The 66,971-nt window shown below is 47.1% G+C and overlaps 2 protein-coding genes across 2 annotated transcripts; one reads left to right on the forward strand and one right to left on the reverse strand.

Annotated features, from left to right (window-relative positions):
* Window positions 1–15,948: 15,948 nt before the first annotated feature.
* On the reverse strand, window positions 15,949–23,166 carry PRDM13 (PR/SET domain 13). The gene is made up of 4 exons (XM_050895104.1): window positions 23,026–23,166; window positions 21,147–21,278; window positions 20,928–21,048; window positions 15,949–17,444 (listed from the first exon to the last, which is right to left on the reverse strand). Exons 1-4 carry the CDS (start codon window positions 23,164–23,166, stop codon window positions 15,949–15,951), a joined length of 1,890 nt encoding a protein of 629 aa, XP_050751061.1.
* Window positions 23,167–40,965: 17,799 nt separating this feature from the next.
* On the forward strand, window positions 40,966–60,704 carry CCNC (cyclin C). Its single transcript, XM_050893553.1, has 13 exons — window positions 40,966–40,984; window positions 42,403–42,436; window positions 43,205–43,311; window positions 47,039–47,123; window positions 47,367–47,436; window positions 48,943–48,994; window positions 51,797–51,852; window positions 53,144–53,179; window positions 54,950–55,041; window positions 55,771–55,838; window positions 56,122–56,201; window positions 58,151–58,269; window positions 58,951–60,704. The coding sequence occupies exons 2-13, from the start codon at window positions 42,405–42,407 to the stop codon at window positions 59,003–59,005; spliced, it is 852 nt and encodes a 283-aa protein (XP_050749510.1). The 5' UTR covers window positions 40,966–40,984; window positions 42,403–42,404; the 3' UTR covers window positions 59,006–60,704.
* Window positions 60,705–66,971: the final 6,267 nt, after the last annotated feature.

A 66,971-nucleotide genomic window follows, 5' to 3' on the forward strand; every position in this document is an offset into this window, starting at 1 on the left:
ATTATAGCAAATAAACTTTTTCAATACATTATAATTCATCTGACCCCTTGCAAATGTCACATCTCCCACTTACTCCAGTGATGATGGGAAGAGGCTCTGTCCTTAGCTGACTCAGACTATTGAAGTGGCTTCTTCCTGGTTAGTTGTTAAACTTTCTGCTTTAGCATAATTTTGTTACCTTGCTCTTTCTCTTGTGATTATATGTAGTGTTTTAATAACCTCTGTGATACTGTTGCTTATTTGTAATGTCACCAAAAAGCTTGGAGTAAAATTATGTACATCTTAGTGATTTATCAGAATAGTTTTAATCTCATATTTTAAAACTCATAGTAGCAGCTTAAATTTGCCTGTGACTATATCCCCAGTATTTGCTGTAGTGCACTGAGGTCAGTCTTATGGATTTTCAGTCTGTTAGTAGGAAAAAAATCACAACTTATTGATCAAATTATGTGATACACATACTAAATATTACAAATACGTGAGTACCTGAAAAACTATTCACAGGTTTGTATGGACCTCACGGGTTCTTCAGTAAGACCCTTTCACTGGGTTAACATCAAACACGACATTAATTTACAAATTAATGTCTTCGTTTGATCACAAAAATGCACCTTATTTACATGTCTGGTTTTGCACTGAAGTATTTACCAGTCTTTAGCTGGTATAAGCAATACCTGGTACTTGCTATTTGACACAAGACATTTATCGGTGAGTACAGCCAAGGCGGGGGTGGGGGAGGAAGTTTTATGAGAGTGGATCCTGGATACAATAAATAAGCCACAGAAAAAATGAAACATGAAAGGCGGCAAATCATAAACAAAATAACATGTATGCGACTATGAAGCATGGGGTTATGGCGCTCTCTGAAAAATGCTAATTCTTGCTCTTGAACCTAACTGCCAAACTGCAGTTTTCCAATGAGTGTTCAGAGTGCATCTTTGCATGATCACTCCATTTTCTGTTTCAGTTTGTGCCCATTGCCTCTTGTCCTGTCACTGGGCACCACTGCGAAGAGCCTGGCTTTGCCTGCTTTACTCGCTCCCATCAGGCATAGGCACACATTGATCAGATCCTGCTGAGCCTCTTCTTCCCCAGGCTGAACAACCCCAGCTCTTTTAGCCTCTACTCGTATGCCAGATGCTCCAGTTTCTTAATCATCTTCATAGCCCTTCACTGGACTCACTCCAGTAAGTCCCTGTCTCTCTTGCACTGGGAGGCCCAGACCCGGACCCAGCAGGCCAGATGTGTCTCACCAGGGCTGAGTAAAGAGGAATGATCACCTCCCTGCTGGTGATGCTCTGCCTAATCCAGCCCAGGAGACTGTTGGCCATCTTTGCTGTGAGGGCACAGTGCTGGATCACATTCAATTTGTTGTCCACCAGGACTCCCAAGTAATTTCCTGTAAAATTGCTTTCCAGACAGTTGGGCCCCAGCATGTAGTGGTGCATGGAGTTAGTCCTTCCCAGGGGCAGGACTTGGCATTTCATTTTGTTGAACTTCATGAGACTCCTCTCAAACTGTTTCTTGAGCCTGCCAAGGTCCTTTTGAACTGCAGCACAACCATTTGGTCTATAATCACTCCTCCCAGTTTTGTATCATCTGCAAACTTGCTGAGGGTGCACTCTACCCCATCATCCAGGTCATTAATGAAGATGTTACTGATGAACATTATTGGCCCCAGTATTGACCCCTGGGGCACACCGCTAGTGACTGGCCTCCAGCTGGACTTCAAGTTGCTGATCACAACCTTTTGAGACCATCATTTCAGAAGGTTTTCCATTTATCATCTAGTTCATTCTTCATCAGTTTGTCAATGAGAGTGTTGTAGGGGATGGTGTCAGGTGCCTTGTTAATGTCAAGGTAAACTACGCAAGACATTCTGTTCTCATTCTTTTACAATGATCAGCCACGGCTCCACTGCGTTTACCAAGTCTCCCAAGCCCTGAGCAACCTGGCCTGAATGACCCTGCACTGATGGCTGCTGTGAGCAGGAGATTGGGCTGGATGGTCTCCTGAATGACCCCATGATTCATTACAGCAAAAACAGCTGAATTGCTCCCCACCAAGAACAAGACCCGGGCTAGGCTCTTCCTGCTATGGAAAGGAGCTGGGATGGGAGAGCCAGGGAACCGCCATGAAGGATCAAGCTTGCTTCTCCTGTTGGACAGAAGGAGGACAGGAGAGATGAGGGCAGTGAATGCTGCTGCTGGGAGGGTCATTTCCCACATTCAGCACTGAGCTACCATGCCAGCCCAGCTTCCCACAGCCCAGCACCCGGTACACTGAGTGTGGGAACCCCTCACGTCAGCCTTGGCAGTCTGCTGCTCTGGGTGAGCCCACCTGATAATTATGAGCTCTGGCCTGCAGCGCTCCTTTCTGACTACCAAAGAATGTTTCCTGGTTGCAGGAGTGAAGGTAAAGCCAGAGGATTAAATCTAGAAGAAAAACGGCAGAAAGAGGTGAATAACAAGAAAAGAACAGCTGAGCATGCAGACTTAGCAGTGTGCAAAAGGTTATTTTTTTCTAATATTTTTCTATTGTTTGCTCAGAGATGCTAGACTTTCAATAGCCTACAGTGCAGTAGGGAAAGAATGCAGTTATTAGATTGTGCTAAAGAAACTTGAAGAATATGAGATCCTAGAAAAAAGATGCTTCTAAAAGACTTGATTTTATTTTTTTAAAAGTCTCAAACTGGTGATTTCTTTTTATCTTTTAACACGCTTGAGACTGTTGAGTCAGACATGCAGTACTGTAATGCCTGTGGCAACATTAACTCAAAATCCGCTTGCAATAAGGATCAGAAACACTAAATTGAAAAAGTAACTGTTAGATGATTCTCATCTAGATTTCTAAAGGTTGCAGAACCAGACGGTAAGTTTGAAAGGGAATATAAATAATGGTACCGGGAATTGAAAGGCAAAGGCAGAGAAAAAGTTACCCTGAGGAGTCCGTAAATTGCAAAACTATCAGGCATCTGGTGAACAAATTAAGACAGTATCTGACATTAGGGTGAAAGTCTGTGTAAACATGACTAAGTTATGCTGAACACAGACAGATAAAACTGAGATAATGGCGAAGTCAAGAAATCACTCCTTACTGTGGTAAGGTAAAATAAAATCTCAAAAAGGTAACATTTGTAAGAATTTTGGGAAATGGAGCGCTTACTTGCAGGCTGAAAGTATACCAGCTGTTAAATGCTGTTGGTCACTTTAATATTGTTATGAGGTTGTTAATTTGAGCTGTCCCTGTAAGCGCATCCAGGACTAAATCATCCTTCTCCATCCACACTGCATGACACTTTTGGAGGCTCCCAGTCACGTCCATGCTGCCCCAAACATGTCGCACCTGTCCTGTGAGGTCTTACTGCACACTTGGCAAGCCTCCTTCTCCTGGGCTCTCCATAGTCATTGCTGTACCATATGCATCCTTCACAGCCTTTATAACAGAGATGTCATTACTTTTTGTTATAAACCAGGGGCTAGGAAAGAGGACAATTGGAAACCGGACAGTTCGGTGTGTTATCAGCCTTTTCTGTGCTCTTCCCATGCTTTGAATTCTTGACAAGATATATAGAGCAGTGACATCTGCTCTGTAGGACCGGCTCATCCCAATGCAGGAGGTTCCTGCAGGGATGCGGCACGCTGTCACATCTCATGGTGTTCATTTGTCATCTCCCCAGCATGTGTCCTCAAGCCTGGGGTCCCTCTCCTCGGAGGGAGCCCGTGAGCCTGGCTTAGCATCAGTAGCACTCGCTGTTACCCAGGGACATGGCCAAGGCTGGTGGGGAATCAGGGGCCTTCTCTGATTAGTGTATGTTCGGTTGAATCCTGAAGCTAAGGTCCTTCCCCAGGGCACTGATTCAAGAGACAAGACACACGTCAACAAATAAGACATATTTTATTTTTGCCAGAAACCTCTACTGCAGTCTGATACCATAATTCCTACTCAGAGAGATCATGGGCAAAGAGCAGGCCTTCTTAACACCCCCTTAATATCCCATGATTATCTAACTCATTTCATAGAGAGTGATCTGCCTCTCAGTTTCAAACACCCTGAAGTCAGCCACTTACAGACAGAATCAGGCTTAATCCACTGAGCTGAGGGCAGAAGACTCGGGGAAAGACAGCAATGTCCGGAGATGTCTCTCAGAGGAAACAGATCCCACAAAACCCAGATGTCTCCTTCTGAGCCATTAAAACTGAGGACTGATTGCCTAGGCAGCCAGGAAAAAAAACTGTTAGAATAACCTCAGTCAAGCTGCCCTCTTACAAAAAAAAACTGAAAAAATCATTTTCCTCAAACTTTTCCTAAGATCTTTGGGCTGTTTTTTCTAACTGAATCTACAAAGGAGAATGGGCATCTCTTATGGCGAGGAGCAGGAATGGGCGTGTCGTGGTTTAACCGCAGCCAGCAGCTAAGCACCACACAGCCGCTCCCTCACTCCCCGTCCCCTCCACTCCCAGTGGGATGGGGAGGAGAATCAGGAAAGAAGGTAAAACTTGTGGGTTGAGATAAGAACAGTTTAATAACTAAAGTAAAATATAATACTAACAATAATAATAATGAAATATAATAATAATAATAGTAATAGCAATGAAAAGGAATATAACAAAAAAAAGAAGAGAGGAAAAAAGGAAAAAAAAAAAAAAGCAGTGATGCACAATACAATTGCTCACCACTCACTGACTGATGCCCGAGCAATGATCTGCCCCTCCCAGCCAACGGCCCCCTGTTTATATACTGGGCATGACGTTCTATGGTATGGAATACCCCTTTGGCTAGTTTGGGTCAGCTGCCCCAGCTATGCTCCCTCCCAGCTTCTTGCACACCTGCTTGCTGGCAGAGCACAGGAAACTGAAAATCCTTAAGATAAGCACTACTTAGCAACAACTAAAACATCAGAGTGTTACCAACATCATTCTCACACTAAATCCAAAACCCAGCACTGTACCAGCTACTAAGAAGAGAATTAATTCTGTCGCAGCCAAAACCAGGACAGGGCGTAAAGCAAAGCTTGGAGCTGCAGAAGGGCAGAACTGAAAATTAATCATTCAAGCATAAAGATCTTCATTACTGTGCACACTTAAGACATCTTCCTGAACAGGCTAATTTTGAAGGTATCTGAGAAAACAGAATTATGACAAAAAAGTGGTTATTGCAGACACATTTGCAGTGAAATTCTTGTGGGTATGTAACAATTTTGTAGAAACAGTGTTAAAAATTTTTAAACAATGTTTAGAAAAGCTGGAGAGTCCGATACGGGTCCCTACTCGATCCTATCCAAGGCCAGAGCAAAATGCTCGATGCTGATGTCCTTGGACATTCTGGAACATTTTGCAATATAAAATGTAGAAAGAGATCATCTGGCATGAAAAAGATGGTTTAAAAAATGGTTTGGAGACAGACAAAAGGGGGCAAGTACAAGCTGACTTTGGTTAAGAAGGTCTATCTGTGTATTAGCAATATAAAGGACCCAAATTAATATACCTGCTCGTTAGGACTTAAAATTTGACCCAATAACTCAAGTGAGGACTACAAACTGGCTTGGCTTCTTCAAAAGAACTAACTTTACTGAAGCACTAACTCAACTTAAACTCTACTAAAGAGCTAAAACTCAAGTGAAACTCTACTAAAGAACTAACTCAAGTTGAGAGCTCAAAAGAGCTAATTCTGCCAAAGAGCACTGAAGTAAGCTATCAGTGATTTCTATTTAAGATTTAAGAAATCTTACACTTATGACATCCAGGGTCTAATCAAATGGTGCTGTAACTCCTCTACAACATCTCCACCAACTAGCTTTAGCTCAACATCATTACTGCTTACTGTTTTTCTCATAACTTTTGTTTTCTTCTGCTTGATTCAGTTTCTGTGACACTTTCCCTGTCCCCAAAGGCCAAGCCCCTAATAAGGACTTGGTCTAGCAGGGGGTAAGATGCATTTCCATTATTAACAATATAATATAGTCCAACATAAGTACGTTGCACAGTTGAGAATTTTTTATTTTACCAAGTAGAGAGTTGTTACTTACATGTAGTTCATTCTCAGTATTCGGGCAAGGTCTGTACAGAGCACACAGAACTGGCACATTATTCTTGTATGATTTCTTTCTTTTTACACTTTAATCTTCTCCACTAGGGAAAACAAGATGCTTGTGGTCCCATAAGGCTTTTAACTAGCAAGATTTTAAAAAAAAAAAAAAGGATTGCCAGAAAATAAATCAGAGGTGGGGAGCAGGAAAAAGGGGCAGCTTGAGCCAGGCAAGGCAAGCAAGAAATGGGCTAGAAGATGGAAAAAGAAAGACAGATGGGAGCTAATTTGCACAAGACCTTGAAGGAAAGAACAAGGAGTCTGAACTGTATGTGGAAAGCTAAAATACAAGAGATTTCTTCATAAATATTCACACTGAGGGAATGACATTTAAAAGCCTCAATAAGATATGAATTTGGGTAACACTTTAATTGTCTTTCTGAGAGAATAACTCAGGTGATACAAGACTCAGGACTGTTCTTCATATTGTTTTCCCAATCTGCAGAGTCACTAAATAATTATGCCATTATTGTGATGGAGGCCTCACTTCTGAGGAAGTTCAGCAACACCTGGATAGACTGACATTAACTGCGATTCAGTGATTAAACTACCTGCAGTTGCTTTAGCAACCACTTCTTTGACAGGATTAAACAATTCTGTCACTCTTTTGGAAACCCTACTAGTCTCTACTTTACTAATCCACTAATTTAGTTCTTCATACTTACCAAGGCACTGACTACCAGAAAACAGCACTGACCCGCAGGACATGCCTTCTGGGGTGACATTTGAGAATGTCTTTGCAAATATACCCTAGTTTTCCCTTAGTGTTTGAGCAGGCTTTTTTCTCTGTTGAATATCTAATCAGCACCTGATGAAGGATCCCAAAAGGGTATTTCTCCATTCCAGAAAAGGCCTCTGGAAAAGCTGTGGTGACACTGACTCTTTCATCCTCTAGCTCTTGGATAAGGCAAATGAGCTATAACTTTGCATCTGTCTTGATCTATGCCTTCCTAAAAGCAGAAGTGTCTTTCCAGGATCTAAGCTAACAGACTCTAACAAAGGTTCTTACCATCAAGGGACAAATCAGCCTATTTTGCAAACTATTGCATCTGGAATTTTCCAAAGAGCTCCAAAAAGTTATGCACCAAATGTCCATTGTAATTCCTCAAGAGTCAGACACCGAGCTCCTTGAGTGATGCTTCGGCCAACAAATTCAATTATGCTGAGATACAGGTGATGTGACTAGAGCTGACTGTACTCTAGCAATGTCTCATGCTGGATGTGGGCAGGAGAGCACAAGGGCAGGATAACGTTAGAAGCCGTGTGGCATCCTATGCTTTGATAGTTGTGTATGGTCACTTCTGCAGCTCTTTTACCTCTAGCAACTTTAGGTGCCAGGCTGCAAATAGGCACTTTAGGTGAGCCCAAACACCTATTGAGGGGCAGTCTGAGTGCAGGTCTAAACACACACCCTTCTGTGGATGCCCAAGTACCTCTTTTTCATGGAAACGAATCATACAGCCGGCGTATGGCAGACAAATTCACTCCAGAGTCCACTCCAGAAAGGGCCCTGTCACAGGCCAAAAGGGTAGATGGGATTTGTAGGCAGCTAGAGTCTGGCTTGTCCTTTTAGTAGCACGGCTGTACCTGCCAAAGCCAAGTCCAGCAGTGTTGACACACAGACTTGGATCAGGAAAATTACCATGCTTTTGGGATGCTGTTGACAGAGGCTCTAGTACAAAAGATGAATGAAGTTTGTGTAAACTCTTATTACCTCTGCTATACATATTCTTTAGATAAAAGGTACCTTTTAGAACTGACTATAATTCTGTCATTCAATTGCTTGCTAGTTTTGGCATCTTTCATAAGCACGATAGATAGAAGCGATTCTGAAAGTCTTGGGAGGGTGCAGAGGAGACATCAGGAAAAGCATGCACACCACAGAAGACTGTGCCAAAACAAATGAGTTTATAAAGATCACTTTGCTATGTAGTCTATTTGAACATTGTACATGTCATGTCTTTCACCGTATATTCTTCAGACTATAAATCAAATTGACATATATTCACAATCTAGCACCATCTGCTGCGTAAAAGAGGAAGGCATTTTAAAAGTGAAAAAGGATCTGTTCCTTTTCTTACACGATACATCTTAATCAGTGAAATGTATTCCTGTTTTTACAAATGTGTAGCTTGACTTTAAATATAATGAGTATTTGAAAAGAACCATCTGAGGAAACCCCTCTAACTATTGCATTTACTATTAGTTTCTGCACTGCGTTAAAATTCATTTATTTCCAAAACACTAAGCTGAGAGTAAGAAGCAGGAAGGTCTCATCTGAAGTGTGGTGAATCAGACCTTTGTGGAAGACATGCATATAATCAGAGATAAGGGTTATGTTTTATATATAAATTCTTCTAATTTAAGATAAACATTGGATTTAACAATTGAGACAAATAATTCTCTGCATCATCATATAGTGTTTTAATTTGCTAATTATATTTTTCAACTGTTTTATGTATACCCTTACAACAGGTCTTTTCTTTTTTCATTAGCTATGACAAAAGCATGAGATACTATTCCCAACAAATTTTATTCAGGAACAAAAGTTATACATTTCTTTCCTGTTTATTACTCAATTTAAAAAAATTATATTCCTGAAATTCTAAGTGTCTCTATCTCTTTTTAAAGTTTTTGGAAGATTGTGGCAAAGCATAGAGGCATATTCTAAAATTGATACAGGCTGCCTCAAAAAATTAAGCTTAAGCAACTTTGTTGCCCCACATGACACTAAAATTAACTCATTCAGGAACTTAACTCTCCTTCATTTTTTCAATAGCTAAGCTGCCTCATTTGATTTTAACATGCAATCTGTTATGGAACCACTGAAACCATTTAATGTAACAAACTCATTTACAGTTTCTTAAGTCTATCACACTAAAGCATTGAAAAATTATTTCACTTCCTCCCTCTGCTTTGTCCAAAAGGCATTATTCTTAGCAAGCTGGCTGTCAGCAACACAAAACAAAGGGGTGTTAAATTAAGTTTCTGCTTTAAAAACAGAAAGGAAAAAAAGGAGAATAGCCCACAAAATTTCAGTGTATTGATGCAGTGAATTCTGGCCTGTGCAAAGCGGAAGTAGTTTTCCTCATGGGCGCTGACCCAAAGACAACTCTCACTGTGGGCCACAGGGTGCTGCGAGCCCCAAGCGGAATCCTGCCTCAACTCAGACCAGAGGCTGAAGATGCTCCCCAGAGTCCTTTGTTCCAATAAAAAAAAGTCTATTTTGCTTATTTCTACAAGGAGGGGCACTCTCAACAGATAAAAAGCACAAACTGTAGGCCAGCCATCAGTCACATAGCTATTTGGACTCAATTTTAAGTTGCTGCTTAGCTGTAAATGTGCATTCTCGACAGGATGCTTTAGCCCGGTGCTGTGCCTAGCAGGATCTTTGGTGAAGTACCTCTGAAAACCCCGGAGTATCCAGCCTCTTTGATTTTTCAATAAATATACTAAAAAAATACACCATCTGCTTTTTTGATCATCTCTTTTGGTGAGCTACTGCACAGTTTAGAGTACTGGAAAATGGAAAAGTGGAAGTTCTACACAGATAAATAGGAGTCAGAGCTGAAATGTATTTTTAGTACTCCAATTTTCTGAATACAGCTAAAAAAAAAATTGCTCATGCTATAAGAACCAGTCATATGCTCCAAAGTTAAAGACAGTCTCCAGCTGCTCTGACTCACCAGCAGGTTTTACAAACTACAAAGGAGTACAAAGGCTTCACCTCTGCCCATTCTTCCTAATGTTTTCCCCATGCAACTGTTTATTCATCTGAATGAGGCTAAAGTGATGCAAGCAGCAAAATGCTATGAATTATTCCTTAGCACTCTGAACCTTAGTTTATTGATGTTGTCTTTCTAAATCACATTTTCTCCATTTCAGATCAGGACTTCGAATTACCAGGTATCAAGTCACTCTCCTCAGGAGCAAGCAGTCTACAATTTCTAAAAAAGAATATAAATGCAAGCCCTTCCATTACCCTTGAAACAGGATAATACATTCCAAAGCAGAACAGATAATAAATTATGAAACATTAAACATCAAAAAACCACACCCAGCTGCAAGTCTACAAAAGAACCTTGTGAACTTTGCTCATAGTTTTCCATAATATTTCAGAATATCAGCTCTAAACATAGCTGAATATATACCTCAGATCTAGTGATCTATATCTTCAGCTATGTTTTTTCAGTTGCTAAGAAACTTTCTCCTGTTCCTTGTAAAACACAAGTTTATAACATCCCACATGCTGTAGGGAATCATTCCTCATTGGATTGACTTTGACTATACCTGAAGGCATTTTGTTGCTCCTGGATTTTATTTGCTATGGTCCAATGAACTCCAGTGAGCTTGAACCCGACCTTGACATGTTGCTCTTTACCTTCAGGTGATAATTCAGAAAGTAACTGCTCACAGTCAACTTTAAAATCATTCTTTTCAGACAGCTTTAAGGAAAACAAAAAGATCAAAAACAATCCTTGACATTCACCATTCCGTGACGTGAAGCCAAGAGCAGTTAGACTTTCTCCCATCCTCATGTCTCCCTGTCACATAGGAAGTTTGAATCCAAGGCCTGCTGCTCACTTCATCAGGTGCAGGTCTGGGGATTCTTTTTTGTATTGAAAATACAGCTAACAAATACAGCAACTATTTCAAAATGTACTTCCAGCCACGTAACTTCTAGTGAAAATAGAAAAACAGTTCCCTGAAAATATTTTCAGCATGAATGCACCCAAATGAATTCATAGGCTTTTCTGAATCAATAAATCATTTCTTTGCCACATCACAGTTGCAGACGTAGAAAGGGACCCTTAAGAACACGCACATTTTCATACCTGTAGCAGAGCTTTCTGATCAGATCACCTCTGTGCGTGTGTGAATTTAAAACATGAGCTTAATGCAAAAAGCTTTGAAACTATATCCCTTTAAGTATATAGAGCCATTGCCTTGCTCAGAAGTGATCAGGTCCTCCCTGAGTATTGTACTAGCAAGCAGTCCAAAACCTAAACTCATTTGCGTTACAGCAGACTACATCTATCTCACCTACACGTCAACGAACTTGGCAAATTTTAAATCAGTCCCACTAGCTTCACTGAGAAGAGCAGGTATGCAACACCTTTGCAAAATCAGGTAATCTGATGGGTTGTTTAAAGCTGTAAACTCAAGTCCTGTGTTTAAACCCATTCAGCAAGTTTAGAGCAGTAAGACCTAGCTAGATCCCTGGTCTGTAAGACCCTGCCCTACAGCTTGGTCATTCACAATGCCATTGATCTCCCATGCGCATCCTCGGACTATCGACACAACGGTAATTACAGCATTAACTAGTAAGATACAGGGCAGAGTTTCATACCGAAACCAAGATCCATTGGAAACTAAAATTACCCCCAAGATCCTTACAACCTGCTCCTTGGCAATGCTTTGCACCTCCTGCCAGATGTACGCAGACTTCTTGATGCTGTTTCTATGAACAGGCCAATATAGGGCAAGTCAAAAATCTTCAAAGCTGTTTCTCAAATTTTAAAAATGGGAGGTTACTCAAATCAATTGTTTTTACAAGAATACCTGAGGCTGAGCACCAATTTTTGGAAACTGAAAGACCAGTTTCCAAAATGGTTAGTCTTGTTTCTAATAATGTCCAAAAGCCATCCCAGTGTATGTATTCTTCTTTGCTCTTGACTTCCAGCAGGCAAATAATGTTCTGTTCTTCAGTCACAAAACGCAGCTTTTCATTATTCTCTGTTCAACTTCACTCAGAAAGCCTGAGTTCTCCCATAGACAATAAAATAGTGAAATCTTGTCATTTAATCTCTATGGCCCTTGAGCAAACAAACCTCTTAATGACTAATATTTAAAGGCGATAATTTTCCTTCAGCCTCACCACCGTTCTTTCTGCCTATGCTTTCCACTTTGCATGGATCAAAACAGTATGTTTTTCTCATCTAGAAAGCTCTTTTTTCCTGTAAATGTGGTTAATTATTTTCTCCACATTATAAAGTGCAGAGGACATACTTGCTTTACTGCAGCTATCAACAATTACAAATTCAGAAACTAAAACCAGCTGTTGTTCTTTTTTTTCCTAGCTGCAAATGGTAAGCCCTATGGCAGCCAGGCAGCTGCAATGGTAGACCTAGAGGTGCTAAGAACTCAAAATCCAGAGCATGTCGTGCCAAGGCTGGGTCTGCCATCGGCTCAGCACGTAACCTGCGACCTGCGAGTTTTTCATCTCCTTTCAGACCCAAATTTGCCGCCGGGGAAACCGAAGGACGCAGGAACCGCCATGACTGGCATATGGCTTAATGACCCCACGAGCTGCAATCCACCAGGCCACAGGCAAACCCGCCGAGCCCACGGGAGGATGCTCCCCGGCCTTCCCCCGCGCCCCGCCCGCCGGGGCCCCCACGCCGCCTCGCCGCATCCCGCACCGCCCCGGCCCCGCCGGCACCGCGGGGCGGCGGCGCGGATCGCGGGCTGGCCAATAGGAGCGCGGGCCGCGGGAGAGCTCAGCCAATCAGCGTCCGCGCCGGCGGCCTGAGCCGGTGCTGCGGGAGGGCGCGGGAGCGGCCAGCGGCGCCCGGGACCGGCCGCCCCGGAGCCACCGCCCGCCCGGGGCCGGCGGCCAGGCGAAGGGCGAGCCCTGAGCTCCGCCCCGCGCCCGGCGAGGGGCGTGCCGGAGCCCCGGGGCTGCGGCTGCGGATCCGCGCCTGCTTTTCCTCCGAGATGCTTCTTTCCCTGGCCCTGGCTGCAGCCCGGGCTTCCGACGCTGCCCACATCACTGAGGTTTCGGGAGGACATTGTCGCCTCATCCCCGGCCCGAGGGGGACAATAAAACAAAGTAAAACAAAATTCAATCAAATTGAATAAATTAAAATAAAATAAAATAAATAATAAAATAAAATAAAATAAAGCTGAATAAAATAAAATTGAATAAAATAAAATAAAATTTTAACGCAGAAGAAAATTAAAAAATAATAATAATACACCAGCTCTTCTCACGAGAGGGCTGCCGCAGCGCACCGCACCGCTGACAGATCGGAAGCCGCACCCGAGCGCGGTGGCCCCGCACAGGAACCGCACCGTGCTCCCGCCTGCCCGGCCCCGCTGGGCCGGTCGGAGCCGCTCGGGGCGGCGGACAAGGCGGCCGGCAGCTCGGGCCGGGCCGGGCCGGGCCTCGCCGCGCCGGCGGGAGAGCTCCGCCGGGCTTGTGCAGCGGCGCCGCAGCCCCGCCGGTGCGCACCGCAGGCGGGTCACCGGAGCTCGCCCTCTGCCCCCGCACGCGGACCCGGGGCACGCGGTGCTGGAGCGCGCGTCTCCGCTAGGGACGTCGCAGGGATGGGGCCCCAGAAATGAAATGTGGCTGAATTTCTCCCTGTGTCTCCCCCTGTGTTTCGTATTTCGATGTAGCCGCTGCATAGCAGTTAAAAAAAAAAAAAAAGGCAAAGTATATTTTGTTGGTTTGGTTTTTTTTTTGTTCTCGACTTTGGTTGTTTGCGGTTGGTTATAGTTAGTTCGGTTTGTGTTTTGTTTCTTAACTCAAAGACTACACGAATTTTTAGATATACACACCGTTAATTCACACAAATTGACTGCCCGGAGTACCTTTTTTTGTAAAGGTAGCCCAAGTATTACGATTTGATGGGACACTTCTATTAAAACACACAAACTCCACTGACACTAACTGGATCACAGTTTTATTATTCTACTCTTTCCACGACCTCATAACGCACATGACGCATCTCTCCCCGGCAGCAGCTCCGTGGTGGGTGCCTTCCTTTGGGAAGGCAACAGATAAATACCGAAATAAAGAACCGGCCGGCTGAATTCCGGGTCCCGGTGCCGGTGCTGTAAATGACAACGGGATTTTCGACTCCACCGACAGATGAACAAGATCCTGCTCTCCGCAGGAGAGACCATTTCCACTTACTTTCGTGACAGAAACACGACTTGCGTCCCAGGATAAAAGCGAAGCGAGTAAGCGGGTATTTAGTGCACTAGCCCAGACAAAAAAAAAAAAAAAAAAAAAAAAAAATCCTAAATCCTACAGCTTTTGAATCTAAATCAAACCTTTAAAGGAATTCCAAGCTTGGCATTTGAATTCCCATTTCCTATTACTGTCAAGGACGTTTAGCCTTAAGTGAGCAACCGGAGGATCAGTTCTGTATCTGAGACTCTTTCAGCTTCGGATCTGAGATTCTTTCAGATGCTGGAAGTCATTTGTTTGTATTTTACATTGCGTCAGCTACACCTTGGACTGAAATGGGGCCCGATCCTGGAAGCTCACAGCCTTCTAACTCTCCGCATCAATCGAAGAGATTTACCATCTGCTTCAGAGTTGTGAGCTACGCAAAATGGAAAAGCGGGGCTCCCTCCTGTCTCCTGTGCCTGCCCGAGTTCAAACTCCCACCGAAAACACCAGCTCGGACCTGAGCGGGCAGACCCGCTCATTTGGCGGGTCACTATCGGCAGCTTGGCGGCGTTTCGCGCGGTGACCTGGAGGGTTTTCCAGGGGAAAAGAGATATTTTTCTGACAGTCTTTTTGAAGTTGAACGCGTTTCAGGTTTTTCATACCAACAGTATAAGGAGATTTTTCCCTCGGATAAAAGTAACAAAGATACTAAAGAAGAGTGTTTGCAAAAGGGACACGTTTGACAGAAAACAAACAGAAAAAGCAGACTAATAATGTTCAGCCTTTAACATCTCTGCGCTGGCCCTATGCAAAAAAAAAAAAAAAAAAAGAATTGTTTTCCGAAAGTCGTAGGCATAGGGAAGAATGGATTGGATTTTGTTTGGGTTTTGCTGTTTTGTTTTGCTGAGTGAGAGAAGGAAAATACTCAGACGAAATATTCAGGGGCAAATTCTTTAGAGCTTGACCCAAAGACGCTGAATACAGCAGGATCTGGGCCGAGCTGCTGATCATCAGAAGCGTTGTGGAGAAACACGAGATCCTGCTGACAGCACTTCAGTGAACAACTAGACAAACAGTAGTTTGCCAGTAACTTTATTTCTTTTTTTTAAAAATCGCATGACAAACTGGAACCAAGACCAAAATACTGTATCCACTGTACATCATTCATTAGAAAACAAACATACACCACATTTGTATTCTACCAAACAGAGAGTGTATTTCCTTTAAAATTATATAGTGCGTGCTTTTAGATTCATGCTTTTCAATATTTATTTTACATTTGTTACTCAAATATTATCTGTTATAAATAATTGCAACTTGATCAAACGGTGCACCTGTTATCATATGCGAACCTCTTCAGTGCTGCAAGCGTGGCTTTTTGTTGCCTTTTTTTTTTTTCTTTCTTTCTTTCCAAAAAGCTGTTGGTATTGCTTTATTAGGACCCGAGAAAGCACATCTGAGGTGTCAAATAAAGTGTACAGATGCCAGAGGCGCTTGCAAACCCGGGACTGCTGCTGAGCCCCACGGCCCGGACCGCTGGAACAAGCGACGGGAGAGCACATAGAAAAAAATCGTTTCCAAAAGGCACAATTTCCTCGACACAAAGGTACAATAAAAATATATGGCCGCTGAAATACGGGCGCCTATGGGGAAGCGGTGCCCCTCCGGTGGGATCCCGGGCCCGCCAGGGTTTCGCCCCCCCCCCCCCCTCCCCCGGCCCTCTCCCGGCACCACGGCTGCAGCGCCGGGGGCGACACCGCGGCGGGAGCCCGGGGACGCCCGCGACGAGCGCGCACTCCCGGCCGCCCCGCCGCCAGCGGGGTGCCTGCCAGCCCGCGCTCCCCCGCGACACGGCCTCCCGTGGGACCGCCCCGGGAGGCCGGGAGCTCAGAGTAAGCGGAAAGGGGGGGGGCTGCAGCGCGCCCCCCGCCCCCGCCCCGCCCCGGCCGCCTCCTGCATCACTGCTGGCGGTTCCTGCTGCCGCTCTCCGGGTCGCTCTGGTCGTCGGTGAAGCAGACGTCCACGTCGCTCTCGTTGTCAGTCTTTTGCTCCTGCTCGGGGTGCGCGTAGCCAGAGTCACTCTTGTCCTCGGCCGCCTTGCCGAGGCTCTGCCCCGGGTGCCGGGACTTGACGTGCCGCTCCAGGTCGCGACGCCGCACCAGCACCTTGCCGCAGTACTCGCAGCGGTAGGGCGTGTTGCCCTCGGCGTGCAGGCGGATGTGCTTGTTGAGGTTGCTGGGGTCCCCGAAGGGCCGCAGGCAGACCTTGCACTTGAGCGGCTTGTAGCCGGTGTGAGTCCGCATGTGGATCTTCAGCCCGTACTTGCGGGAGTACAGCTTCCCGCAGTAGAGGCACAGGTGCCCGGTCTTGGGCTTCCCGCCGGCCGCCCCCGCCGCCCCCGCCGGCAGCGCCTCCAGCCGCCCGCGGCCCTTCTCGGCCGCCAGCTCGGAGAGCTGCTGCGTGTGCATGGCGATCTCCCGGTCGATGCTGGCCAGCGAGCCCAGCTCGGCGGCGTGCAGCCCCGCCGCCGGCCCCCCGAAGTACGACACCGACTCGGGGTACTTGAGGAGGCCGCCGAGGTGCAGCTTCAGCGGGTAGTAGGGCGCGGCGCCGTAGAGCAGCTCCCCGTTGTAGACGGTGAGCGGCATCACCGGCAGCCCGCACTCCCCCGCGTACGCCTTCAGCCCCTCGAAGGGCGGCAGCGCGAAGCGCTCCAGCGCGCCGCCGGGCAGCGGCGGGTAGCGGGCGGGCGGCAGCGCGGCGGCGGGCAGCCCCCGCTCCACCTGCCGGAAGGCCGAGGCCTCCTCCAGGGGCGAGAGCAGCGGGAAGGCGCGCAGCCCGCCGCCGCACGCCAGCCCCGCCGCCGCCGCCGCCGCCGCCGCTGCCGCCGCCGCCGCCGCCGGGGGGGCGGCCTCGCCCGGCAGCGCCCCGCACTTGGGCGGCGCCTCGGCGGCAGCGCGTCCCGCCTTCAGCCCCCCCAGCAGCTTGGAGAAGCCGAGGGCGGCGGCGCCCCGCGCCTCCTCCCGCAGCGGCCCGGCGGGGCGGAAGGCCGAGCGCGCCCCGGGGCAGAGCGCCAGCCCGTTGCCGCCCGCCGGCCCCAGCAGCGGCCCCGGCCCGCGGGCGGCCCCCACGCTCATGTCCAGGGCGCGCTCCTGCTCCTCCTTGCCCGCCGCCCGCTTGGGCAGCCCCGGCTTGGCGAGCGGCGGGGAGGCGGCGGCGGCCTCCCGCTTGACGGCCTCCCGCGGGCCGCAGCCGGGGGGCGGGTGGCCGCGCAGCGCGGCGGCCGGCGGCTCCTTGGGGGGGAGGCCGAAGGCGGCGGCGGCGGGCCGGCCGTGGTCGTGGTGGAGGAAGGGCCGGCCGTGGCTCAGCGCGCAGTGGAAGTGGACGTGGGCCTTGAGGCTGTTGGGGTACTTGAAGGTCCTCCAGCAGTACCAGCAGATGTACCGCTCCTCCCCTGCGGAGGCAAGCGGAGGGGCCCGTCAGCGGCGGCCGCGCATCCCCGCGCATCCCCGCGCCTCCCCGCGCACCCGCCGCCCCGGCCCGCCCCCGCCCCCGCCGTGCCGCGGTGCGGTGCGGTGCGGGCGCTGCGCGGTCGGGGCTGCGCTCCCGCGGACGGGGCGCCGGGGAGGAGCAGCTGCTGCCGCGAGTCGTCTGTCGGGGGGCCCATCTGTTGGCGTTTGCAGAGGAGGTAGCGTATGTCAGGGAGTCGGCTGCACCGAACAAAGGCCAATCTAATGATCGTGAGCCCCTCATTACGCGGCGAGACAATATCCGATATGTATGGGCCATATGTAATCGTTCCCTTTCAGAGGACAATGCCCTTTGTGCCCCGTCCCCTAAACATTTCGGCTTCTCTCAAGCGGAACAGACCTCGGTGGCCGCGGCTGTGGTGACTGCCCGGCACCGCGAAGGCGCAGGGTTCGCTTTCCCCTCCTGGCCCTGCTTGCCAGGAGCGTCCTCCCAAGGAGGAGCATCTCCCCAGCCCGACGGTGAAACGCTGCCTCTGCGGGCAACCTGTCTGAGTATCTGTCTGTCTTCCTTTCTTTCCTTCCTTCCTTTCTTTCCTTCTTTCTTTCTTTCCTTCTTTCTTTCCTTTCCTTCTTTCCCTCCTTCCTTCCTTCTCTCTCTTCCTTCCTTCTTCTTTCCTTCGTTTTCTATCTTTCTCTCTCCTCCCCCCCTTTCCCTTTCCCTTTCCCTTTCCCTTTCCCTTTCCCTTTCCCTTTCCCTTTCCCTTTCCCTTTCCCTTTCCCTTTCCGCCCTCCGTCCTTCTATCTCTTTTTCTGTCTGTGTGTATCCGTACCGCTCTCTCTCGTTCCTCCCAGTCACTGCAATACACGGACAAGAGGTTTCAGAAGCCCCCGGAGCTCCCCCGAGCTGCTGCCCACCCTGCCCGCCCCCAGCTGATCCTCACTCCCGAGTTAACGCACCGAAACACCAAAGGTGAGGCCAAGTGCCACGCACAAACGAGAGGCCGCTCCAGGCCTGGAGCCAGCTCCTCACGTTTCCGGGGGTCCCTTGGGGGGCGATGGGGGTGAGGTGGGGTACAAGAGACCGGGGATGGGGGGGTCTGCGGCCCGGCGCTGCGCTCCGCGGCAGCCGGGGCACCCGGGGCGGGGGGGGGGGCGGCGGGTCACCGAGGCGGACACGCTGGCCGCGACCAGCCTCCCGAGGGGGCTTTTAATGCCGCATTTGGGCCAGGGATCAGCCGGTGGCCGCTGCGGGTGAAACACGAAGTCTTCGCTCTCCGCGGGAAACTCGGGCGCGAACTCGCGTGGAAGGATCCAGCGCTGCTGCCTCGCGTCTCGTCGCCTGTGTCCTTGCCGTCGTGCGCAGCCCTTCCTCGCCTGCCGTGGAGCGGCGGCCCCGGGCCGTGCAGCGAGACGAAGTCGTTGGACGCGGTTTTTCGCCCCGTCGAGGAAGGAGGGAGGGCGGGAGGTGGGAGCGTGTCTGCCCGGGCGCGGGTGGGGCAGTGGCCGCGGGAGGCGGAACCACGGCCGCAATCCCACCGCCTTGTACTGGAAAACGGGTAAAGGAGCGGGACGGGCCGAAAGGCGTGCGGCCACGCACCTCCGCGGGCTCCCTCCTCCCGCCTTCGTGGGCCTTTGCGGGTCTCTCCAGCGGCGCGGTTTGGCCCTGGTTGTCCTCGGCAAAAGCGTGGCGGGACCGGCGGGACCGGCTGCCTCCCGAGCGCCACCGAGCCCGGCCCGGCGCTTTCCCTGGTTGAGCTCCAGTCCAGCAACCATCGCTCGGAGAAAGAAAAAAAAAAAAAAAAAAAAAAAAGAAACGAAAAACACCCCTTTCTCATCACGGTAAACCCAAATAAATGGGGTCAAACACAGAAGATTTCCAAAGTTTTGATTTGTGTTTGTTTTTTTTTTTTTAAAAAGCTCTCTGAATTTCTTCCGCCCTGGTTCGGTTTGGTTTTTTTTTTCAGAGTACTATCCTTAAAAGAAGAGCGTTTCAGCATTTTGATACACTTATTCTGAGTCCATATTAACCGGTCTGGAAACTGTGAGGCCGGAGACACAGCAGATCCGTAGGGTCAGTCTGCAACTAAGCCTCGCTTCGACGGGACGAGGAAGTTGCCACACGCTGGGTGCCTTTCGCAGACCTGAGTTTTCTTGCCCTTACCTCCCCTGAGCAGCACTGGTACCCATCCACAGGCCAGGGCTGCTGGGTTGCGGGGACAGAACCCAGCACCGTGTCCTCCTTCCTGCAGCCGAAAATTCGCCAGAGCCCGGGCTTTTCGAGGGGGTCACCCTCCGCAGACCCAGTCCCTCACTGCCCTTGGCAGGGGGGACAGAGACGTGATCAAGAGTTTCTTTTCCGGGTACAGTTTGAGTGCAAGGAGGGATGTGGGCTCTTGCGCATCGCATGAGTCGGATGGGATCCGAGCAGCCAGCGCCCGGCGTTCCGGCATCATCCCTCCGGGCCGGATCCTGATTACCCTGCGGAGCAGCCAGCCTTGAGGGGTGGGGAGGGCTCAGGCCCTCCCCGGATCTTGCCCTTGCTCCCTTCTCAGGGGCACCGTCAGGCTGAAGGGTCTTCTGCGTAGGGCAGGAGCAGGTGGGGTCCCCTCGCCGCCAGCTGAGCGGGCTTAGCCCGAGGCGAGCGAGTGCCCGCGGGTCGCGCCGAGCCGCCGCCGCCGCCGCCGCTACCGCCCCGGGGAGCGCCGGGACCCAGCCTGCGCCCGCCGGGATCAGCGGGAGGGTGTGCCCGCCGCCGGAGCAGCCTGACGGGTGAACACCGAGGGATCTCGTCTTCTTTTCCTTCGTTTAATGTGCTGCCACCTTATCATTTTTGTTAATATCGGTGTAATTCCAGCTAAGACTCAGCTTGCAGATTGAAACAAGCGGTCGCAGACGGGTGTCTTCCCCTTCCCGCTATCCTCGGATATCCTTATCTGAGTGTGATTTGACGCCGACTTAATTTTTTACCTAATGCATCCTAATTTACAGGGACTGCCCAGTACCCGTTTTGACTCGACTGTGTGAATCTGCCCACAAGATAACCTGAAAAGAGGGTCTGAAGCCCTGACCGAGGAACACGCAAGGTGAAACCGGTGTTTTGAAAACCTACGAAGCCAAATTGCTGTCTCGCATAACAACACTAGCGTTGTTTCATAGAAATCCCATTTGCCTATCAAAAGATCATTAAATTGTGCCGATGACGGAACGACTCGAGGCACGGGGGCCTTTCCATACGCTACCGAGTTAATAGATCACCCTCTAAATATAAGCAGATGGAGTCTTAGTTTAAAGGGTGGCAGGTTAAAAGTCACTGCAGCTGTGCTGGCATTAATTTTTCCGAGGGCGCGAATGTGAAGGGCCCACGTTTGCCTACCGCAGTTTGAGCTCCCGTCAAAGGTGCCAATTAAAGAGGGTTTGTTTTGTTTCATTTAATTTGGTTGCTCTGAAATGAATGCCCGCATCTGTACCTTTCTCGTCGTGCGTCGGGGTGGCCGTGACGGGAATGTCAAACCACTGTGCCAGGGGGTTGGAGTACCAGACGGTGAGCTCCTCTCCCGGCTGGACATCTCGCAGCGCCCGGTAGAAAATCTGGGAGAGGGAGAAAGGAAACTTCTTCAGGAGGCTTGAGAGGGGAGGCAGGTGGCAGAGAGCGGTGCCAGGCCGGCCCGGAGCCGCGAGTGGGGTACCTGTCCTCCTGGCAGATCCGCAACAGCCTCCAGTGTCTGCTCTTGGGAGTTTCGGGCAGCCCGGATTAACCCTATCCACTCCAGAGCTGAGCTCCCGGCTTCATCCACTAATTCCCCTCTCACCATCCGCACCTGGAAGACAGGCGGCACCGCTGTCACTTCCACGCGAGACGAAACAGAAAGAAAGCAAAAAGCTTACCCGTCCCCCTGCCTGCCTGCCCGCTCTGCTTTGCCCGGCGAGCCTGCTTGCCCACACCGGGCAGGTGTCTGGGCATCGCGGCTCGGAAGCAGCGGCGGGAGCATCTCGTTTTGCCGCCGGTTTGACCCTTTCATCCTCACCCACCTTTGGGTAGGACCTTCCTCGACTCGCAGGTGTCTTGGGAGAGCTGTGGCTGGCCTGGAGGGGGTTGCTGCTCTGCGGGGGTAAGGATGGAAGAGCCCGGGCCCGGCGGGGACCTGCAGCGTTGCGAGGGGAAATGGGATTTTTCCCTTGGGTCGCACTGGCCCAAACGCACCTTGTTCAGTCGCAGCTGCTACATTTAGCTTAACGCTATATTAAACGCCCAGGTAAGACGCTATTTTTTTTTGGAAGGGTTTGTGCAGTCTCTGTGTCCGTGAAAAACAATTGCGACATACACGACTTGTCGGGAGACTGGGAGGGGGAAAGGGGAGAGGATTCTGCTTAGCTACAAAGTCTCTGTAGCCCCATACTTCATAATCTGCTTGCCCATACAAAGAGAAAATGAAGTGCTCGTTCCCTGAATGACCGTGCAATAAAAGTCATCGGAACAAAGCGGTCTAAAGCGAGAAACCAAGGGAGCCAGATGAGAAATAAATTTGAGGGGGCTGGCAGAGCGTTTAAAAACAATTAAAGGGCATTAAAAATCCGAGCGGAACGCGTGAGCCGCGGCTGCCCGGGGGGTGGAAGGAGGGCTCTCAGCCGCAGCCCCCTGAAGAGCCTGATGGACGGGGCGAGGACCCTTCACCGCCTCCTCCTCGCTCCTTCCCAGCTCGGACATCGACCGACCCCGGAGCCGGTAGCCGGGTGGCCGTCACCCCCTCCCGCTCCGGCTGTGCGGGTTGTTTGCGGCTCCGGGGGGTAGGAGCTGGCCCGAGGCTTTGCGAGGAGGCCGAGCTGCGCTGGGCTGCCCCGACATCTGCGACCCGCACCCTGCCGCCGCCCCCGGGAGAGCCCCGGTCCGCTCGCCCCGCGCTCCCCTCCGGCCCCAGCCAAAGGATTCGCGGCCAAGGAGAGGGATTGGCGGGGGGGGAGGCACAAACCCGAGTCAAACGCAGAAATAAACCTGTGCATCTGCCTCTCCCCTGCTCCTTCCCCGGACAAAACTCGGGGGCTGTGAAAGCCGCATGCTCCGGTCTCGCCGGGGCTCCAGGGGCGAGGAACCAGCCGTGGCACGCCCTGGCCCTGCCGGGGAAGGGGCAATGCCCGAGTGAGCGGAGCCCCCCGGGGCAGCGGCCGGGCGGCGGGACCAGCGCCCTCCGGCACCGGGCACCGGGCACCGGGCGCCGGGCGCCGGGCGCCGGGCTGCGGCGGCGCTTTCAGCACGTCTGTGTCCAAGGCGGGGGCGCGTCCGCTCCTCCGGGAGAGCCCCTGGGTCCCCTGGCCTCGCCGCGGAGGCCGGCCGGGCTAGCGGGGCTCCGGCGCTGGGGAGGAGGGGGAGAGGGCACGGGCGGGCAGGCTTTCCTGGCAAAGCCGCGAGGAGACATCTCTGGAAACGCTTCCCTTTCTTTTCCTGGCTCGCTCTAAGAAGGGAGGATCGAAGAGAGAGGGGCGAAGAGCAGCCTCTTCTCCCAAGCCGGCTTCCCCCGAGTCAACGGAAAAGCAAGGTCCAGCGGTGCAGGAGGGACCGTAGGAAAATACCTTTTTTTTGGGTCCTGGCTCCCTGCGGTCTGACAGGTACTTGCCCAGTTTGAAGATGCCCGGCACGGGGCCCAGCCGCAGCCCAGCCGGGATGCAGCTCTCTGCGCTCACGCTGATGGCCGGAGCCCTGCTGGTTTGCATCGCTGCCTCTGGGTGGGAGCGCTCGGGAACCCCAACTACTTAAGGGGGCCGGAGTGACACAGCGGCAGGCGGCGGGGAGGATGAGCACAGGCGTATCTCCGCCCGCAGAGTGACGCGGCGGTGTGCGGACGCCGGCTTTTCAACGGGAGCAGGAGGGGTACCCCTTGGCAGGGGGATGCTCTGGGGCGCAGAGTTTGGTGAGAGAGTTTGGCTCCTCGAGCAGCTGCGGAGTCCCATCCAAGAGGGTCACATGGAGCCTTTCCCTAACCCTCCTGCATAATCAGGCGGAGTGAATGGCTGGCAGACAATGGGCCAGGCGACCTTCCCATTCCTAAAAATCCAATTTGTCAAGGGCAAAGAAAAGGCGCTGGTGAATCAAAGGTCTGGAGGGACCATTAATCCTCAGCATGGGGTATTGTCCCCGAGACAGTTACGATATTTTAAGTGACAAATCCACTGTATAATTTCTCCATAAATTTTACTTCCTTTTATTGTTCCTCGACAAACCAGTTTTGGAAAATAAGTGACTATTTTAAGTCTACTTGGCTGAGCCTTTTGAGGTTTAATATACTTCAAAGATTTTTAATTCTCTTCCCTTGGCTTTATTGTAAAGGAGATTAAACAAAGAGATGGGGAATGTTTTGAGGACTTGTTAACTTCTATTGATTCCCGGCGTGTGCCATACAGAAATTGGGCAGGTACTTGATGGGAAAACACCAGAAAATACCTACACTTTTTTTTTTTTTTTAAAGGAACGACCATATTACCATTTCAGTGGATTGGTTTCAGGCCAGTAATCTGTTCAGAAGAGCTTTGATCCTTAAGGAGGATGAATAGCACAAAATATGAGCCGCCGTAGCCCCTGTAAAACACAAACCACTGCGTCTGCGAGCGCTGGGGAAGCTGTGTCTGTAGTTCGTGCGATTAAGAAATAGAGACAGGAGGAAATAGAGACATACAGCCACCAGAAAACAGAGAGGCACGGCCAGCAGATAACACAGATGTCTAGCGAACAGCGTGCAGCTGGATTCCTCGTTTAATACATCCACAGGTTCCTCTCCCACACGCAAAATCGCTTGCACCGAGACTGCTTTCGGAGGTGGAACCTACCAAAAGCCACTGCAAATAAAGCCAGAACGAAGCGATTCGAACAGAGTGTGTCTATGTCCCTCCTCTGCGCATAAATATTTTAATTAAGATACAACGAGGCGCTAGGATTAAATCAGCTTATAATTCAGGCTGGGTAAACGTCCCAAGAATTTTCCAGGAGCTGAAAAGGAAAGGTGTGCGACTTTTTTCTTACGCACATACAACAGTCCAGATGTGCCTGTCAGACCAAAGAGTACAGTAACAAATTCGATTTTCCACTTTCGCTTTTATAGTCCTGTCTAATTCCCGCTACGAGGTTTTCTCTGCTCCGTACCTCGCAACCCTCCAAAAAGAAGATTTCTGAACCTTTCTCCTGCGGAGAAGTTGCACATGCAGATTTTATCCATTGCTTTCAGAAGCAATTGCAGATACTGAGCTTCCCCCCCACCCCACCCCCCCCTGCTGTTTTTCTAATAGTCAGAGCTAATAAATTTCAAAAGAAAAACAAAAAAGCTACGCTTAGAGGTGTATCTGCCGACAGGTGCAGGGAACCGAGCGGGCTCTTCTCAAGTAACCCCGCTTTCTGCAAGATAAACCTTGGCACGTCGCTTTCGATATGACCGTTAGTGTGGGCTTTACTCTGGATTTGTTTGCCGCCGTCACGAGTGGCACCGTGGGAGCAAGGGCCACAGGGATGCGCACGGGGGACGAGAGCGATTTTGAACCGGCGCGCCTCACGAGTTGGCAGTCGGAAAGATGTTCTTTCCCCTCTCCCTGCCCGGCACCGCGCCGGGCAAGCAATTAAACCTCGGCCTGGCAAGTTACCGCTGCTGCTGCGATGCCGTTCGCCCACGCCGGTCGCCGTTTAGCTCCGGCACCGCCGCGGCAGCGCGCTGCCAGCCCGCCCGCTGCCAGCCGGCTGCCCTCCGCAAGGCACCGGCGTCCCCTCACACGCTGGGGGCGAACCCCGAAATGTCAGCATCCCTGCTGAGACCGGCGGGCAGCGAAGGGCTGGCCGCACCGCCCGTGCCGCCCTCGGCGCTGCCCGCGGGCGCTGGGCGGGGAGCGCGGGGCTCCCCCCGGCCGGCCGGGCGGGACCGGGACCGGGACGGGGACGGGGACGGGGCGCTGCCGCCGCCCGCTCCGGGGGCTGCTGGCCGGCACTGAGTCCGCGTGGGCTGTGGACGTATTTTTAGTAATGGATTGGCGCGCATACGATTACATATCGGCGCGCACACGAGGTAAATGTCGCGCCTGCCCCCCGCAGCATCAACGATCGTCGATGGCATCTCTCCGGGATGCAATGGCAGGGACCGTCCCGGGAGCGGGGGGGGGGGTTCTTTTTCACTTCAGGGACGGGAAGGAGGGGGGTGTGGGGGGAGAAGAGGATGTGGGGAACTGAAGATGACCCCTTTGATCAGCGGCCTGAATGGAGAAAAAAGGATAAACAAGAAGTTGAGGGCAATAAATTTAAGCCATGAACATGTCCCTGTAACCTCTGGCCTGGCCACTTGAGGATGAGACCGGGTTGAAATTCCGAGAGCCGCAGAGGTAGAGAGAGGGCTTTTAAGGCGACCAAGGTACCCTACTGCTCCGCCTCGGGAGCCGCTCCCTCCCGGGCCTTAATGAGTCAAAAAGCGTGAACGACACGCGAACAATTTTATCAATAGGACCATGTAAAGGCCGACTGTGAGGAAAGTTATTTATTAATATAGCCGATTGTGGCTGGTTCCCATCCACTCAGAAAAGAAAAGCCCTTGCTCTGGAAGCATTCACACCAGTTCTCCAATTTTTATTCTGTCCTGTGGCTCAAAGTTGAAGTTCCCCAAGTGAAATAAATTGTCCACAAAAGAGGAAAGGAACCACATTTTCTTTTATTTTTCCTTCCCTAAAAAGGAAGGGTGAAACCGATCTAATGTGCCCACTGGAGCAAGATGCAGCATGAAAGGCCGGGTGTTAAAAGTAAAAGCAGCCTTTGGAGCAAATGGGATGGAAAATTAAATGAAATTAAATAGCTTGAACGACCGTATTGTCCCTTATTAAAAAGACACATTAATTACATGGTTTCAGCTTTATTCAAAGACAATGTTTAGACTCAATCAAAACATTCCACTATCGCTCTTTATATACTTAAACCGAGCTACTAGAGGCACCATTAAAGCGAGATCACTTTTGCCCAGAGATGCGATGAAAGTTATTTTCCGCGGCGGCCCTTATTTATGCCCACCGCTGAACTGCCGGTGCCCCTGAGTAACACTTTGGCACACTGTTCTCCCTGATTTAACAGGTTGCCCCATAATGAGGCATGAATGTTAAGGAACAACAGTCATCCAAAGAGGCACAGTTGCAGAGAGCAATGTCCCACCAGGGAGCTCCATTCAAACCATCAAACCGCTCCGGCACAGAGAAGGTTCAACACCACATTCAGACCAGCATGAATGCCTGTATACAGGGCCCGCTCATTATGCCGCGGAGCACCGCAGCGGAGGCTTGAACAAAATGCTGCAAGTTCATTCAGCAGGCCATACTCTGGCGGGGCAGCCCAGCCGGCGGCTCCCGGGGTGACCTTTTTCCCAAATGGCTTTGCCCCGCCGAGGCGGCCCTTCCCCGGGCTGCGGGACGGGACGGGATGGGGCTCCCCGCCCTGCCCGAGCCGGCCCCGGGGCTCCGGCCCGGGGCTCCGCCGCAAGGGGATGGGGATGCAAGGAAGCGGGCGGAGGGCAGGGGGGGAAGCTTGCTGAGACCCTGAAACACGGAAATCCCCTTCAAACTGAAGAGACCAATACGGTCTGAACGTCTTCTCTCTTTCCTCTCTTCCTTTCCTCTTTCCTTTCCTTTCCTTTCCTTTCCTTTCCTTTCCTTTCCTTTTCCTTTCCTTTCCTTTCCTTTCCTTTCCTTTCCTTTCCTTTCCTTTCCTTTCCTTTCCTTTCCTTTCCTTTCCTTTCCTTTCCTTTCCTTTCCTTTCCTTTCCTTTCCTTTCCTTTCCTTTCCTTTCCTCTTTCCTTTCCCCTTTCCTTTCCTTTCCTTTCCTTTCCTTTCCTTTCCTTTCCTTTCCTTTCCTTTCCTTTTTCCTTTCCTTTCCTTTCCTTTCCTTTCCTTTCCTTTCCTTTCCTTTTCCTTTCCTTTCCTTTCCTTTCCTTTCCTTTCCTTTCCTTTCCTTTTTTCCTTTTCTTTCCTTTCCTTTCCTTTCCTTTCCTTTCCTTTCCTTTCCTTTCCTTTCCTTTCCTTTCCTTTCCTTTCCTTTCCTTTCCTTTCCTTTCCTTTCCTTTCCTTTTTTTCCCTTCCCTTCCTTTCCTTTCCTTTCCTTTTTTCCCTTCCCTTCCCTTCCCTTCCCTTCCCTTCCCTTCCCTTCCCTTCCCTTCCCTTCCCTTCCCTTCCCTTCCCTTCCCTTCCCTTCCCTTCCCTTCCCTTCCCTTCCCTTCTCTCTCCATTCCCTTCTTCCCTGCCTTCCCTCCTGCCTTCCCCTCTCTTTCTTTTGCAATTTCTTTCTCTCTCTTCCTCGATTTCGCTCTCGTTCGCTCTTTCAGCCACTCTCTCTCAAACCCCTTTCCCTGTACCACCCTTTCCTCCTTTCTTTTCTTCCCCGTCACTTTCCTCCCCCGTGACGCCGCCCGCAGCAGCAGCAGCAGCCGCCGCCGCCGCCGCCTCCCCGCCGCGGCGCTGCCGGTGCCCGGTGCTGCGGGCGGGCGGGGCCGATTGGCGGGGCCGGGCGGCTGCGGCCCGGGCCGGCGGCCCCCAACCAGCTGTGCGGTGCAGACGAGATGCGGGTGGGATATTAAAGCAGCTTTTGAATAGTAATTCAGGTTCTATGGGAACCCGGGCAGATGACAGGAGCTCGATTTGGTATTCGTATTGTTAATCGCGAGCGTCAGCCCAGATCGGATTCAAACACGTTTTGTGCTCGTTAAAAATTCCAGTGTAGGGGCTGAGATTTTTTCTTCTTTGAGCCCAGCTTCAATTGGAGGCGAAACTTGCCGCATAAAGTATTCAAAGTCTGTCTAAAGTTGCCTTTTAACCGGATTCTCCCCCTCCCGCAGCCCCCACCGTATCTCTTGGTTCTTTCGGTTGACATGGTGCAAATAAAAGTCAGTAAACTTGTTGCTGAATTGCAATGTTTCGGTGTACCTTATAAATTCATACCTTTTCTCCCTCGATCGCCTCAGAATGAGCCCCTGCCTCAATTCGATTTTCCTTGCTGTTGGGCACATTTAGGAGAGAGTCTATTTGTGAAGTTCATTTCTAGGCAAATGTATTCAAGAGCTGATTGGGATGAATAGGACCGTGTGTCAGCCGCCCCTAATTGGGATTAAAGCACTTCGGACCATATGCAGAGAGTGACAGAAATTCTCAGGTTTCATTGTGCTCAGACTTCCACCCGCCTGGACACTCCCCCTGGAAAAGGGGGATTTATAAAGGTTTCAGGGAGAAACTGAGGAAATAAAGGAGACGCAAAAAATGACCGGGCTAATGTCCCTCTGCGGGGCTGTCAGCGTGGCAACTGCCGGGGACAACGACGGGCAGCGGCGGGCAGCGGCGAGGCGGCGGGGCCGGGGCCAGGCGCGGCCGGGAGCGGAGCTGGCGCCGAGTTTCCCTTCGGAGGGAGGGGAAGCAAGCCCCGGCTCTCTCACGCCCGGCTTGTATTCGGGCTTGGAAATGTAATGCAAAAATACAACCGCGGGGTTGGGGGTTATATGGGATGGGAACGGAAAACCCCACGGGGAAACTTGCCCGGGTGTTTCTAGCCTAAGGAACAGGCTCCCGGGGGAGGCAGGGAGGGAGGGAGGCAGGGGAGGCGTGAGTCACAGGCAGACGCCGCTCCCTGCCCAGCCCAGCACTGGTATCAGGGAAATGAGGATTTTGGAAATGCGGCCCTGCTGCAGCGGGGGCTGGCCGGGGGCTGTACTCCCTGCGCCAGGCCTGCCTGATCTAGTGAAAGATGCCCACGGCCAGCTGATCTTTAAAGGTCCCTTCCAACCCAAACCACTCGGTGAGTCTATGAAGCTTTTAACACAAAGCTGCTCCAAGTCCCTGTCCATCCATCGCCCTGTCTGCCCGTCTATCCATCTGCGTGCCAGCTGTGCACCAGTGGCCCTGGCAGGGCGAAGCATCCTGCCGCTGAAGGCTCTGCCCTTGCTGAAGCGGTAGCGAGAGGCACAGTCAAAGCTCAGGCCTGGCCTTCACACTATGACTAATCCGGGTGTGAGGTCGTCTGGATGCGGCAATCCAAAACCTGGTGAGAAAAATATTATTTAGGTTAGTGATTTTTAAACCCTGTGGTCGGTTATCAGAAAGACGGTGTTTAACCCCATTGTAATCAGATGGAGAAGAGCCTGTACCGCTATCAGGGCCTTTGTTTGCCGAGGCTACTTTGTCCCAGCGAGGTGACCGAGAGCTGGTGACCGTCTGCTGCTCTCGTCCTCTCTATGCTCCACTGCAAAGTGCCCACCGCCCCGATGGGGCGGTTTAGTGCCGGTGTCCCCGGCAAGCCCCGTGTGCCGCTGGAGGCACAGCCCGTGTCCCGGCGGGGACACCGTTCCCGGGCCGCGCCCCGCTGCCGTCCCCGCGGGCTCCGGGACTCACAGCCCCGGCAGGGCCTCCGGGAGGGCACGGCAACCCCGAGGCGATACGGACACAACTTTCCTCGGCGATACCGAGCCGGGTGTCCTCTCCGCACGGGAAATCCCCTGGCACTGCCTGCAGGCTGGTCCGTAGCGGCAGGAAGGGTCCTGCTCGCGCCCCGTGATTAGGCAGTAAGGCCGCTCGCTTGTGCGGGCACCTTCCCACGCCCCGTGGGTCTGGCCGAGTGGGGAGAGGCAATGGGGCTGACCCAAGCCGAAGCGTGCCTGGTGTCCCGGGCACGGTCACCTCTTCCCAGCGCTGAACTGGGCTCGGGATGCGACACGCGAAGTCGGGCTGGCCTGGGAAGAAGCGGTGTGACTCTCAACAGCAAGCGTTGCTGAAGTCTCAGATCAAGGACTGAAGTCCGTTCTCTGGCGTGGGTTTGCCCCTGCAACCCGTGCCCGGTAAGTGGATGGTCTGGTTTAGAGGAGACTGACAGAGCCTGAGCGGGGCGCGCCCGCCCAGCCCAGGCAGGGCAGGGCGAAGCGGGGGGGAGCGGGGCCCGCCGCGTCTCCTCCCGCACCGCCGGTGGCATCTCTGTGGTACCCGGCGTTCGTATTTCTGCAAGACAAAGAGCGGGAGGGAGCGGCGGCGGGAGGAGCGGCGGGCAGGGTCGTGCGTGGCGGTGTGCGGGGCTCGGGGCACGGGTGGCCGCCGCTGAGCCCAGGAGAAGCCCCTGACATAAATTCTCCGCAAACGCGCTGGCGACGAGCCGGGGGAAATGCACAGCCCTGACATGCCTCCGCTCCCAGACGGCTGCGATGTTTAAATAAAGAAGGAAAGAGCATCCCCGCGCCAGCCGGCAGCGCTGCCCCAGCGTTTCTGAGGGGGAACGCGGCAGGTTTGCCAGGGCAGCCCGAGCCCAGCCGGGGCGATCCGTGTTTGCCCCCCTCCGGGAGCCAAACCTCTGCCCCCGCCCTAGCCCGAGGAGAGAAGCGCGGACCCGGGTCAGGGCGAGGGGACAGGGGCTCGACCCCCGGCTGCCCCTCGCTCCCGGGGTGCCCGCGGAAGGGATGCCCGGGAGGCCCCAGTGCCCGGAGGTTGCTCTTCGGGTTAAAGGCAGAGCTGCGCGCAGCTGCCTACAGCTACAGCATCCATACGTATCACGCATATATCCACAGGCACCTCAGAGGCAGGAGGGATGCAGGTTTGCCTGTGTGTCCGTACATATGCACCCGGGTATGTCTGTGTGTACAGACACACATACAGATCCGTTTATAAGTCGGTATGCTGGAGTCACTGCGATCCTTTTTTTCCATGGGTTTTGTGACAGGAGTGCAGGGAGGAAGGCCCTTCCTCTCCTTCCTGGCCGTCCCTGAGAGATAGGGCTGTGACTTATGGAAAAGCATACTGTACATACAGAGCCAAAGGTTACCGAACATATACCGGATCAATGGGCTAGGAAGCATCTGCAAAGGTCTGCGTGGCGCTGAGGAACCGAGTTGTTCCGAAAAAACAGAGGGTGCTTCCCTCCCTCCCCGTCCTCCAGCATCAAAAATATCCCCGGGAATCCAATTCGTAGAGCTATATTCTGATCTGAGCTCCCTCTGAGTCGGGCTTTGTAAAGGCAGTGGTTGTACCACTTAAATCACATGGTCCTTCCACCTCTAGGCAAGCAAGCTAGCGTTGACTTTTTATTTCAGCCTGGGCTTTAATTGTTTGGGGTTTTTTTAAATACAGTGGGACTCCCCTTCTCTGAACATTTCCACAGACTGTCTCTCTCCGTCCTGACAGCTTGATAGATCCGAGCCCGACCCTGAATCTCTTCCAGGGATGAAATTGTGCAGCGACAGAGGAAGCCAAAGCAGGCAGGCAGAGCTCCCCTCCTCCTCCTCAGAGGACCCCTCTGCCATGCTCAGCTCGGCTCAAGGCGAAAAAAAATTCTTTACACACAGCGTAAATTTGTCGCGTTTTCCTCAAGAGCTTACGAGGGGGGAGCTCATCTCTTTTAAAATCAGCCCTGTGCTTACAGAAGAGTTGCAGCTATAAACCGAGGCACCTAATTTCTGTAAATCTTCTCCCCGAGGGGCAGCGTTATAGTACCGTAACAGCAGCGACATAGCTGGAGCTTGTGGAGGGCTGGTTCATAGGTAGATGCCAAGGACCTCGGGAGAAGCAAGTGCCCTCAGTGCCGGGATGGGAGTGGGGAGCCGGGGGCACGGCGGAGGGAAGGCGCCGACCCGCTCCCGCTGCGGATGCCCTCGGTTCAGGAGTCGGGAGGTGAAAACGATGGTCATTTCGCCTGTTAGGCTCCCACTGAATCCAGCACTTGACCTGAGGAGAGGCAAGGAAATAAATAAATCTTTGGCACGGAAGAGAGAAAGGGATGAAAAAATGGTAGCTGCTGGAAGGAAGATCTCTCTCTGCAGTGGCACCAGAGAGCAGGGCAGAGCTTTCTGGCTGGCTGGTAATAGTGTAAATGGAGAAAGAGAGACGTTTTGCCAGCAAGGAGAAAGGGCTGTAAGAGAGCTGACTTCCTAATGAGCGCATATAATGTTGTAGAGGGTTTCAGCATTTTATGCTTTTCAAGATACGACTATCAGCAAGGAAAAAATAAAATAGAATTTAGCAAAAATACAGCCATCAGAAACTGTTCGTTACACTCTGGTAAACAAACATCCCCCCATGGTGAAACTGTTGGTGGGGGCGGAAGGCAGGGCAAGAAAACGCATCTTCTTCTAGTATATGCAGCTCTCTAATTAATGAATCTGACAAACTGAAAGGTCTTCCTCTGGTTCCTGTGACTTGACTTCTTTTTTCTTTTTCTTTTTTTTTTTTTTAACCCAATAAAGATATTCGAAACAAGAAAGTATTTGGTTTCGATATGCAGAATAACGGAGGTTAAACCCACGCTATCTAGGACTTATCTTAAAGTACACCACGAAGTACAGCCCTTTTCCTTCTCTTCATTTCGGCATTGCATATTTTGATGCTGAAATATGCATCATTTTTGACAGCTTCGGAGTTATGAAACCAAAGAAACTTGTAGGTGTCATCTGTCGGAAATAATTTTTCGTTACGGCCTGTAGATTTAATGTTGTTCTTTGTAGTCATTGTTTGTGCTATTAAAACAAAATCTAAATAAAATTATTCAGTATTTTTGCCTGATCGCCTGTGGACCGCTGCCCTCAGCTTCCCCAGTGTCACCACCTTTCAGTCTAAATATTCAAATATGCGTTTAGAACAAGAAGACAGATTAACCTCAAAGTTTCTGTCTCACTCTGTGTCTCTCATACGGTAAAATAAGGGCACACTTCGGGCACACACATACAGAAGGGTTAGGTCTTCCAAAACTAGGAGGAAAAATCCTATTTGTCTTTGAATATTTCTATCACGGCTTGGTATTGGGGAGGGGCGCGTCTTGTTAATAAACTGACCTCTTTAAATTACTTGCTGAATGAACCCTTCTTAGAATCGGGGTTAAATTAAGCTGCGCTCAAAATATCAGAGTCAAACTACCTCCTGCTTTTGAGTGACTGGTTTTAAAGTTAAATGATGATGCCCACCGTATAGGTATTTCTGCCTGAGAAAGGTGATTTGCCACCATTGTGTTTAAACCCGTGTCCCGAGGTATTTGAAGAAAAAAATCGAGTGTGCACATTCAGCTACCGCCGAGAAGAGGTTTTCAACAGCTCGTGTTAGCCAGAGCAGTCCCCCGGGCTTTAGGGCTCACCCCCAAGTACAGAAACTGCTCTCGGATGGGTGCAGGATCGGACCCTCTACAAACGTAACCCCCTATGGAGGGAATACCTGACTTTCAGACATCCTTTATGAGCCTTCCAGGCAGCTTTTCCCCCGGAATTTGAGACCCAGACCAGTCTCCGAGGTGCCCGCACCCCCCGGTACTGGGCTCCCAACGCTGCACCAAGCTGTCCGCACCCGCTGGCCCCCCCAGGCTTGCGGGCTGAGCGCCGCTGCCCTGCGCGCTCCCTCGGAAGACCCTGCAACCCTGGACGTCCCGCAGCCCGTGTGCCGAGATTTCCCACTAGCGTTTTACCTTGCAAAGAAAGCAAAAAATAGCGACCATGTTTTTGAAATTCCGAGAGAGCAAAAATACGCCTGTCTCCTGGGATGAGTTCCCAGGAGGGGAAATATCTGGATTTTCATCACGGCACACCTGAAGCTGTCACCCCGCCCCGTTTGTGCCAGTGGTCACAGCGAGCCCCGCTCCCCGTGTCCCTCAATTCCTATAAATATCAACCTTACTGGCGCTCCCCCCGCAGTCTGCCCGCTGGAGGAGAAGCCGGCCCAGACCCGCGGGGTCCGCAGCGCGGCCGCGCAGGCTTGCGCGGAGCGGCTGAGGGGTGCTGTCGGGCGGCGGGCTGCGGCATCCCCGTCCCGCTGCCCCGCCGAGCCGGCCCCGGAGGCGGGCGGTGTTGGAGGCGATTGAAACCTGGGGCGAGAAGACGGCAGTTTCTCAAACTCCCTTTGGGAGCCCGCAAAACTGGGTGGAAAAGAATGTGCATATACGTGTGCACGTGTATGTACGTATATGAAACCTGTTCGGGGGAATATAGACACGGAAATATATAACGCGGCAGTGATATATTTTCTCTCCTCGGTTACATAGTTTTTCCTCACTTACATAGTTTCAGAAACCCCCTCTGAGCTTCTGGGTTGGAGAGAAACCGTTTGCTACCAGATAGAGCGAGGTAGCGAAGCCTCCCCCCGGAAAAGCGTCTCTCAAAGAGTGATCCGGCGAAGATGCAACTAATTAACTCGTTTCTCTGTCTTCCGCTCATTTCTCTCCGGTAATGTCAGGGGCTTGTCACGGAAGGGGGAGTTTCTCCTCGGGCCAGGCTCCGCCGTGCGCACCGGGGAGCCGCAGCCCAACTCCCGCCTGCCGGGTTGCTTCAAGGTTACCCGGTACCTTCTCGAAGTCGTGCAGAAAACCCGGTTCCCGAGGTCCCACGGGACCGAGCCAAGCAAGAAAATACGTGTTCCTAATTTTATTCGAGTTAATAAACCCGACACAACAGGTTCGCAAACGCGGGCGGCTCGGGCTGAAGGCGGAGGAGCTGCTCTCGGGGGGAAAACGCAGGGTTTTGAGTGAAAACCTAGAGGAATAGCGAGAAAGGGAGGAGAGGTCCTGGGGAGGTGGGGAAAGCCCCTGTGCAAGCCTGGGGTGGCACCGGAGCATCCCCGGTGTCCTGCGGGGGGGGCGCGGGCCGTTTCCATTTTACAGCAGCATCTTTTCCTCCGGAGAGGCCAAGAGCTCAGCGCAAAACCCTACACCTTCGGGTCAGACACGCTTTCTCCAGAAGGTGTTTAGGGTGCGGGGGGGTCCCCCGAGGCAGCCAGAGGTGCGAGGGCAGGCAGAGAGGGCTCCTGCCCTGGGCTGGGCGGCAGCCTTGGGCAGTCTCCTGAATTCTCAGGACGCCTTTCATCGCCCACAACGGCTTAATGTTTGCTTAACTGAACGTCTGCGAAGAGGTAAGAGAGAGGTAAGCTCTCCCTGCGAGGTGCAGGGTACCTCAGAGACCTTCAGTCCCCTCCTGGTGTCCCCGCGGAGGTCCCCAGCGGAGCCACCCTCCCTTTGCAGCTCCAACACAGGGAAAGGAGAAGCCGTGACTCTGCTCAGCGCTGGGATTTGGGGGGGGAAGAGAAGGGGGGCAAGCCGCAAAATACCCTTTCATGGAGGCTGCATTTCACACTGGGAACTTGGTCTTTCCAGGAGGGAAAGCCTTCCCTGATGGGACACATGCCCCATGGGAATGAAGGGCCACCCGGTGTCTGGACTGCAGGTTGATCTACATGGCTCCCGGGGCTGAAGGACAGTTTAAGCCCTGTCTCAGCCTGGACCGGCTGTGCTGCTCTGGGTCGGGCCCCACACGCCGGGGCCACCCCCTGCACGGAAACCCTGAGCCATCGGGGCGGAGGATGCATTTCCAGCCGACCAGAGCAGGAAAAAAAAAAAAAAAAATCAAACTAACATAACACTGATTTGATACTCTTTTCTGCATATGTTCCTGCTGTGTATGTTTTACTGAGAGGAGGTGGGGTTAAATGCCAGAGTGTCTGTGACCCAGAAAGGAAAACCCTTTGAAATAACAGGCTACTGTGTGGGAACGCTGGTGATTTTTAAAAATTACTTTAAGCGCAGGTTGGAAGGAGGTGGCTGAGAGCATCTTTCTGGATCAGCTACCCTTGCCAAGCAGTTCTCACAACAGAGCTGATGGTCTCTTGTTATTTATCTTCATGTTGTAAACTGAACTGTCATTATTCTAAAGTCTTTCCCTCATTTAATCAAATTATCCTGAATGTCTTCTACGTAAAATATTAAATGCTTGCCTTTGCAAGAGTCTTTTTGTGTGTGTGTGTGTGTGTTGGGGGCTGAGGGTGCTTCAAATAAAACATTCCTCAATATAAATCATTTGCCCCTGAAATTGTTGATCAGGAACAACAGGATCCTTATGTTCAGATATGTGCTACTGGGAGCTGAATTTTTATTTCATATGTATAAACATTATTTGTGGATACTTCCTACTGGTTTGACATGGGTTCACATCCAGGGTCACCACTCCTCCAATCCACCTCCCTCATTGCAGAGTATAGCCTAAAAGGCCACCTTTATTGGGAAAAATATCAGACAACTGTCACATTACCTAACTTAGCGAAATCATAACAAAGGCTTCCATTAGAAGTGACATAACATAAGCTGGAAGGGGTTTTCAATTCCACTTACACTTCTTTTCCCCATTCGTTCCCTGAAATGTCTCACATGCTCGGCATATTTTGTGGAAGCTTGATTAAAGTCAGGAAATCTGGTTTTGTACCACTCATTCATTTCCTGAGGGGATATTAAACAGAAGAGGGCAAACAGGAATGCTTATTGTCAGATCTGTGAGAAGATAAGTACTGTTTTCCGTTATTAGATGAATACGTAAACATGTAAAAAACCTGAGAGTATTAGTAGAGACTATTTTTTGTGTGCAACTAAGGGAAAGGGCTAAAGGAAATATTGTGTTTGGAATTGTGGAGGAGGACCCATGAACAAAAAAATGAACGTGCATCATCCTTCCTCATTTTAAATGTTATTTATAACATGTGGATTGGAAGAAGCATTTATTTTGTTAAAAAAGAGAATCTATCCAACTATCCTGTGTATATTTATATCTAGCAATGGACTACTAAGTATATTCAATATGTTTGTGACGGGTTTTATTAGGGGGGCAGAGGGGGAAGAGATCAGCGAGAGCTGACAGATAATTTCATCTCACAAATACGACAAAGTATAATTTTACCTGCAGGTTCTTGGCTGCGATTTTTTCATCCTATATCTGGATGTCCCTCAGAGCAGCAGCCAGGTCCGAGGCTGAGCAGGAGACATTGGCACACACAGCAGCACTGCACATCTGTTTCATGAAATCTTCGTTTGCCTGTTCTGACAGAAACACACAGAGAGGACATGGTAAATAAAGCGATCCTCCGCACAGCTCCTGGAAAAGAAAGGCTGCAAAGCAATGTCAAGGGGAAAAGGCTCTGCCCTGTCTGCCCCCCGCCATGCCCCTGCCCAGGAAAGCACCTCCCAGCTGGGCCTCCAGGGAGATGGAGCTGCAGCGGCATCCACGTCCTCCAAGAAACACGGGAAACTGCACATGGTCATCAGTCCCCCCTGCACTGTGTAATGGGGCCCCACGGCTCCACACCAGCCACAGGACTCCTGGCCTGGCAATGGGCATCCCCAGTACGCCCCAGCTGAGAGGAGCCTTTGCCCCTTTGCTCAAGGGATGCTGCAGGGCTGGGAAGGATCCCCCAAAGCACTGAGAGCCCCCTGGGTGTCACGCCACAGGGAGGATCTCCAGCATGGCAGGGTGTCCCTTTGTAGGGCACCAGGAGGGTTTACTCCTCCACAGCTCTGGTACTGGTGTGGTCTGCTGCTGTGCTGTGAAATGGGGTCATGCAATATGAGGCCTGTCCTGCCGAGAAAAAGACAGTCTGGGAGCAGGGCTGGCAAGATCCTGTGGTGCCAAGCACTCCCATTCCAGCAGCGTTAGACAGCCCCTGCAGTGCCAGGTGCAGGGCAAGCAGAGCTGTCCCCCGTGCCCAGTGTGCAGTGGAGCAATGGTATTTATTGTAGCTATGGTATGTCTCCTGCCCAGTCCCTACTAATTATTTCCTGCCACACTGCAGCACGCAGAAACACAAATTGCCAACATGAGGCAACAAAACGTGGGTACCAAAGCAGAGCAAGAAAAAGGCAAGGGGGCAGGTAGAGAAGGATGGTGAAACAAAGAGATGACTGCTTGATGTGATAACCAGCAGCATGAGGTCTGCTGCTATTTTGGTTGCTGTAGTATGTTCAGTGAGGCAATGACAGGCTTCTCTGTTGCACAGCAGCTTCTCTCTCTGCTGGCTGCTGGGTGCTGTGCTAAGCTGGGTGTGATGCAGTTGTGGGTGGCTGTGATCCAAAGGCATGTGCTGGCAATCTGGTTCCCCTCTTTGTAGCTGTGACATTGAAATAGTGGAATAAGGACTTTCTCCTTTGAGTTTTCATGTGCTCAGCAAGTTCTGCAAGGTCTGCATGGCTTTTTGGAGAAAGGTGTCAGGTCAGAGGGCCTCCACAGAAATCCCACAGAACTTAACCTGTGGTCTCCATCATGTCTCCTTGCACTGAGAATGGAGAAGTAAAGGAAACACAGCTAGGGCATGCAAATTCTTTCTTCCCTACCTCACCCCTCATTCTCACATTCCTACTTATAAACAGGGTCTCAAACCTGGACTCCCTCTGACATCAAGAAAGGTGTCTCATTCCGCCAGCAAAGCCATTTAGAAACACCACTGTCTCCATCTTATCCCGTGCATCTTCCCTCTCTGCTTCATAGTTCCTCATGCCTCTCCAGCATCTTAGCTACACCATCAGCAACAGATCACTGCAGAGTCCTGTGGGACTGGGTCTGAAATGCCTTTCAGGGGTACTTGGTCAGTCTAAGCACAACCATCGGGTGCTTCTCACTGCTCCTGCCACCCAGAAATTCTTGGTTTATTGCTTCCAGTCCCCAGCCCCTGCCAGTTTCAAGGCAAAGCCCAAACAAAGCACCCCTTGTATGCTGCAGGTACAGGGAGGGACATTCACAGACCATCTCTGTCATGACAAAATCAAGATAGCATTCAGGTTCCTCTACACAAACATGTATATGTATATGTATTTGCATACCTCTAGGCTCATCTTTGCCTAACACAATACCAAATATATTCATATTGTCCTGGTTTCAGCTGGGATAGAGTTAATTTTCTTTTTAGTAGCTGGTATAGTGCTGTGTTTTGGATTCAGTGTGAGAATGATGTTGATAACACTCTGATGTTTTAGTTGTTGCTAAGTAGAGCTTATCTTAAGCCAAGGACTTTTCAGTTTCCCCTGCTCGGCCAGCAAGCAGGTGTGCAAGAAGCTGGGAGGGAGCAGAGCTGGGGCAGCTGACCTGAACTAGCCAAAGGGGTATTCCATACCATGGAACGTCATGCCCAGTATATAAACAGGGGGGAGCTGGCCGGGAGGCACGGATCGTGGCTTGGGATCTAACTGGGCATTGGTCAGCAGGTGGTGAGCAATTGCATTGTGCATCACTGGTTTTTTCTTTCCCTCCTTCCTTTTTTGTTATATTCCTTTTCATTACTATTATTATTATTATATTTCATTATTAGCATTGTTAGTGTTATATTTTACTTTAGTTATTAAACTGTTCTTATCTCAACCCACGAGTTTTACTTTTTTTTCCTTTGCTTTCCTCCTCCTCACCCCACTGGGAGGGGGAGGGGGAAACAGCTGCGTGGTGCTGAGTTGCTGACTGGGGTTAAACCACGACACATATATACATGAATGTATGAATATCCCAAAAGATACCCAGAACTACATTAATTATATTCTCAATGATTTGCTCATTGAATATGTAGAAAGTTCCTATGTTAATCTTTGCTGAATGGAGCTGTTTCCTTGCTTATTGGTGACGGTGGTCTTGGCTGCCTTGCAGGCTATTTACTTCTGCCTCTGCAGACAGCCTCTCAGTTCAAGCTGATGAAGCTGAGGGAGATGTTTGAAGTGGTGGGCAGAGATGGAGATTGCCCACTGTGAGAACCCGTAGGGAGCACGCAGGCTGCTCTTCATATGGTATGCTGCATGCAGACAGACAAGACATACTTAAATTTCAGAACAAATGGGTTTTGTCAGACCATGCAAAAAATAGTCATCATGCGCTCACAGGTCTTGCCAACCATTAGCACCAAGCACAACCTTCCCAGTAGGATAAACCGGGAGTTACTTCACCTCGCTGAGGATCTGCCCTGTGGGAGTGCTTCTTGCTGCCACCATGATCGCTGACAGAAACTCTGCTGACTTTTGTGGGCGCAGGGATGGGTCTGAACCCCAGCCTGGGTTCATGGTGGAATGGGGAGGCTATTAGGGCTGCAGCTTTCCCATAGCTGCTGCTAGCTGCTGCCTGTCTGTCTGTCATGTGTCCAGGCAGCCTTCCCTTTCCTCCCCACATTCAGCCCTGAAAACTGGCCTCTGGGTATAAGACCACACATGTATGTCTCTGGGTGGGGAACGAAATAACCCCCTGATCTAGGTTCTGTCACAGTAGGGTCCCCATTAGAGGCAAGCGAGTCAGACTGGTGATTTTGCAGTAGAAGGTGTGGAAATGGGCAACACAGCTGGGACTGACTTACTCAGTCCACTAATTTTATATACGGTGCATGTAGAGGACAGAGGAGAGGAAGAGATCAGTGTAACTTCTGGCACCAGTGAAGATGGGTAGAGCTTGCCTTCAAGACTCCAAGAGTTTCACCTTTTTAACATTCTTGGTTAATTAGCAAATTAGGAAACTGTTCTGGAAAGCTGAGGCAATGAAGTGCAAAACCTAATGATTTAGACAGCAGCTTTAATGCAAACATGCTTGGGTGACATATTAAATCTCATGAAACAAAGAGGTCCCTTTCACTGCATCCGTGCTGACACACCATACACCAGCTCCATGTGCCAGGGCCCCAAGGGCACCCACAGCCCTGGCTGTCCCTGCCCACCCCCCCGGGGCTCCCCTCACCCTGCCCACGGCCCAGGACCCCATCTCAGCCCCCCGGGGCCGTCAGGCACTGCTACATGCTGCCAAACGGCATTAATGAGCCCCCTCCCCAAATGCAGAGTGGGGTTTTAGCCAGCGTGTGATAGGAGTGCGGATACTTGGCCTGTAAGAGCGTCAGTCCCAGCAGCCTTGCTCAGGGTCCCTTGTCAGTGGCCATGCACTCCCAGCCCTGTCAAATGCTAGGCAGGCTTGCTCGCCTGGGAGGTGATGGCTAGTATTCACCTAGACTCCTTCAGACTTTTAAAATACATCCTTTTTTACTGATCTCGCTGCAGAACTCAGGCGTACTTCCCCTAGCGACAGTTCTGCTTGAAGAAATGAAGGCACCATCCCTCCCTCCCTCCATGCTCACCCTGACCGGAGCGCTGCATCACCACAGCCGTGCAGGTACGGGGACCCACGGCTCCTGCCTTGATGTGCCCTTCCCAGCAGTACATGGATTAATACATCTCAGATCCCACTCAGAAGCTGAGAGCTGTGAGCGTGGCATATGCCACCACAGGAAAGAGCACGAAAAGAAAGCTGCAAAGGATTTAGGCCCAGGTTCTTCCCGTTAAACTTAAAAAAATTACCTCCAGAGGCTCTCTCCAGTGAGGAGAATTCCAGCACAGAGCAAGCTGAGCCCTGAAGCCTTGGGATTGGGTAAGGCAAAGGGAAATTTAGGTGACTGGAGACAGTGCAAGACAAGTAAGTGCTCTTATTGGGACCAGTAGTCTGTGGTCCCAATTGGGACCTTATTGGGAGCAGACTGGTACTGAATTTAGACAGCAGTGGTTTTACACTGAAAGAGGGCAGGTTTAGACTGGACATAAGGAAGAAATTTTTTGCGACGAGGGTGGTGAGACGCTGGGACAAGTTGCCCAGAGAAGTTGTGGATGCCCCATCATTGGAGGTGTTCAAGGCCAGGTTGGACGGGGCTTTGAGCAACCTGGTCTAGTGAAAGACGTCCCTGCCCAACGGCAGGGGGGTTGGACTGGATGGTCTCTGAAGGTCCCTTCCAGCCCAGACCGCCCCGTGCCTCTATGAAGCGAGCACGGCGCAGGGAAGCCTTGCACAGGCAGCGGGATCTCAAACGGCTCCCGCCACCCGCGGCAGTAACGCGCTCGCTGGGTGTACACGGTGCCTTCGCACCTCGCCACCACAGCGGCCGGCTGTGCTCCGGGAGCCTGGCAGGCCGTGTGAGGGCCGTCAGGACGCAGCAGCAGTGCCACGCCACCGGACCGCTGGCGGCTGCCGCCAGCCGGGCCCGCCGGGGCCTGCCGGGGGCGGGCGGAACCCGCGCGCAGGGGAACGGTTCCCAGTGCCGCGTGTTGCCGGCCGGCGGCGGCGGCGGCGGGCGCGGGGCGGTGGCGGCGGCCGCCTCCTTCCTGCTGCCGGCGCGGGGGCGGCGGCGCTGGCGCGGCGGGGCCGGGGCATCGCGGGCCCGGGCGCCTCCTCCCCTCTCCTCTCCTCCCCATGGCCGGGAACTTCTGGCAGAGCTCGCACTAGTGGGTGCCGCGGCCGCGGGGTGGGGGGCGAGGGGGCTGCGGGTCGCCGCCGCGCTTTGTCCATTCATTGCCGGGCCGGGCCGGGGGCGCGGGGCACGGCTCTGTCGGGAGGCCCGGCGGGGGCGAAGGGAGGGCCGCGGCGCTGGGCTGCGTCTCCCAGCGGCGGCGGGGGCCTGCTCAGCACAGAGCCCTGGCGGGAGCCGGGCTGGAGTGCGAGAGCAGCCGGAGCCGCTCCGGCTCCCGCCGCCGTGCCAGCCGGCCGGCCTCGCTTCGCCGTGACTTTCAAAGTGTTGGGGCTCTCCGGGAGAGGAGTCGCGTCCCGGTGGCCGTGCCCGCGTTGCCCCGGTCTCAAGCGGTCGAGCGCGGGCAGTTGCGGTCCCTGGGGGGATATCTTTATCCCCAACCGTAGGGCAGCCGGGGCTGAGCCGCGTTGAAGGACCTCGTGCTGGGGGCGTCGAGGTTTACATGGGTGCCTGTGATGTCCTAAACGTAACGTAAACCTTGCTAGTAACTGACAGCGCGTGAGAGCTGTACAGCCCGTTTAGTTGACTGTAGGTAAAGGCTAACCTTAGTCCCTGCGAGTTAGTGTTTTTTTCAGGCGTCTTACTTTGAAAACCCTAGTGAACATTTGCTTGAGAAGATTGTGTGTGGCTTGGTTAAAGGTCACTAGCCCTTTAGCCCCGGGCCTTCATCTGTAGCCTGTTTGTACAGGAGACACTCAGTGTGATGTTGACAAAGAGTTGCTGAAATTATTTTCCCTTCCTTTAGTTTGCAATGGATTTTGGATAAACAGGATCTGTTGAAGGAACGCCAGAAAGACTTGAAATTTCTGACTGAAGAAGAATATTGGAAACTACAGATATTTTTTACTAATGGTAAAACTCTTTTATTTTTATTTCTGCCATAAAATCTGTGCAGTGTCTGCCATGTCTAAATGCAGGTTTGAATTGCTTAGAGAATGTAATGTTTTCATTGTGATATTGCGTACACAACCTATTTTAACGAAGAACTGGAATGTCAATAACATTTGTCATTCGCTTAGTTGTATTAACACGATTTTAGGAGAACTTACAGGCAAGTTAGCTGCATGTATAACGTTTTAACCTGTGATGGGACAAAACATAGTACATTTTCTTATTTTCAAGAGGTTCTTACCAAAAACAGAAAAGGAGGAGAAGCAAGCAGAAACTGTTAAACTAACGTATTAAAGGCTCAATGTCAAGCATTAATACTCAAACTGGGTTTTTGGTGGGCTTTTAGGCTGTGGTAAGTATTTTAGCTGATCTGTGCAGTCCTATTAAACAGCAAAGCTTGGAAACTTGTTATTTGTGTTCAGTTATGTTCTTTGAAACCTGCACCACAGCCTGTGTCTTGCCTTGTGACTGATTCCCCAGCACCAGGTGGCTCTCAAATTGTCTACAAGTTTCTGAGAGCTGTTGGCAGGCTGCCTGTTCTCCCAAAGAGTTTGGGGCTTGTCTGTGAGGTTATCTAAGACTTACTTGATCCTGCAAAGCATTTAACCGTATGAATGGCCGCACTGCAGCATATCAGATTACGCAGGCACTTAAACTCTTTTCTGTGCAATTGTTCAGCATTTAAAAAAAAATCTCCCGAAGCAAAGGATATTGCTAAGTAGTAATTTGTTTGCAGACAGCTCTTTAAATATTTTTCACAGCAGTCGTTTAAAGTACAGAATGCTTATTTTTTCAGCTATCTGGCCAGACTTGAGACAGAGAAGTTAAGTGACTTTCCCAAGGCCACAGGAAGATCTTATGTCAGTGCTGGAATGATATCTGTGAAAGATACTTATCCCAGCTTCTCTCTTAGCTTAGCTATTTTTATAATAATTGCATATGCTGCAAATCTGATTGCTGTGGATACATCTGTGTTATCACTTATATGGCACCAGGAAATCAAGCTAGCGGTGATTTACCTATTCAATCAATTTCTGAAATTCCTTGAGGTTAAAACAAAGTGGCATAGCTTCATAATGCAAAAAGAGAAAACGAGGTAGTGATATTTCTAAAACTGTATTTCTATGCTAATTTTCACTAGTATTAATTTGAATTATGAAATATGCTTTTTAAAATGTTTCACTTCAGTATTTTTCTTGAGTAAACAAAGATTTACAAAGTAGACAAGGTGGTTTCAGTTTGTGGTTTTCAGCTCTTTTCCCTTGACACTCCTTGCCTGCCCTGAAGGTACGGTGTGTGACCTGCGGCAGCTGGAGAACAGCTCTGCCAGCATCTCCCTTGTGCGTGTACAAACACAGCCTACCCTGGACGAGAGATCGGTGCTGGGCTTTCACCCCTTCTGTAGCAAAGAGAGGCACCTTCATGGGGAGGACAGGCAGGGGCTGCTCTGTACTGGTGGGAGCTCAGGCAGAGCTTGCTGTGTTCAAGCCCTTGATATGTGTTGTGTCATCACCTGCCTCTGAATAGGGACCCTGCTTTGGGTTTATAGAGCCTCCTCCTCTTCTCTCCCACCTCCTGCATTACCTGGGTAGGGATATGAGTCTTGGCTACGGCTTGTCACATTCAGTGTGTGTCTGCCCAGGAGATGGGTGTTCCCTAAAGCAACCAAAAAATTGCCTGGAGAGAGGCAGTTTCATGCTGCCTCCTCATTGGAAAAAAGTGCAGTAGATCACCAACTGATTGTATGGCCATGCGCAACTACTCAGGATGTTAATAGTGTAGAGAAGGAAAACGATCATCTTCTAAAATAGTTCGAAAAAGGAAATTGATGTTGATTTCTCTCTTTGGATCACCAAGTCTTAATAGATTTGTTGGTTGAAAAGCGCGTTAATTGATTTCCCTTTCTGGTTTAGGGCAGAAGCTGTAATGCTTGTGTTATAGGCTACTCAAGATATTCAGATTTAAAACAATTTTTATTAAAAAAAAACACCACTGAAACCACTTATTTTGTAAACATAAGGGAATAAATAATCCAATAGTTTCTTTTAAAATATTTAAAAAATTAATTACAAGTATTGGACTTTTTCCCAGCATGTACAAGCTTCCATTTCATTAAGTCTCTCTAGGCTCATGTCCATTTTTTTCCCTAAACCACACTTGATTTTTCTCTGACAGCAGATGGCCTAACCATTCCTGAAAATCCCATGGGAGTGAGAAACATATTTAGAGAATTCTGTCTAGCTTAATATTTGAATTTTTCTGATGCCCTAATAGTAGGATAGCTTTGTAGCCCCATGGTCAAATCAAAGGGAAAAATCCTTTCAAACCTTCCAAGATATGCGGATAAATATTTTAATATTTGTACATACATTGCATACCGGGCTTAACCTCCTTTCTGGCAGTATTGCTTGTCCTGCTGTCACTGGCAAGCTAGTCTCAATTTGGTATTTTTCTTTTTAGGAAAAGAGCGATATGACATGGACAGGGAGTTAATGTTGCTTTTGGGTAATCATAGTGGGTGACAAATTAGTTACCTTTTCCTGTGTGTGGGGGGAAGTTGCCAATCATCAGTGCTGTTCAGGGTGGTTTTCTCCTTTTCTCCTACGTTCAGCCCTTTTGTAGCCAACAGGGTCCTTGATATTTGCGTGTTTTAAAATGCTGTGATGTTCATTAAAAGTGAGAGTAGGGTATACCCTGACTGTATTCCCAAGGGATATGGGATAAGAGCATGGGGAAAAAAATCTGAAGTTGTGTGATTAAGTAGAGACTAAGAATTTAGCGATAACAGAATTGTTTGCTTTTCCCATCAGTGGTCGCTGTCTTGATCTTGCTGTACATATTTTAAATATATACTTAAGTGTATTTTAAATTATTGTTTTGGACATTTCTGGTGAGGGAGGAAAAAAAGAAGAGGGAGTCTTAACACAGCCGAGCCTTGTTCAGAATAATGGCCACGAAGAAGTATGGGGAAAATAACAAGTAACAACCTTATGTTTCACTGTGCTGTTCTCTATATCCAACCCCTGCTCTTAATCCCAGCTTGATGCATCTAATTTGCTTGGCACATTTCCTTTGCCTGGGAGGCCAAACAAAAGCTACCTGCACAGATGACACCAGGGTTGTTTCTTGACCAACTGGCAGAGGACCACCGTGATGGAGCAGCTGACTGCATCCTCTGGTCTCCCACCCCCTCTCCCTAGACTAAATATGTCATTTTTTTAACACCTGCTGCCTCTGCCAAATTTAATGACCGTGTTTGTGTTGGCAGCTTTAGTTGTTTAAAAAAAAACCCATCCATTTTGCATGGCACTGAAATGGCATAGACTTATATTTTAAGTCTATGAATTTGTTTTGCTCTAAAACGGAATACCCAAGCTTTACCCTCTGAGATGTGTGTTGTCATCTTCTTAAAGGTCATGTTCACTTTGTACACAATGAAGTCAAGTTACCTTTCCCTTTTTGAAGGTGTCCACAAGCTTCAGGATGCAGTGCTTCTTCTTCACCTGCAGGTCTGTAGGTTTACAGCAACATGTTGTCTCACCAGAACAACGTATCTGAACTGAGGGAGAAGACTGTGTTGCTGCTCCTTAGAATCCCCAGCAGTAGTCATGTTTTGAGATCCTTTGCTATTTGGTGTCAAATTGTTGTAAAAACTCAACTCAAGCTTTTGTTCATTTTTTTTTTTAAGTTATCCAGGCTTTAGGTGAACATCTTAAATTAAGACAACAAGTTATTGCCACTGCTACAGTCTACTTCAAGAGATTCTATGCCAGGTAGGACTGTTTACTATGATGGTACAAGAATAAAACATTTGCTAGGCACATTTTGGTAGCCCTTTTAAAATGCAGTTCTGTATTAAAAACAGTGCCACTTTTGTTTTCTGGATGGTGTAAAGCTTTTATGCTAATAAAGTTAACTTAAGCTTTGCTTTTTCAAAAGGAAGTGTGGTGCTCTTAATAGATTAATCGTTCTACGTGTATGAAACAACACATTATAATTTTGTTATAACATTTCAGATATTCCCTAAAAAGTATAGATCCAGTATTAATGGCTCCTACGTGTGTGTTTTTGGCATCCAAAGTAGAGGTATGAAGTATTACAATTTTTTAATGTAAAATTATGTGATGTATGAGAGAGAGAAAACGTTTAGGACTTTTAAATTTTTTGTCATTCTTCATGCTTTGGGGGTTGAAACCTTCTCTTTTTTGTATAGATTTCTATAGCATTTAAGAAAAGGAGACGGAGAAGGCCTTCAAACATGTTATTTAGTATTTGATCTTTCACAATTTTGTCTGAATTACTAACCCTGAAGGGCCTCTGAAAATTGGAAAGAGTGTTTTAAATGGCTGTTCCACTGTGATACAGTGTTTACATATTTACATACACTATACTGAAATTGTGCAGTGTCTCCTTTCTGGTATGTTTTTCCTTATTTATGTTTACTTAAACTTTAAAACGGAATTTGAAATTTTTTCCTAATTATCCTTTTCCCTTTCATATAGTGAGGGATCCTCCGAGTTTACCACACTTTCATTACTTGAATTAAAGTATGTTGTAGCTCATATGCTGTCTTTGAGAAATTATTGTAAGGAACTGACCTGTTAGGGATAGTGGTAAGAAGGCTCCATGCCTCCACCATTAGAAGGCCTCTTTGAATGTGGCCAAGAGTTAGCATCAGCTGGGCGCTGCTCTTAGTTCTCTGTAATGCCAGAAGTTTTTCAGCTGTTTGAGAAGTGTCTGCGTAATGGAAAAAAATCAAATTGGCCAATTTGTGATACATCAGCACTAATGAATTTTACAGGAGGAACTCAAATACCTAGTGGATGGTAGAAGCAGTCCTGCTAAACCAGTGTCTACATGTGATACTGTTGTCTGTACAAATACTGTGATACCTTTCATTGTTTGGAAGAGATGAAGGAAAAAAGACGCAGAGCGTTGGAGAGAGTATTTTTTTATCGGCCTGTTAATTAAGCCTTTAAGAAAGTACAGACATAGAGTGTAAATATACAGATGTACCTGATATTTTAGAAGAAATACTAGAAGTCTGTGCAGCCTTCCTTACACTAAAGCTTCTGCAACTTTAGAGGGCAGCTATAGCAGTAATGATTCAGCTATGCACTTCTCTGAAAGAACACTGTATACAGAAAATTTTCAGCTTGCTGACTGACTCAGCAGAGGAGCTAAGGATTCATGGAAACATAATAAAAAAAGGTAGTTAATGACAGATTTCTAAAGGCAGTTTTCTCTCCAAGTGGGTTAAGGAAAAACAACATACCTTCTTGAAGCCCTCTTGTCTATTTTATATGTAGAGTGTTAGCCAACTGAGCTTTTGTGGCTTTAGTACCTTTCATAAATGTTTACTATTCCTCACAACTCAAACAACAAAGGAACTAATAAATGAAAAAACTCTTTACCTAAGAGTTTGCCCTGTTCCCCTTAAGGAAAAAAAAAAAGGAAAAAGGGGTGGGGGAAAAAAAAGAAATACTGCATAAAGAAGCCCAGTTTAGTAAAAAGCCATTATTTTAATTTGATAACAGTGTGAGTATATGGTATTTCAGGTGGTTCACCTCATTTACCATTCTTTTTCTTCAGGAATTTGGTGTTGTTTCAAATACAAGGTTGATTTCTGCTGCTACTTCTGTATGTAAGTAACGGTGATTTTCATTATACTGTAGTTAGGTATCTCTGTAGCGAGATCAGACATTTTCTTTGTGGGTTTTTTGTTTGCTTGTTTTTAAAAGGTAGCTTTTTATCAAGTCATGGGGGGGCTTGCGTGTTGACTGCTAGGAGCCAGTTAAAACCATTTAGAATAAATAACTCCTGTTTCTAAATACAGAAACAGAAGGGTCCTTTCTGTATTAGTTGTGGTTGATTCTGGTTATAATTTTATCTGGTAATAAAATTAAACTGTTGAGGTTTACACAGTCTCGAGTAGTAAATTGAATTCTGAACTATTCAAAGATAGAATTGGAAACTTAGGGCTTTGTTTTATAAAAGGTATGGCTCCATGGAAGTACCTGTTTTCAGAATTTTTGGTAGGCTGTATACCTTGTAATTTTTTTTAATCCTTTTTCCCCCCATCATAAAATTAGTCTTTGCACATAATATTTATTTCTAAAAATACATTTTATAACCTATATATTGTTCACAAATAAATGCAATAAAATCACACTGTAGTTACTTAATTCTCTATCTTTCCCACTTGCCTTATATTTCCCAGTTTCTGTAACTTGCATCTCATCCATCAAGGTCTTAAAGTGATGGCTTCCTTAACTGAATGCTATAATTTGACCCAGAAGGTCCAGCTGCTCTCAATAGGCCATTCCTGGCTGTGCTCTTCAAAATGTAGGTCAGCGCTTTCAAAATCCCTCTTAGCAGTTGAGGGGACAGGTGACTGGCTGCATCTGTAGCCTCCACATGCAGTAAGTGTATCAGTCCGTGGGGCTGGCCGTATGACAGTTTCACCACCAGGAACTGAAACGCATCTTCAGTGCCAGCATGACCAAGACCAGTACTGGATTTAGCAGTAAGAGTTGCTATTTTTACATCAGTAGCATCTCGAAACACAGATCTATGTGCAGTTTTGATGCATCAGTGAGAAAGTTAGATGGATTTTGGTAAATATGCAGTAGCTGATTTTACTTGGACTTCTAGTCCTGAGCTGTGCTGTTTCTGAAAATCCCAAGTCTCAGAATCCTGCAGAAGATTTCCCCCAGGCAGACCCAGAAGCCCTGCCTGCCCTGATAAGTACTCTCCACTTCATGGAAGTGGGGACAAAAAGCAACAGGCTTTCTCTTAGTGTTTATGTCTTTTATTCTACCTGGTCTTCCTTTACCAGAGTTGCTTCAGTAGCACACAGCAATTGTTTTGGAGGTCTTCATCCAAAAGGTGAAAAAAGATGAGGCAAGACAAGTAAAAGGCGGCTAACAAAAGGGCTCACCAGCTTCATAGTGGTCGGTTGAAAAGGTTTGTTTGCTTTTAGTTAGGTAGAAACATGATGTTAGTAACACATGCTTCCTTTGTAAGGAAATTAATCTCAGATTGGTTTCTGACAACCTCTTCAAAAGCTTTTCGCTCTGTTTCCACAGCTCACTAAAAGGACAGCTCCATATGGTTGTGTCTGCAGCTTGCTTTGTGGGAAAAATGTTTTGTTTCCCTATCTTCCCCCTCCAAGTGGTTTATTTATTTTTTTATTATGTATCTCTTCAGTTTGCATGCTTCTTGAGGAACCTGTTGTATTCATTTTTCTCTTTCTTGAAATAATTAAAATTTCCAACCAGTAGCCTAGTCTTATTGTCCTACCGCAAATTTTCTAGCGAAGTCCACCATAGGTCTAAATGTTGAAGTCTTTAGTCCAGAGGACTGACACTATCTTTTAATCAAAGTGAATGGCGTACTGATTTTCTGGAAGTAGTATCAATTCATAACATACTGTCTGTCATTAATATAAGGAATATTGTCCACTTCCAGGATGTTAAGTGTTACCTGTTTTCCTTGGAGGACAGGGACTTAAAATAGATTTTTCAATGTTTCACTTGTACAAATCTCAAATCCATACCCTCAAGTGTATTTAAGTTTTTCTTTGCTCAGCATTCTAATGAGATCACTCTGTTTTTGCAACTTAACATAATTCTTAACAATGCACTATTTGTACCTGTTCTTGTAAAATGCATGAGGATAATTAGGTATCTAAATCAGGGATCATCGTAAGCTAGAAAACTGAGGATATATTTGAACATTCTCTTGGAGGCAAGTGTCTTGAATCATATCATATGCCTAAGCAGATGCTTAGGTGTCTCTCTCAAGGAGAGAAACACCCTTGAAATGTTTCATAATCCAGTGCCTAGGACATTGATCTGCAGTGTGGTGAATTGACTTCTTGCTTTGAGTTTGAGCCTGGTTTTTGCATATCCAAAATCTTTACATCGTGGACATACAAGATCTCTTGGCTGAGCTCCCTCACCCTGCCCTCGATCTTGCTTTTCTAAGACTTCATTACATGGTTTAAAATCTTGCATGTTGAAGGATCAAGCCTATGTAAAAAATGCCATTTGGATTTAGTGTTGGAACTGAGATCCTGAAGAGATCACCAGATTTGGAGTGACATCAGTAGGTAGATAGCTCTGTGAATGATAACTTCTGGGAAGTTAGGTGCCCATAAGCTAGTTGGTGGTTAACCAGAAGATTTAATAGTGCCCAAAGCAGCAGACAAGTGTCTGGCTGAGTATCTGTGCAAATCTGGGTTTAAGGTGTATTTTTCTTTCCCTTTCAGGATCTTAAATCTTATAACTTAACTTTTCTCTTTCAAATACAAACCTTTTGTACTGCAAGCAGTTGTGCTGCGAAATGGATTTGAAGGGCTATATACAGATGAATTAATAGAAAGGGAAAGAAGTAAAAGTATTAATTACAGCATTTTTAACATACTGATTTCTCTTTACTGTAGTGAAAACTAGGTTTTCGTATGCCTTTCCGAAGGAGTTTCCTTATAGGATGAACCATGTAAGTATGCTGTTCGAAATACAACTTGATCAACTAAATTAAAAGACAAATAATTGTTAGCAGGAAATCTTGTCTTTTAAATTCTAAGAAAGAAATATTTTCATACTCATATGTCAGGTTGCTTATAATTAGTTTTGGATAGATTATTGGGAAAGTTACTTTTAAAAGTAATAAAACTTATATAAACTTCTTTCCTTAAATTGTTGACAGGAATGCTATAAAGACAAGTGATGAAAGACAAGTGGGTGACTGAAATAGTAATTTTTATATAGTATGACAATAAAAGAGATTTAGCTTTTTTTGAATGTTCTTGTTTACAAATACATTGCTCCAGGGAAGGTAAATAGCACTTGCACTTGGGATGCTTCCAAGCTTGCACGCAGGAGCGGTTGGCTTACAGAAAGCAGTTTTATTTTTACCTGTAAAATGTAATGGCTTTTGAAAAATAATTTTTATTATTTAAAATTTAGATTTACCAGTGGTTTTCAAGGCATTCTCAGTCACAATGCTGAGAAATTTTGTAGTTTTTCTTGAAACCAGTTTAGACCTGTGCTGTAGTATTTTGAAAGTTAAACAGATTTAATTATTTTTAGATTGACTGTGACAAATACTACTTTGTTGGTTTGCTTTTCACCCAATCTAGAAAGCCAAATGATATATCACAATATAAAGTATCTAAGACCTTGCACTAAAACTGCACTGCTATTTTACAGATAAAGGCAAATGGAAATATATTTTGGAGTACTGCTTTCCTATAGCCAAAGCAGTCCAGTCTTTTCCTTGATATCACTAGTATGTCACTGTCTCTATGGAAAATGAGAGCTGATTTAATTGCTACAATTGGGCAGAATATTTCATATGGAATTAAATCTGAAAATACTTTAAAAGGCCATTTGGCATGTTAGTAGCCTGATGAAGAGGCTCTAATTCTACAAAAGGACTTCTCTCTTGCTGTTAAGTGTTTATACACTGGGAACAATTTTCTGCTGCCAGGTGTTGAAACAAATCAGACAAGTACTGCCAATGAAGTAGTCTTTCATAGTAAACTTGATCCAAAATGTTTAAATGCATTGTTATTATGACTAGAGTTAAGTTATAATGGTGGTAAGGCAATGGCTAATAATAGTTTGATTTTTGTTTGATTTTGTAGTTTCGGATGAAATGTATTTAGGACTGTTGGAAACATGTGTTGAGAATTCCTGTGCATTCGTGATGTTAAACTGGATGCCAGTTAATTCTTTCTGCTGTCTGAAACATGCTGCTGTTTAACTGTGATTTTACTTCTTTGCAGATACTAGAATGTGAATTCTATCTCTTAGAATTAATGGTAGGTGGATTTTTTTGGTGGTTTGCTTTTTTTTTTTTACTGTTGCCTCAGTTTACTTTTTACTGATGAAGAATATTTTGAATTTTGTGCTATGAAATATGCATTATGCTGTCTTCCCCCCCCCCCCCCCCCCCCCCCAATTTTAGAATGATGTCCATGCAGGTCTAACATTTACATTTTCAGCAGAATGCTCTAATTACTGTGCTGTCATCCAGGCTGAGTGAGGGCATTCTCACCTCCTTGCATTGAAGCTGGACTTCTCAACAGAAAGAGGGCAGATTGTGGGAGCGGTGGGGACAGGAGGAGTGTGTATGGCTCTGCATCCTAGTGGTGAGAGCACTGTTGGGAAGGGTAAAGCATACGTTCTGTTTCCAGAACTGCTTCTGTTTTTAAAAGAAAAGTAACTATATATAAGTCCTGATGCAGAGACTAGGATGTGAGTGTCCTTATTTCCCCAGATGAATGGCCAGTCAAGAGCATAGAATTGTATTCTTTCTCTGCCCTCTTCTTCTTGCCTGGAAGAATCTGGAGCTATACATGTACGTTCCCGCTTCAGCAGAAGGTGTGGGTAGTATCCCACTCAGGCTAGGCTATAACCTGATAATTAGAGTAATCTTCTGGGAAGCGAGATGTGGGTTTGAATCCTGTGAGGAATTCGAGGCCTCCCATTTTCTGAGATGGTGCTGTAACTGCTAGGCTGTTGGATGAAAGGAGCGCAACGTGACGTTTTCTTCCAGGCACTTTCAAAGAAAGGAGCTGTACTTGCTTTTTGTAAGGGTTACTATCCCATTGCTGTGTTTTCTAGGGCAGCTGAAAGGATGCAGCCCAGGCTTCTTAGGGGGCTTAGGTAAAGTGGTGCCTAATTTCTGCATATTGGTTGGACTTGGATGGGTTAGGTACCGAGCTCGCTGTGCTAGAGTAGTTCTGTTCAAGTGCAGAGAAAAGGAGAGAGAAACCAGGGAGGAGCCTAGTGAGTTAGGCCACGACTGAGAAAGGATACGTTTTGGGAACAGGACACAGAGGAGGCCAGATCAAAGTTTTTGTTTGTGCCTACTGTTGTTATAACCCCTTTTTAGATATCCTGTTTAGATTTAGTCCTTGATACCTCTGCTATACACGGCAGTAACTCTTGAGTTTTATATACAGGAGTTTTATCACAAGTAACTGCATTTACAAGAAGTTACATTTTGGGGATTAACTTATTTTTCCAGTATGCTATGCAATATATAGTATGTATAATAACTGTGTCTCACTTCAGTGTTCAGCACATGTAACTTAATGCGGCTTTTCCTTATAGTATCCATACAGTTGGCTGCTTTCAGTGAGAGGGTTATTCCTTCTTGTTTACACCAGCCTCGGCCTGAAAAGAGGGGATTTGAGAGCAGTGGGTTTTTTTCTTTTCTTTCTTTCCAAACCAGTGTCAATTATTTTGGCATGTTTTCCATGTATGGTATTTAGTGACAGACTGTTGTCTGGCAGTGTTTTGTATTTCCAAGTGGGAATTACGGGTTTGTAAGCAAATGAGGTTTCAGTGTGCTGCAGATGTGGCTTTCTCTGTCTCTTAGGGGAAGGACATTGACAGACTGGCAACCATGCTATGTAATGGTATTCTAGAGAGAGCACTGCCCTCATTAGAGCAGGGTTAGGTGTCAGAATGCTACGTAAAAAAAAAAAATCAGTAATTGACTTCTAAACCAAATGTTTTTAATATGAACTGACAACACATTCTGCATTGTAATCTAACTTTTATCCCGTTGACATTTTTCCTAGGACTGCTGTTTGATAGTGTATCATCCTTATAGACCTTTGCTCCAATATGTGCAAGATATGGGCCAAGAAGACATGCTGCTACCTCTCGCATGGTAATGAAGACAATGATTAACAATAGTGCCTCCTTTCAGCAAGAAAGCAAGTGTTTAATAGTTATGCTTCAAAAGTGGTTAAGCAAAAGCAGGCTTAACCATATTTGAATACAAAGGGTGCCCTAGTTAACCTGTGCACGTATATGTCCCTGACTTAGCTTATTCTGTCTTTAACCCTGTAATGATTTTACTTTGCAGTGGTCTAATTTTTATTTTTAGACTAGCTCTAATAGCACACTTTTTTGCACTACTGAATGGTGACTATGAGTAGAGGTAATCTTTTTCTATCAACGTCAGCTTTCTGTTGTATCTTGTCATAGGAGTTAGAAGCAGTATATAGGGGTTTTTAGCTGTGTTAGCAGAACTCTTGTTCTTGAACTGTTTCTCAAATACAGAAAGACAGTAAAAATACTACTTTTATGCTTGCCCTTATTTATGAAACAGGGATAATTATTTTATGGTATACGTCAACACCGTCTGCAGAAAGACATTTATGGTACTATAATAGTGCTTCCAAATAAACTTCTGCTGTGACTACAAGGAAAAAAATGAAAGGCTTTAAGAGATTTTTACAAGGGAGGAGATCTCTTCCCTTCCTGTTTTGCCCTGCAGCCTCACTGCTTCTACCATCTAGGAAACTGACAAAATATTTATAAACTGACAGCAGTTTTTGAAGTGATATAGTCTAAAGGTGAATAGGATGATACTTACAAGTTCTTTTTTGCACAGGAGGATAGTGAATGACACATATAGAACTGATCTTTGTCTGCTGTACCCTCCTTTCATGATAGCTCTAGGTAAGTAACGCAAGTAATGTCTCTTGTCATGTTTAAATGGATGTATTCTGTGCACTGTCCCGTCAACAAGCGTTCCTTAGAGTGCCCTCATAACGTGCTTCAGTTTGCACTTCATACAGTAATGACAGTATAGCCTTGCAACTTAAAAAGTCTTGAAGAAAAATCAGATAATTAATCCCAAGTTTTCTCTGTTGAACTGTATAGTGTTTATAAAAAATAGACTGTTTCTAACTGTATCAAGAGTGGATCTTTGTTCAATATCCATGTCACCTGATCTTTGCAGCTTGCCTACACGTGGCCTGTGTTGTCCAGCAGAAGGATGCAAGGCAATGGTTTGCTGAGCTATCTGTAGATATGGAAAAGGTACTCTGTTTTTAATTCCCGCCACCTGTTACGGACTGACCAGAAATAGTAGTCATGGTTATAAAACTACTGTCTTACATGTTTGCGGTACTGATTTGAACTTCATTCAGTGATCATATGTTAGGTGCTGTTGAAATTAGGTAGATCTATCGGGGAGGGAGGCAATGTCAGGTCATTCAGTTATCACCCTGTTCTGAAAGTCAAGACAGAACCATTGCATAACAGCAAAGTGTTGCTGGTGTTGCCATTTTTCAGATGGAAATACAAACCCAATATCCTTTGCATTTTTTGCCAGAAAAAGAATTCCCAGTGTTTTTTGTCATTCAAGATTGCCAGCACGAGTTTGACTTTTAAATTCTAGTGCGTGTGATTTTCTGATTCACCTTTCAGCACCGTGCCTACATACTGTTCTTATTTTCTCCCTATAAATGTACGTAGTATAGCAGAGTGTAAAACATTCTTGACACTTTCAGGATGACCAGGACCGTGACTTCAGTCAATGTTAAATATGGGGACACCGAGATCATTCAGTTGAGTTCCCTGCTATTGCAAATTCTATGTCAAATAATACCCTTCATAAATTTATCAGGTTCCAAGGTGCAGTTGTTCTCATACCAATAATGTTCTTCATTAGTTTCTTTCACTTTTTAGGTTGACTTCTTTAACCTTTGTTTTGCTCCAGCAAGCAAGCCAAACTAGTACTCATACTCCTTATCACACGGTTTCACTCTGCACATATTTTTCAGTCTATCTTTTTTGAAACTGAGTGTCTGGAATTACATAGCATATTATGGGTGAGATGTACCGTTGCCCTCTGTGCCCTCGGTATTGCCCTTTATCCCACTCGTGATATCCTGGCATTGTATTTGTATTGCAGGATTCATCTTCAAATTTCAGCACAGTGTGGATGCTATGCTGCATCAAGAGCTCTGTGAATTATGCTGTCATGCATGTAAAAGCAGGGTGATAATAAATTGGCAGCAGAGGAGAACCAACCTATATTTGACAGATAAGGTTACCATAAGCTTGATACTGAACATGTTTGAATGTTTACATGTCTCGGTTCTCATGCCAGTGATACAATCTAAGCTTGATTTTTTTTACATTAGCACCATAGACCTCTTAGCCAACTATGACTTTTGTTTCAAGGATATATATTGTTCTAGCACTTAATCGAAGTCCATGTATTAAAAAGAAGAAAGAACTCTATTAATTTAGAGAATGATGAAACAAATTATGAACTAAACATTATCCACTTTTTATGTAGAATATTGCACTAGAAATTTAATAGGAAATTAAGGTAGTTGAGGTGCAGTAGATAGAAAATGTCCAAACTAGTCGAGAATGCTTATGCCTCCAGAAGTGGAATATGAAAGTTCAACAATTCTTATTATATGTATATAAGAATATATAAGAATAATAAGAACTATTTAGATACTCCTTGGCTCTTTATTTCTTGGAAGGAAAGAATTCAGACCAATGTTTTGTGGTTTGGGGCTTTTTTTTCCTACACTGTGCCTCTGATGTGTGTAGAACATTGATAATCATCAGTTACTGTATTGGTAATCCATGGTCATCTAGCTGCAGTCATGCTGCCAGGTGTCCGTATTTTCCCAGCAGCATAGTTATAAGCTGTGGCAGTAGTTGCAAGTAAGTAAATAAAAAGCTATTTAGCTTGCAGGGGAGGAGAAGTGGTATATGCAGTTGAATGCGAGGGAAAGTATTCTCTGTCCAGGCTTCCATTCACAATTAAATCAAAAAACTAATTACAGAAATGGTTGATTGCCAGACCAGATTAAATGTGAGACAGTTCTGTTTATAATATGAAAATTGTGCTGCTTAATTTCAGTTCGGGGCATGTTTAATTAATTACACACTTAAACTGACTATGACAAAGATAAAATCACTATGGTGTCTGACCTTAGGATCTCTTTTTTTTTTCTAATCAGATTTTAGAAATAATCAGGGTTATTCTGAAGCTGTATGAGCAGTGGAAGAACTTTGATGAGAGGAAAGAGATGGCTACTATTCTTAGTAAAATGCCTAAACCAAAACCACCTCCAAACAGGTACTGTACTTCCTTAATACACCTTTCATATGGAAAAACTGGACTACTATCTTAAGAATGAGTAAATGTTTAATTTGAGATATAGCGTATGTTTTTACAGTGCAGACCTTTATTACAAACAGCCAGTCTGATTGTTCAGGAGCTAGTGAGAAGCAGAACATTCATTGCTTTGTGGAGAGTGTTGATGTGATTAGAATGTGATCAATCCAGCTTAGCAAATGTAAGGAACTGCGGTGTGAGGCTCTGTGGCTGGGCCAGATTTGTTAGAACTGGGCCTGCTTGATGTCGTATTTAATTACTGCGATTAAATATCAACTGTTGGGAATCTGCACATGCAAATTCCTCTGCACATACTTATGTAATGTGAACTTTGAAATGTTGACGTGAGAAGTAGATTCAGCAGGCAGCTGCATGGGGATATATTGAAATTATTATTCAAATAAATACACTGAAGTTATTTATGCATGCTGAGAATAACCTTTGCTTTTTTTAATGAAACTGAGCACAATATCTTAAGCTATTTGTGTATATGTTGAAGTGTTTTCCTTCAAAAGGTTTTTCCTACTTTCAGAATACCGTATTTTTTAACTAAATAAAAAAAAAGACAAAAATGTAATATGATGCTTCTTTTTGAAGACACGTGTTTTCGTTTTTTTTTTTTTTTTTTTTTCTTCCAAACAGTGAAGGAGAACAGGGTCCAAATGGTAGCCAGAACTCTAGTTATAGCCAATCTTAAGACATTCCAAAGAATTTCTTTATGGACCACTTTGACTCAAGACATCCTGGGATCTTTCCTGTGTTCATGAAACGGACAGAAGGTTTTAGTAACATCTTTGACAAAGAACTTGAAGAATAAATAGCTTGTTTGTGTCAAGCATTTTGAAAGCTTTTTCTTTAAAACTGCATCATTTTCTCTGACGCTGGAGCAAATGTACTAAGATTTTTCAGTGTAAGGAATCAAACGTTAAACCAAGCTGCAAAAGATTAACACTATCCACTCAAAACAAGTAGTTCATTATTGGTTTTGTTTGCTTTGAGAAAATTGTAACTTGCCATTGAAGTGAACTATTTTTAAAGCAACAGTAACCTGAAGCCTAAGTGTAACTGTATTAATGACTTGTGTTGTCTTCATTTTGTTTGTGACTGAAGGAAGATAGTGCACTGTATGTTAAATCTATTCATTACCTTGAGTTTTGTTGATTTTTCTAAAAATAAATATGGATTCTGTAACAAGTAACATAGCAATCCTTCAGAAACAAAGCCTAGAAGAGCCTGCAAAGAATATTGTTACAGTTTTAATGAAAGCTGCAGGAAAGAAATTCAGTTCCTTTTTTGGATTAGAAAAATGCTGTTTTACTCAGTAGATGTACTTGGATGTTTTTGCCATGAAGCGTAGTAGCCCAGCTTACCAGAGAAGTGCAATATGTATAGTGATTCTGCAGTTTTCTTAAACATTTCAAGTGTTAGGAATTAAAAAAACCCAACGTACTATGATTTTTTTTTTTGCAAGTAAATGTACTGTATAGTACAATCGGAATTATTTTACAATCAAGTACAAATCTGGATATGATTGCTATTTTTTATGGTGGATTTTTTTTGTACAAAAGATATACACTGTTAGTCTGCCTTCACTGTTAGTGTGAATTTGTGTGGTTCATTAGAGAGTTTATTTAAGAGGATCAAGCTTTTGGTGAGCTTCATACTGGCTAATTTTAATTGTGATGTTAGGAGCAACTCTAGAATAACTGAAATGGGATTCCTTGGTTAACTATGTGCTGGAGAAAATGAGATTCCTTCAAACAGGAGGCCATATCCTGTGTTCCTTACTCAGGCAGATATCCCACTGAAGTCAGGAATTGGCCTAAATCGAATTTCTTGATTTTTAGTAACTTTGTTTCTAACTAAGTTCTGTACAACTTCATTTTGAATGATAATGCCGACTTGCCCAAGTATAAAAATTGAATGATAGAATAAAGTGCAGTAACATTGTTCTCCATTTTTTTTTTCCTGAAGCAACACATTTCACTGGTCTGAAATATTGGAGGAAAATTCTTGAAAACCCTTGCTCTATGATGCGTCTTGGTTCAAAAAACTAGCCCCTTAAAAAACCCCATTTTTGCAAATACCTGTCTTTGTAATTGGCTGGTCATTCAGTGAAATGTAACTGAAGTGTGTTTGTATGTAGCCCATTAGGCTACTAGCATTTATTTCTGTTCAGGTTGTCTTCGTAAAACATTAGGTAAACAAGCCCAAACCACTTTGGTGAGATAGAAAATATATACATTTTGGTCTTTGCTACTTTTGTTGCCATTTGATCCATACCTTTTATAGACACTTGATTGATAAAGTGGAATTTGGCTGTTTGCCTTTGTTTCTTGAAGTCTAAAATGTGCTATTTGTAACGTGGACTTGGGGAGTAGAAATAAATCAATGCAACTTGACCACTGTGTGGAGTTCTTAAACAGGAACTGTTCTTTAGGTAAACATCAGTCTTCTCACATGTACCACATAATCTGCTAAGAAAGCTAATGTTTTGATATTAGGGATTTCACACTATTAATGAAGAATTCTGGCTGGAGTGATTAAAAGTGTTCTTGCTGCTCAAGAGCCTTTACTTCCTTGCAGACTTTACTACCTTGCAGACTTTACTTCACCCCTAAATTACCTATGTGACCTAAACCACAGAGCTAAAATGTCAGGCACTTCTTGATGGTAAACAGAAGTATCTTAAGTCATTTCTCTGCTGGGAGGTGAGGCTAGTTTTACCAGCTCAGATTCCAGTGTAAACAGTGAAAAGCAATACAGTGCAGTCAAAGGAACTGGATTCAGTGATGACAGTTATAAAAAGAAAGATGTAAATTGGAACAACAGGAAATGGAACATAATCTGAATTCAACAGCTTAGCTACCAACCAGACAGAAACAAATCACCTTTACTGTGCTTCATTTCAAAGGGGAGAAATGCATAAAAATGAGGTATCTCATTAAAAGAGAGGTAGCTGAAAGTCTTCACAGATTTCATGGTTACAGGTGACAGCAGAGTGTCAAAGCAAACACAGGCCATCTATGCCAGAAAGAAAGACTTAAGGAAAAATCTAAAAGGAAGCAAACTGAACTGGATCAGACAAGTTACTTAAAAAGCATCATTTGAAAAGCAAGTTATATCCACATAATGAAGATACAGAGGAAGACACAGAAAGGATCACCAACTTTGACAACGTACAAATAGTTTGAGAAACACCTTGCAAAAAACTACCAATGCTAATAAAAACTAATGAAAATTAAAAAGAGGTATACAGTGGCTTTCCTATTAAAAAAAAATAATCCACAACTCTTCAGCTCAGAAAAGATAGCAGAGGTCTAGAAAAATCATGAGTGGTGTGAAGACTGATGAGGTGACAACTGTTCACTTCTGCCAGAAGAAGCAGGAGCATCTGATGAGAACAATACACAGCAACTTGAGAGGCAACAAAGGGAAAGACTTCTCACAACGCATTGTTAAACCCAGTGGGGCCTGCTGTGACTGCTGGGAGTTTGTGTTGAAAATTTACAAATACCCAAATATACCAAGACATGCAAAGCCTGCAGGAAGTATCAAAGCACTCTGAGTTGTAAATGAGAATAATCTGGGGGTTGTATCACTACATACTTACCCTGTTTTACGCTCTTCCTCAGATGTTCATTACTGGTTGCTGCCAAACAGAAAATAATGGGCTAGACAGATCTTGGCGTGACCCAATATAACTGTTTGTTCATTTTTTTGTGGCTATGGAGTTTTAGATGTTCCTAACAAACTTCAGTGTAGCTACAAAAGGAAGCATTGGCTGCTTATGACTAAATAGTGACTAAGTTTAGTCGATAAGATCTCCTTGCTTTGTTCATCTGTATACTGAAGTTTGGTGGCTTGGTCAATACAGCTAGGCATGATTAATTACACATTTAGCTAAGTATTTCCAGTGCGTCTCAAATTTTCAATACAATCTGACCTTAACGATCCAGATCAAAGGCATCATTAGTCCTGGTGAAGGCCTGGCACAACACAGCCAACAGCGGGCTTCAGTTGCCCTTTGACTGTGTGCCCGCAGCATTGTGAAACTGACAGTCTAGGTCATGTTAAACAGGCAAAATTAACAGATCATAGGATTTGGCTAAATCCAACAAAACTGTTGGCATCTGTTACTCCTCCTGATCCAGCCTGAAAAAGACCTTTCAAGAGTAAGATAGTGAGAACTGCAGAATAATTGACCACAACAAGGTAACACCCATACTCATCCTGGCATTTTAATTTCATCTTACTGCCATTAATTCATCAGTTAAACTAAACCAGTATTTTGGAAATTAGTTTAAATTCTGGTTCTTGTTTGGGTTTTTTTTATGGATTCAAAATAAAGTATAGCAATAAGACCGCTAAAAAGTCAATGATACTTTGAAGAAAAATGCATTCATTACTCACTAGTATGACAGCAACACTACAGGGTCTCTAATTATTAGCAAAGATGAGAGAACAGAAGCCCCTGTAAGATACACCATCAGGGCAGCACAGCTAACACAGCTGGCTGTGCCAACTACAGGAGTTCTCCTATAGAAACAAATGACTGCAGAGAGACTGCGGGACTTTCTAGAAATAAAATTCTAGTAAGATTCATTACTTTTTCTTCTCTGTTCTCTAAACTTGAGAGGGTGTATTTTTTAGGTCCTCTTCTCACCATGCAGACTGCGCTGTCGGAATGGAAGAGCTGTAGGGTAAGTGCACATTGCCTGCAATACTGAGTAGAGCAGAACCAGAAATTTAAATTCCTTTTTCCAGACATCCTGCAGAGTCCTGAACTTCTGTGCTAGAACTTAAATTTTCTAGAGGCCAAAGCAATTCACCTTTGCTAGTTCCCCTGAACTGCTAACAGCATTAAAAAAGCAAACAAAATATCCTTAAAATTATGACTAAGCAAATTTATAGGTGGGGATGGGATGGGTCGGTTTGTTTTTTTAAGTTTAAGACACGCAAATGAACATACATAAAAGAAGGAAGGGAGTTTAGTAACTTCCTTAGACACCTCAAATTTTCCAGCCTAAAATGATTACATCTCTGTAATAACAACTTCAAATATAGGCAAGTTCTCACTTGATACTGAGCTGCTGAGGGAACAGAAGTTGTTGACTGCTGTAGCATTTTGTGCTCAGAAGCAGATCTGCGTATAAAAATGAATATACTTTTAAAATAAGGAATCACACAACATTTTGAACAGCGAGTATTCCAGCATCAGGTCAGTTTCCCTTTGTATTTTCTGACCAGTAGTGAAGTTCTGGCCTTAAAATCACATAGTACAAATCTAAAAATTTGTACTCTACTTGTACTCTTTGGTAACACAGCAACTATTCTAAAACTCCAGCTACACATGAAGTATAATAAATTTGTGCTTAGGGCAGTTACCCCAATTTCATTAGAATTTCTGCAGCTTAACTATTCTAAACAAACTACCCAACACAGTTATTTGGGACAGGATAATTTTATTTGTCCTATCATCATTAGCGTAAACAGTCATAAACTACATCATACAAAAATCTTAGTAAACATAATAAGCACTTAGGTTCTCAACATACTTTCGCATGTATGAAACATTTCAAATGTATGAAAAAACATAGCCCAAAGTAAAGGTTGACAAATTTAACGTCCTCTGTTCATGTCATAGTCTTTAGATATAATTTAAACCAAGCAGTTGATATGCATGGCTATTTGAAGGTGAATGTTCATTTACACAAGAAAACAGGAGTGGGCTGTATTCTGGAAGTGGAATGCACGTAGTTTGAATGCTAAAACCTACAAACCGTCTTGAAGCCTTGATGGGCCAAGGGTTGGGGTAGTCATGCTCATTTCTTCTCTGGAGGTTCATGTTTTACCCAATCTTCAAAGCCACCAGCATATTGCTGAACTCTGAAAACATGCAGAAGATACAATGTTAAGACGGACTCTTCTTGAAAAAGGTATCTAAGAGGACATGGCAAAAAAACCCAACCCAAACCAAACAAAAAAAAATCAGAGAAAAAAAACATACAGAAATTCTCCGCAATCAAGTACACTTGTACCTAGCTTCAATGAGCCAGATCGACACTCCTTGTACTCTAATACTGCCTGCTTCCATGCACTGTGTTCTGTAACTTTTCTTCCAAATGACACAATGCTGGAGATCAAACATCAACCAAGTAGTAGCAGCTGGATCAATGAAACAGTTTGCCACTTCTTTTTTTCAAAAAGAGAGAACACTCTTGAGATAACACTCAAAAAGACTCACTGTAGTGGGACATTTACATGTTATTATGTCTAATACTTCAGATGTCATCAAATAAACACAGCGCACTGATCTTTACTTCCTTGCAAACCTACATGCTCTATAGATCTGACACAAGCCTGCACAAAACTAAACTCTGGAAAACAAAAACCCACCATGCACAACAATACTGACTGCTTCAATTAGGCAGCATGAAAAACAGGTAATGGAGTATATTTTGCACTTATTAAAACAACATATTTATAAAAGAAGAATGTGGTTCCATACTTCTGACTAGAATTAGCAGGGATATTCCAGTTCATGAATTGCAGTTCAGTGAAAACATGAGCAAACAACCAATTTTTAAAATTCTATCTGCAGTCTTCAAGCCAGCGAGGCACCCTCTGGCACGGGTGTAACAATTCTGCCAACCAAACGCTGCTTTTGCTTTCACTCCATCAATCTCACTGTCTTTTTAGCTATTGTCTCCACTGCTTTACTCCTGGCAAACAATCCAATACTTTACTGAAAGTGGAGGCGTACTTTGTCAACAGTGAACTGTACAGGTAGAACTGCAATTTAACAAAGGGTGTGGTTTCATAAACTATTTAATCTAATTTAAGATTGTACTTCTACCAAAGTGAGCAGTTCTCCACTTTTCCAATCATCCTGCGTCTCGGGACTAGTGCTTATGAAGCTGTATAAGGAAGCAACGTCTCAGCAAGGGAGCCCTAAGAGGCAGAAGGACCCTTCAGTGGCAGCATGGTCTTGCAGCAGATTGCGTCACTTGCGGCACAAGTGCGGAGCTGCTGAGGAGTTGTTTCACAGGGCAACACACCTCACTTTGCTGGAACACCCAACAGCGTCTTTCAAGGTTCAGTGGAGACAAGAGGAGGTGTCTAACTCAAATAACAGTCATTTTGTTCATATTCCACATTTAAATTTTTACCCTTGGCCACAAGAAGCCGAGTACGAGTTCTGCTTCATGAGGGGAGGCCGCATTAATCCCATCCTTACACACACAAGTCATACCTGCTGAAACCCAAGGATGTGGCAAAACCAAGCGCTTGTTTACTTCTTGTTCCTGCCAAACAGGAGAAAACCACAGGGTCCGACTTGGATGGCATCTTTTGATTGTACTGCTCCTTGAATGCCGTTGGGTCCATTTGTAGAGCTTCCACTAATTCACCCACTGGGAAATACAGAAAAAAAGAGTCTCATTTATTCTCCATCCACAGACAGGCATACACTGTAAGGCTTGTAATTCCTCGGGAGGAAAAGTTTAGCCTCACAACATACTAGCAGCTGTCTAGCGCAGCTCCTCTTTGCTCAGTCACCGCCACTTGTCCACAGACTTGACCATCAAGCAAAGGGGAACACCCAATGTCTCCATGTAGCAGTGTTAATAACTTACGCGGTATGTTGATGGATGCTGGGATTTTTCCAAATCTGTCGATCTCCCACCTCTCCCGCACGTCTATGTGGAGGACGTTGGTCTTCTTCAAGTCTTTGAGCTCTTGGTAGGAAAGGCCCGGCGCCCCGCCGGCACAGAGGCTGCGGCTGGTGGCACCCACCGCCCTGGGACCTGACAGAGAGGTGCAGCCCGTGAGCCCAGACGAAGCACCCGCTCTCTCGGCCTCTCGGGGAAGGCCATCGCCCCTAATAACGTTCAACATATTCACACAGGGCTCCCCCCGGGCGCCGGCAAACCTCACCCCGCCGCCCGCCTTGGGAGAGGCCTAGCCGCCATCCGCCCCCCCCGCCGCGTCCCCTCCTCACCGGGGGCTGCCGCCCGCCACCAGCCGCCGCTCGCCGCCTGCAGGGCCCGCGCCGCCCGCCACCAGCCCGGGCCCCCGACCGCCATCAGTCCGCCTCCGAAGATGGCGGCCGCCCGGTCCGTCCCTGCCGTTTGCCGCCAGCCGCCCGCCCCCGCCGGCGGGGGAGGAGACGGCTCCCCGGGCGGCACCGCCTTCTCCTCAAAGGCGGGGGCCCGGAGAGCTTGATCCGGCGCTCGCCCCTCAGGGGCTCGGGAAGCACCACCGGGGTAGCCAGGCTGGGTTAAAAAGTCAGGTGTTTTTTTTTTCCTTGTGAATCCCTCCGATTTCTGATAATTTATGACTCGACATCATAAAACATTTGCATGCTCACATCCGATGAATTTACGTCTCGGCATTGCATCCCCCTGGTTCAGGGAAGGCCTGGATTTCGCCAGAGCTATAAAAAGCCGAGTGGCCTGGGCGGATAAGCCGTAGGCGAGCTGCCCGCTGCCATGCACGGCACTGGATGCAGTTGGGTCAGGCAGCTGCTGCCTTCGGTTTCGGTACCTCCAGCAACTGCCGCTTTGCCTGGGCAGGGTAATTTCCACAACTGAGCCAAGCTGTTGAGAAGCTTTGAAGTACCAAAGGCTAGGAGACTGAAACAGGGGTGAGGAATTTTGATG

Source organism: Gymnogyps californianus, chromosome 3 (genome assembly GCF_018139145.2).
Source record: "Gymnogyps californianus isolate 813 chromosome 3, ASM1813914v2, whole genome shotgun sequence".
NCBI lineage: Eukaryota > Metazoa > Chordata > Aves > Accipitriformes > Cathartidae > Gymnogyps > Gymnogyps californianus.

Coding starts and splice junctions, on each gene's coding strand:
- PRDM13 (XM_050895104.1), bottom strand. CDS start 23,166: ATGCAAACCAGCAGGGCTCCGGCCATCAGCGTGAGCGCAGAGAGCTGC. Junction 21,049..21,146: donor CGGATCTGCCAGGAGGACAG/GTACCCCACTCG, acceptor TCCCTCTCCCAG/ATTTTCTACCGGGCGCTGCG. Junction 17,445..20,927: donor CCCGACGCACGACGAGAAAG/GTACAGATGCGG, acceptor TTGCCTCCGCAG/GGGAGGAGCGGTACATCTGC.
- CCNC (XM_050893553.1), top strand. CDS start 42,405: ATGGCCGGGAACTTCTGGCAGAGCTCGCACTA. Junction 47,437..48,942: donor TTTTGGCATCCAAAGTAGAG/GTATGAAGTATT, acceptor CTTTTTCTTCAG/GAATTTGGTGTTGTTTCAAA. Junction 55,839..56,121: donor TCCTTTCATGATAGCTCTAG/GTAAGTAACGCA, acceptor TGATCTTTGCAG/CTTGCCTACACGTGGCCTGT.